Consider the following 72,089-nt stretch of genomic DNA (forward strand, 5'->3'; position numbering starts at 1 on the left):
TTTGTTTAAATTTTCAACTCATTTAATGAAATTGAAATTTATAACTGATTTCACCCCGCTAAGTTTTATAAAAAGAATATTAATAATTAATAATTAAAACCTAAAAGCTCTTTGGAGTTATCGGACTTGGGTTGCTTGCAAGCGATAATTGAGCAATATGACTTCTCTAAGGGGAATATTGTTGGAAGTCTAAGTTGTCCAACGATGGTTGTTTCTACGTTCGTTTCGACGTTCACAACCTCTGTGCCGTCATTGAAGGTAAAATTACTCTGCAGGTGAATAACCCTACAATATGGCTACAAATCGTGCCTCTTAAGGTCATTTCTTTTATGTGGCGTGCTTGTTTGAACCGGATTCTATCTGCTTTAGCTCTTGTGAAAAGAGGTATCCATGTTCCTTATACCTCTTGTGCTTTGTGTAATGGTGGCTTCGATGAGGTTAGTCGCATCCTCTTGAAGTGTCACATTCCATGTGAGGCTTTGAGTTGGATCCTCAACTAGTGTAAGATCCCTTCGCAACATTTCGATTTGGCGTTGGAGTTTGTCAACTTTGCAGCAATGTGGGGTCAATGTCCCAAAAAATAGAAAGATTCTTCTTTCCATTTTTTATGGATTTCTATGGTGCATGTGGAAGGCGAGGAATGAGAAAAGATTTAACGGGACGTAAATTTCTGCTCATAAGATGGAGGACGGTGCCTTTAATTTGGTGTCCTATTAGATTAAACATAGGGGTAGTTTTCGTAATTGTAATTGGGTGGATTGGTGTTGTTTCCCTTTCAAAATTTTGTAATTTATTTTTTTCTTGCTGGTTCCGAAAAAAAATAACTAAGTTATTTTAATTTTGAAAAATTAAAATAAATACACAATTAGAAATTGGAGTATCATTTTTTCGTTTGTAATTTTCATGATACTTGGTATATATTTGTGTATAACCCATTTATACGGCCCATTATATGCTTGGCCCTTTCATGTATTGCTATATAAATATCTTGGATCATTTGTAATCAATGAGAAGATTACATTTCATTCAAATAATATTATGTATCAAAGTCGATTTCTTAAAATCACTCTTCATCTCCCTCTCTTTCCTCTATACAATCGGCAATACTCATTGCCACCACCCTAACCCTAATCTTCTTCCTCCATCAGCTTCCATGGCAGCCATAAATCCCTTCTCACAAAGATTTCTATGTTGCAAACATATAAACCTATGTCACGCTTGTTCTTGACCTCAGAAGAACCAACAACGACTCTTGGAGGGAACTCCTCGGTAATCATTGTGATGCCTATGACCGTGGTTTTAAAAAGCTCGTAAACGCTTCACCATGGCGTACCATGGCTTTAATGCATGTACTTGACGCCACACCTTGAGAAAATACCGCCTTAAGTCATATATGTATATAAATATGGATAATAGTATTATATATATATATATATATATATATATATATATATATATATATATATGCTTAGATTATTCTATTCAAACAAATTATTGTACATCTATCGTATGCTATGAGAATTAATAAGAGAATAAATTGTTTAGCAATGCGGATACGTTCAACCTTACAAGAATATCGTCATTTTCATGCATTCTCGTTATTTTTTTTTTTGTTCTCACACATCGTTTTTCAATCATTTTCATTCTGAGAGAATACAACCCAATACAACATTCTGACAGAAATGAGAATGATAATAAGTGTATAATAACCTTATAGACGATTTAATTAGTGAGAATGTGTGTTAATGAAAATAGTTATGTAAGATTGAACGTATTTATATTATCAAACAACATATTTTATTTATCATTCTCATAGCATACGATAAATATACAATAATTAGTTAGAATACTTGAACCTAACTCTCTTTCTCTCTCTTTCTCTCTCTCTCTCTCTCTCTCTCTATATATATATATATATATATATATATATATATATATATATATATATAATTAGTAATTTAACAAAATTATCGCCTTAAGTCATGTATTAACAAACATTGTGACTCGTCGCGTCTCATAAAGCTTGAGGCTTGATATTGCCGCCACGACATGTCTCGTGTTATTTAGAACATTGCTTATTACGGCATAGAACACATTGAAGCTAAGTACGATGAACCGATCACAAAACTAACTGATCCATAATTAAAGAAAGTTGATGGTGTGGTGAAAGGTTGTATCTATTCCACTCTCTCACAAAACCTCCTTAACATCATCAAGAAGGAGACCAATGCTCGTCAAGTATGGCTCAACATTGAATGAATTTTTCGTGACAACAAAGATTCGTGAGCCATACAGTTGGAGACCGAACATCAAAACATATCAATGGGGGATCTCATCGTTATATCCGACTACCAAAAATTAAGTCCATTCCCCACCACCTCGAGAACCTAAGTCATGATGCCTAGGTAACCAATACGAATCTCATTAGTTAGACTATTAATGGATTTCCCCTACGGTTTGACAATGTTTCTAATATCATTCATCACCAGAATTCGTTTCCTTCTTTTGACGAAGCAATGTCCATTTTAATGTCGGAAGAACAAAGATTTTTTTTTCATGTGGTCCCAATGTTTTGCATAATAGAGGTCATTCATCATCGTCGAAACTCCTCCATACCATCTTTATGGATAGACAAATGGGGGAAGGGGGAAGCACCAGCAATAGCAGCCAAACGGGTGCATGCATCAGCAATCGGTAAACATCAACAACAACAACTACTACTACTACTACTTTGTGCAACACCCACCCCAACAGTATAGGTAGGTCTTTAATCCTCCTCTTGTCTAAGTCCAACAATGGCACAATCGATACAAAATCCATTTTCAATGGTTCGGCCTACCTCAGTCTTAATAGCATTAGTAGCCCACAATGTGTCTTCTTGGACCCACTTCCTATCACCAGTCCAACGCACCACAAGACCATCTTGCTACCAATTCTACTATAAAATTTAGACGGTCCAATGTCACTCCACCATGGTCTTGGTTCGGAACCAAACAACAACCCACAACATCACCTCAACTTTTTAGCTAAAGGCTCTTCAAGAACCAAGTGAATGGGTGATGGATACGGCCGCCACATACCACATTCATGCAAATCAAGATATACAACAATCCATTTATGATGATCAGGTCTCTCATTATATACTAGGGAACGGGTCCAAAATACATGTAGTCACGACCTGACACACCAAATTTCCTCTCAAAACTCTTCACCGCTCACTTTACCTCAATAATGTTCTTCTTACTATTTGATCATTAAAACCCTTATTTGTGTGCGTAAATTTACTCTTCAAAATAAATGTTCAATTAAATTTGATGAATCTGGTTTTACTGTCAAGGAGTACAAAAATTAACAAACCCTAATATGATGTGACAGTAGATAGTCTACTCTACGTAGTTCATTCTCAATCTTCTCAAGTTTTTGTTTCCGTAAGCAACACTGTACGACACCAATGCCTTGGTCATCCCAACAACTACATTTTTTAATCTTTAATTTCCAATAGTTTGATTCCTTGTAATAAACCTATTTATGATGCTTTGTGTCATGCATGTCAACTTGGCAAACATATTAAACTTCCTTTTGGTACTTAGGATTCTATTGTTTATAACGTATTCGATATTTTTCACTCTTATGTTGGGACATCTCCTATTACCAATGTCTATGGCTTAAAATATTATGTCATATTTCTTTATCATTAGACACACAATCTTTTGGTTTATCCTTTACGACAAAAATCTAACGTTTTCTCAGAATTCTGTAAATTTTCTGCTTACATAAAAAACCAATTTGTAACACACTGATTTTTAATACAAGGTTTTTCATCTTTATATTAAGAAAAACCACCAAAGTCATACAAACCATGACATGAAAATCCCAGGTACATCAATACATCCATTTAATATCAAAGTATCAAAACATAAAAATCATAAAATCTGCAAGACAGAGTGTATAATCAAGCCTTCATATTCCTGTGATTATCTGAAGTACTTGAAACATATTTAATCCACAACTGCAAGCATGAAACTTTGTGAGTTCCAAAAATATTACATGCAACTCAGCAAAATAAATAGTCATGAGTTATTACCAACCCTGTAGATTAGCAGCACATTTCAGGGGTTATCAACAGCCATAAGGACTATCAGCAGTCCCATGGACTCACAACAGTCCAAGAGATATCAGTCATACAATTTCACAAATAACATCAATCAACAAATAAGACCCAACTAGCCAATATACATACACTACTACACATGTAATATAGTGATAAGTTCTCTTAGCATACTATAAAAGGACTCTCTTAGCACCCACAATCGTTAACTAGAGTTCTTGGAATTCATTAGAGCTGATTTTGGAGCTAGCAACATCTCTCTCAAGTTCTCGTTTGCCTTGGGTCTGTTGTGAACCATTTGAGGCATCACACTTGGGGTGCTAAGTTCTTAAAGGCCAAATACAACAAGTTCTACAAGCTACATAAAGAGGTAAACTCCTAACTAGTATTTTATGTTGTTTATGTCAATTGTATGCTAGTTGTAGGCTTAATGCTTTGGAAACAATATTGCATGTATAATTAGAGCAAACATAGATCCAAATTATTTAAGGTTGTATGTGCACCATAGGATGTTATAGTATACTAAAACCCAATAGTGGTATCAGAGCCATGGGTTGTAATCTATTATATTGATGCAAATGTTTGATTTTCAAAGCTGAAAAAAAACATGAAGTTTGTCAAATTTTAAGATAATTACTTGGTTTTATGAAAAACTAATTATTTGTAAAATTTGAGTCATTTTACTACAAGAGTTGAATTAGGTCATTTTATTAAAAGATAGAATGATATGATTATTTTATTTGTTTTAAAAGTTTGATCTAAATGTTTTTAAGGAGTTCCAAATTTTGTCATAAAATTTTGGATCTCAAAAGTTTTTTTTAAAAGTTATGATCTTAAGAGTTTTGAAACTTCCATAAGTTATGGATGTGAAAAGTCTCATTCATTAACTCTTTAAGTTATGAATTCCAAGAGTCTTCAAAAGGTTACAAAATTTGTTATAAATGGCTTTGAAGAGTTTCATAACTTGCGCTCAAGTTATGGAACTTGGAAAGTCTCTTTTATAGAATTCTAAAAGTTTTCAAGAGTTATAAAACTTGCCCTCAAGTTTTGGAATTTGAAAAGTTTTTTTACGAGACATTGAATTCTAAAACTAAAGTTATTTGAAAAGTTTTCAAAAGTGTAACTCATGAGTTCATAACTTAATAATAAATTAAATAGTTTTAATTTTGTTTTATCATCTTAATGTTTTGAAAAATTCATATTACATCTTTATGGACTTTATTAATAGTTAATTAAAGTGTTTAATTAAAAGAGAATTAATAATTCCATAACGACATGGTTTAAGTTTAATTAAATTAAGAGTATAGTTTAATTGATAGATTAAACCACTTAGTATTTTAAAAGTTTAAAATACACCCTTATACTATTATAATATTAAAAGTTTAATATCTTATATGTATAAGTAAAAAGTCGGTCTATAAGGAGGGGTATAAGGTTACCGCCTATAAAATGGCGATTTAATGGGTGTCCACTCTCACCCACCGCTTCCTTGACTGGTGGAGGGTCGTTAGCCGAACGGGTAGGATAGGACATTAATTCTCATTAAAAGTATAATGAAAATACCAAGTAACTAGACACTTATAAATTCCCAATCTTAGTTACCTAGGAAAAAATGTGAATTTGGTGCTAACCCATGAAATTGCACATTGCACCTTGATAAGTCGTTAGTAGATCGTGTGTGGTTAACCGGCACACTAATTTGGGACTGACAGTGTGTGGCAAAGAGTTGCTTGATGTTAATCATAGATCAATGGAGGGTATGTGGTTAACCGGCACATTGATTAGGAGATCTGTAACATTAAGTGTACTAAGCTAATTTGCATGGTTATTCACACCTCGTTTGTGATCATCAGCATCCCAGTCAAAAACTTGAAGGGCACAATCGAGATTTAAACATGCCATTGAAAAGTTCAATGAATCTCAAAAGATCTTGGAATTTCAATTCATTTAAAACTTAATAATCAATTTCGTTTTTTATGGTGGAAATTGGTAAATCGTCATTTACCTACCTTCAAATATGTTGCAATTGGATTACGGCATCCCTCTTCCGAATTGTAAAATATTGTGTTGGGTCCTAGCCTTAATATTTCATGTTGGGTGTTATATTAAGGACTTAAATCAACTAAACTTAAATTTCTCCCATATAGATGTTCAGGTCTGACAACTATGGATTCGATTATTATTGTGTTTCACTTTGCATGTTTTAACTTCCCGGATAACTAGGTTATTCAAACTATCCATAGTCGATCATATTTTGGAAGTAGGTATTGAAGATACACTATCATTAATGGGTTTGTAGATTGTCTAAAGGCGTTTAGACATAACACAAGTTTGTTGCAGTGTTCATGAGTACTTCTGGAATAAGATTCGAGTATTGAATTAAACACACGCTCATCTGAATCATTTCATGGATTTTATCACGAGTGATTGTGGGATGATAATATCTTATATTCTTGAAACGAAGACATGTGAGCTTTAGTTTGCAAGTCGGTTGCACATTGACATATGTAAACGCACTAGTAACTTGGTGTTATAAAATATATTGTTGTGTATGATTTGATGAGTAAGTACAAGCAAGCATTTGAGTCGAATTTTATCCATTCCTTTTACCCAAAGTGGGATAAAAGCGATATTTGTGGGACCCTCAATGATTTAGTGATGACAACCTAAGTGCTTGGCCAAGCCTGGACTGATTTGATTTGTTCAATTACTCGGTCGTCATAAATCGGAAATCGGGAAACAACTGATGGATAGAGAAAATGATTATAGTCCATGTCTCATGTCCATATGATATCTAGAATGGAGGAATATATGATACCTTATCTAATGGACACGTCATTAACTAGGTCAGAGTTCGACAACGGCTTTTAAGAGTTATGATTACTAGTCGGGATTTTGGAGTCGTACTTGCAATAATAGTTATTAGACTTATCCAAGTGGGAGACTGTTGGATTAGGTGTCTAATCTCATAACTATAATTGGTATGTACTTGACCCGAGAGTAGCATGGTCTATTTCGGGTTGCATATGACCAGGACAATTTGATAGGATTGATATTTGAGTAAGAGGTTACTTATGATTTATTAATATATTATAAGTTCTAATATATTAATATGAAATCATATTATTTAATTAGTATTGATCAAGAATTAATTTGGAATTAATTATGTGATCAAAAGAGACAAATTAAATATATGAGGATTGATTTGGTAAATCAATGATTCTTATAGTGTGGGCCAATTGTTATTTAGGATGGGCTAAACCAATATGGTAGTCCATGGAGGTTTAACCCATGGAGCCTAAGTAATATGAAAGGTCATGGGCATTAGGGTTTGCATGGGTGTAACCCTAGACTTTACCACACTATAAAAGGACTCCCTTAGCACCTAAAATCGTTAACTAGAGTTCTTGGAGTTCATTAGAGCCGATTTTGGAGCTAGCAACATCTCCTTCAAGTTCTCGTTTGTCCTAGGTGTGTTGTGAACCGTTTGAGGCATCACACTTGGGGTGCTAAGTTTTTAAAGGCCAAACACAACAAGTTCTACAAGCTACATAAAGAGGTAAAGTCCTAACTAGTATTTTTTTTGTTGTTTATGTCAATTGTATGCTAGTTGTAACGCCCGCAAATCTGGGCTAGTCAAATTAGAGGCAATAGGGGTCGAAAACGACTTTTCGACAAAAGATTATTTAGAATAAATAATCTTAATCAAGTTGTAAAGTATGTTACAAGGTTTTCGTACATATAAAGAACGCCGAAAACCGAGTTATAACGAAGAAGTTATGACCCGTTGAAGTTTCGCGACGGAACCGACACGATACCGAGAAGCGTAAATAGTGAATTTACGATAGAGCGAGATTTAGCCTTAGCGATCTAAACGAAAGTCGTAGAATATGTTAAACTAAGAACATCGATAAATAGAATGCCCAAATCTGACTTCGTATGAGGAAGTTATGATTTTTCTAAGATTTAGCATAGCAGTGCACAGCCCGAGATCTGAATTTTAGATCGGTCGATTTTTAGCCGACGGGATCTAAATGAAAGTTGTAGTACTCGTAAATACCAACGCGTGGATATAAAGAACATCGATAATAGAGCTCGTATGCAAAAGTTATGGACGAAGCTTAGTCCCTACTTTTCGAGCGCGGCGAATTCGATACAGTTTCGTAAATACGAGATAGAATGAGAATTAGCCAACGAGGTCTAAATGAGAGTTGAAGATCTCATTAATAGGAACTCAACGGTAAAAAGACAGACAAAAATGGAGCTCGTATGCGAAAGTTATGGACGAAGCTTAGTCCCTACTTTTCGAGCGCGGCGAATTCGATACAGTTTTGTAAATCCGAGATAGAATGAGAATTAGCCAACGAGGTCTAAATGAAAATTGAAGATCTCATTAATAGGAACTCAACGGTAAAAAGACAGACAAAAACGGAGCTCGTATGCAAAAGTTACGGACGAAGCTTAGAGACTACTTTACTATAAAACTCCTATAAATACAAGGGTGAACTCCTCATATTTTCTTCACACCATAAGCCTTTCTTTCTCTCTCTAACTTCTCTCTAACCTCCCTAAACCCCTCCCAAGTCTACGGAACCTCCCTAGCATGAGAAGAAAGCCCCGGAGCGCCCGACGGATCCGAGAAGAAAAGCTTTCGGCTTGGAAACGCTACTCCAGCGAAGCCCGATTTTTAATAAAAACTCGCTGTAAGTGAGCTACGCCTATACTATATTTAATATAGATTTTATTTAATTATAGTAACATTATTAGGACCTTAAAATAATTATTTGGGCTATTATTATGAGTTATATTGAGTGTTATTTAACGCTTATATAATAGTAATAATAGCTAGACTATTAATTAGTCGTGGTTAACGTTAAAAACTAAACCCTAGTGGTATTGATACTAGGTTTTGTCGAGGAAAATTGTTTTGAGATAACGAAGTGCTGTCTGAGTTCGGAATCACCACCTAATCAGGTGAGTGCATGGTCTCTTTCATCTTACACATAGATATGAAGTATTTTAATATAAATTACGTGTTATGTGTGCATATTGTCTGAATACTTGTTGTCTATGCTGGTGAAAGATTTTTATACATGTTTTAAATGATGTAAACTGTATAAAGTATTTTATATCTACAAAATATGTTGGGTAAAACGTGGGTAGATGAATGATGATGGATAAAAGCTGAAATAGAGGAACATTAGTAGTACGGACCTAGTGCCCTATAGGTATACATTGGCAGCAGTGGACCTAGTACCCTATAGATGAGCACTGGCAGCTGCGCCACAACCCGTAGATGATTTAGATCTACGGTAAACGTCCTAGCAGCTGCGCTCTAAGGATAGTATCGGCAGTTGCGCCTAATAGGGAGCCTTATGACCATGACAGTAGTGTTTAAAGGTCAATACCGGCAGAAGCGCCTCATAGAAAATGTCCTAATTCTGGCAGCTGAGCCTAAGTGACAATATTAGCAGCTGCGCTTGACCAAAGTGTCATTGGCAACAATGGACTTCATGTTGTTTCCTTAGGATGATCCTTAGGAATGAATGAATGAGAAATAGTTGGTTCTTAGGGTAGATCCTTAAGAATAAAGAAGATAATGGGGATGGGTAATTGGGTTGATTGTTTGATTGTTAAAACGTAATAATTATATTATTGTGGGTTGAAAACCCTATGTACTCACCAGGTTTCCCAACCTGACCCACTCAGTTTATTTATATCACAGGTGTTGATATGAAGTGACATTACACTGAGAGATTTAAAGAGATGTAGATCACTAGTGTAAATAATTGTAAGTTCTGTTTATGCTTATGTTTCTGTATTAACGATGACATCCCAAACGTTTTAAAATGAAATAAATACGTTTCTTCGAAAATGTTTTAATAACGTATTTACCATGTTTTTCTGGGAACAAATTCCGCAACATTTTTATAAAATGAAGTACTCTGATTTTTATAAAGCATAAACAACATCGGTCTTTTTTGGCCGAGAAAATGGGGATGTCATAGTTGGTATCAGAGCATTAGTTTAAGCGAACTAGGAATATGAATTTATTTCTAGACTTAAACTTAGAATGCTAAACGATGATTGTGAGGTGTGAGCACTAGCTTATTTTAGGAATTATGCCTAAAATGCTTTTATGTGCTAAATGCTTTATGCCTTATATGCTGTTATTTATTCGGATCTATGGTCTGTTGCCGACCGGATCTGGAAGCCTTATATGTTTAGGATTCTAAACATACGACTACGATATTAGAACTAGCATGTAAACGTTTCGGAGTGATAAGGATGATTTAAACGTCAATCCTAAGTAAAGGTCTAGATTCACCTTATTCGGTGTATAGATCAAGATGGCAAGGACCCGTAGCGGAAACGTGAATGCAAATGAGAATAGGAACCAACCCCTAGTGGTTCAGCAAATACCTGTTGTAGAAGACGTTGCACCTGAGCCAGTCACGATGGCTAGAGTTCAAGCCATGATTCGGGCTATGCTAACTGAATAAAGGGAAGAAATGAGGAGGATGTCGAATAGGGACGAACCTACTATGCCCACTGAGCAACCTGAGCTGATTCCCGAGCAATCGGAGGAAGGGAACTACAGTCGCCAAGTGAGTCAAGTGGGGACTCAAGATGGCCTGGAGAGGAGAAACGACAAGGATGGGCGAATGTACAAGAATTTCTTGGGTGCGAAACCACCAAGTCTCTCAGGAAGCCCAAAGCCTGTTGAGATTATGGATTGGATCTCCGAGATGGAAATGGTGTTTGAGAGCTGCGACTGTAGCGAGAAATAGAAGAATGTCTTCGCCGTAAGACAACTGAAAACTGGAGTCTTGAGCTGGTGGAAGCTATTGGAAGATACGATGCCACGAGGAGAAGCCTTAAGGATGTCATGGGAAGAGTTCTTGGAACAGTTGAAAATGCAGTACTGCTCGGAGATAGATCTGATAGACCTAAACAACGAGTTTCAGAACCTGAAGAAAGGGAAGATGAGTGTTGATGAGTATGCCACCGCATTCACCAAGAGGATGAAGCTATTCCCCTACTTGGTGCCTTCTAAACTCTCCAAGATTGATAGGTTTGCTAACGGACTGCCCACTGACTTTGGCCCAATGGTCAAAATGGCAACTACCTTGAAAACAGCTGTTAGGGCAGCTAAGAACGTAGAGGCCCAGGTAAGAGAAAAGGGTCTAGAAAAAGATAAGTCAGGAGAGAAGCGGAAGTTTGAAGGATCTTCAAGGTCCAAAAAGGAAAGCAAGACTACCCAAAGAGAGAGGGGGCTACAAAGCCATATGTGCCGCCAAAGCAAAAGGCGAGAACATTTCAAATGATCCTTGACGAAGCAGATGACAATGCGAAGATTCAGGAGTTAACGCTTGACATCCAAGGATCGAGTTATGGAGTAATCGTGTAGATAGTACCTCGCGATGTAGCCTGTTAGGGGCATAGTTTAGGGTGAACTTGAACACCTATGTAAACATTTTAAGGAATAATATAAAACCTTCGTTTTGATATTTGATGTGTTAAACTGTTATGTGATTTTCTTGTATGGTGACTTGGAAAACTGCGAGACAATACTTGGGACGGGTATGAGTAGGTGTGGATGGTAGTAGAGGCCTATACTACCGGAAGCACAGGACTCACACTTGGATCAGGGAAAGTCACAAGGTTACCAAGAAGCTAGTAATTGATTTCGTTTTATTCAAGTGTGTTGTTACCATCGTTTCGGTAATGACTAAGAAGATTGTTGATATTCCGACCCTAGTGGTCATATCGAATCGAGTCCGACTACGATGAGTATGTTGTGTGGTTCAGAGAACCAAGTTTGATGTAGCGTCCGACTTAAACCAAACGGTTGAAATCAAAGCGATCAATAGAAGTATCACACTCGTTGTTAAAGAAGTTGGTGGCTAGAAATGCCTAATGTTAAAGTGTGATTATATCACATTAGAACATGAAGGAAGGCATAGTCTGTTTTAGAATTTAACTCTAAGAGACCTAAGTCTAAGTGTTGCAACATACGATGATAGGTCATTAGAATATGACACATCGATCTATAGTAGTAATAAAAGAACTTATCTCAAGTTCGTATCCAGCAAGGATCGAGATTGTGACTTGAAGGTCATAATTTGGAGTCTAACCTGAGGTAGAGAGCAGGTGCACGATCTAGTACTCTTACAGTCAATGAGTTTAAGAGATAGAATCGAAGGAATGTAGAAGTTATAATTATTACCTAGGATGAAGAGATGACGTATGGAGTCATTATACGACCCTGTTTCGTTGATGATTCCGGGACGTAATCATCCTTAGGGGGAGATAATTGTAACGCCCGCAAATCTGGGCTAGTCAAATTAGAGGCAATAGGGGTCGAAAACGACTTTTCGACAAAAGATTATTTAGAATAAATAATCTTAATCAAGTTGTAGAGTATGTTACAAGGTTTTCGTACGTATAAAGAACGCCGAAAACCGAGTTATAACGAAGAAGTTATGACCCGTTGAAGTTTCGCGACGGAACCGGCACGATACCGAGAAGCGTAAATAGTGAATTTACGATAGAGCGAGATTTAGCCTTAGCGATCTAAACGAAAGTCGTAGAATATGTTAAACTAAGAACATCGATAAATAGAATGCCCAAATCTGACTTCGTATGAGGAAGTTATGATTTTTCTAAGATTTAGCATAGCAGTGCACAGCCCGAGATCTGAATTTTAGATCGGTCGATTTTTAGCCGACGGGATCTAAATGAAAGTTGTAGTACTCGTAAATACCAACGCGTGGATATAAAGAACGTCGATAATAGAGCTCGTATGCAAAAGTTATGGACGAAGCTTAGTCCCTACTTTTCGAGCGCGGCGAATTCGATACAGTTTCGTAAATACGAGATAGAATGAGAATTAGCCAACGAGGTCTAAATGAGAGTTGAAGATCTCATTAATAGGAAATCAACGGTAAAAAGACAGACAAAAATGGAGCTCGTATGCGAAAGTTATGGACGAAGCTTAGTCCCTACTTTTCGAGCGCGGCGAATTCGATACAGTTTTGTAAATCCGAGATAGAATGAGAATTAGCCAACGAGGTCTAAATGAAAATTGAAGATCTCATTAATAGGAACTCAACGGTAAAAAGACAGACAAAAACGGAGCTCGTATGCAAAAGTTACGGACGAAGCTTAGAGACTACTTTACTATAAAACTCCTATAAATACAAGGGTGAACTCCTCATATTTTCTTCACACCATAAGCCTTTCTTTCTCTCTCTAACTTCTCTCTAACCTCCCTAAACCCCTCCCAAGTCTACGGAACCTCCCTAGCACGAGAAGAAAGCCCCGGAGCGCCCGACGGCTCCGAGAAGAAAAGCTTTCGGCTTGGAAACGCTACTCCAGCGAAGCCCGATTTTTAATAAAAACTCGCTGTAAGTGAGCTACGCCTATACTATATTTAATATAGATTTTATTTAATTATAGTAACATTATTAGGACCTTAAAATAATTATTTGGGCTATTATTATGAGTTATATTGAGTGTTATTTAACGCTTATATAATAGTAATAATAGCTAGACTATTAATTAGTCGTGGTTAACGTTAAAAACTAAACCCTAGTGGTATTGATACTAGGTTTTGTCGAGGAAAATTGTTTTGAGATAACGAAGTGCTGTCTGAGTTCGGAATCACCACCTAATCAGGTGAGTGCATGGTCTCTTTCATCTTACACATAGATATGAAGTATTTTAATATAAATTACGTGTTATGTGTGCATATTGTCTGAATACTTGTTGTCTATGCTGGTGAAAGATTTTTATACATGTTTTAAATGATGTAAACTGTATAAAGTATTTTATATCTACAAAATATGTTGGGTAAAACATGGGTAGATGAATGATGATGGATAAAAGCTGAAATAGAGGAACATTAGTAGTACGGACCTAGTGCCCTATAGGTATACATTGGCAGCAGTGGACCTAGTACCCTATAGATGAGCACTGGCAGCTGCGCCACAACCCGTAGATGATTTAGATCTACGGTAAACGTCCTAGCAGCTGCGCTCTAAGGATAGTATCGACAGTTGCGCCTAATAGGGAGCCTTATGACCATGACAGTAGTGTTTAAAGGTCAATACCGGCAGAAGCGCCTCATAGAAAATGTCCTAATTCTGGCAGCTGAGCCTAAGTGACAATATTAGCAGCTGCGCTTGACCAAAGTGTCATTGGCAACAATGGACTTCATGTTGTTTCCTTAGGATGATCCTTAGGAATGAATGAATGAGAAATAGTTGGTTCTTAGGGTAGATCCTTAAGAATAAAGAAGATAATGGGGATGGGTAATTGGGTTGATTGTTTGATTGTTAAAACGTAATAATTATATTATTGTGGGTTGAAAACCCTATGTACTCACCAGGTTTCCCAACCTGACCCACTCAGTTTATTTATATCACAGGTGTTGATATGAAGTGACATTACACTGAGAGATTTAAAGAGATGTAGATCACTAGTGTAAATAATTGTAAGTTCTGTTTATGCTTATGTTTCTGTATTAACGATGACATCCCAAACGTTTTAAAATGAAATAAATACGTTTCTTCGAAAATGTTTTAATAACGTATTTACCATGTTTTTCTGGGAACAAATTCCGCAACATTTTTATAAAATGAAGTACTCTGATTTTTATAAAGCATAAACAACATCGGTCTTTTTTGGCCGAGAAAATGGGGATGTCATAGTTGGTATCAGAGCATTAGTTTAAGCGAACTAGGAATATGAATTTATTTCTAGACTTAAACTTAGAATGCTAAACGATGATTGTGAGGTGTGAGCACTAGCTTATTTTAGGAATTATGCCTAAAATGCTTTTATGTGCTAAATGCTTTATGCCTTATATGCTGTTATTTATTCGGATCTATGGTCTGTTGCCGACCGGATCTGGAAGCCTTATATGTTTAGGATTCTAAACATACGACTACGATATTAGAACTAGCATGTAAACGTTTCGGAGTGATAAGGATGATTTAAACGTCAATCCTAAGTAAAGGTCTAGATTCACCTTATTCGGTGTATAGATCAAGATGGCAAGGACCCGTAGCGGAAACGTGAATGCAAATGAGAATAGGAACCAACCCCTAGTGGTTCAGCAAATACCTGTTGTAGAAGACGTTGCACCTGAGCCAGTCACGATGGCTAGAGTTCAAGCCATGATTCAGGCTATGCTAACTGAATAAAGGGAAGAAATGAGGAGGATGTCGAATAGGGACGAACCTACTATGCCCACTGAGCAACCTGAGCTGATTCCCGAGCAATCGGAGGAAGGGAACTACAGTCGCCAAGTGAGTCAAGTGGGGACTCAAGATGGCCTGGAGAGGAGAAACGACAAGGATGGGCGAATGTACAAGAATTTCTTGGGTGCGAAACCACCAAGTCTCTCAGGAAGCCCAAAGCCTGTTGAGATTATGGATTGGATCTCCGAGATGGAAATGGTGTTTGAGAGCTGCGACTGTAGCGAGAAATAGAAGAATGTCTTCGCCGTAAGACAACTGAAAACTGGAGTCTTGAGCTGGTGGAAGCTATTGGAAGATACGATGCCACGAGGAGAAGCCTTAAGGATGTCATGGGAAGAGTTCTTGGAACAGTTGAAAATGCAGTACTGCTCGGAGATAGATCTGATAGACCTAAACAACGAGTTTCAGAACCTGAAGAAAGGGAAGATGAGTGTTGATGAGTATGCCACCGCATTCACCAAGAGGATGAAGCTATTCCCCTACTTGGTGCCTTCTAAACTCTCCAAGATTGATAGGTTTGCTAACGGACTGCCCACTGACTTTGGCCCAATGGTCAAAATGGCAACTACCTTGAAAACAGCTGTTAGGGCAGCTAAGAACGTAGAGGCCCAGGTAAGAGAAAAGGGTCTAGAAAAAGATAAGTCAGGAGAGAAGCGGAAGTTTGAAGGATCTTCAAGGTCCAAAAAGGAAAGCAAGACTACCCAAAGAGAGAGGGGGCTACAAAGCCATATGTGCCGCCAAAGCAAAAGGCGAGAACATTTCAAATGATCCTTGACGAAGCAGATGACAATGCGAAGATTCAGGAGTTAACGCTTGACATCCAAGGATCGAGTTATGGAGTAATCGTGTAGATAGTACCTCGCGATGTAGCCTGTTAGGGGCATAGTTTAGGGTGAACTTGAACACCTATGTAAACATTTTAAGGAATAATATAAAACCTTCGTTTTGATATTTGATGTGTTAAACTGTTATGTGATTTTCTTGTATGGTGACTTGGAAAACTGCGAGACAATACTTGGGACGGGTATGAGTAGGTGTGGATGGTAGTAGAGGCCTATACTACCGGAAGCACAGGACTCACACTTGGATCAGGGAAAGTCACAAGGTTACCAAGAAGCTAGTAATTGATTTCGTTTTATTCAAGTGTGTTGTTACCATCGTTTCGGTAATGACTAAGAAGATTGTTGATATTCCGACCCTAGTGGTCATATCGAATCGAGTCCGACTACGATGAGTATGTTGTGTGGTTCAGAGAACCAAGTTTGATGTAGCGTCCGACTTAAACCAAACGGTTGAAATCAAAGCGATCAATAGAAGTATCACACTCGTTGTTAAAGAAGTTGGTGGCTAGAAATGCCTAATGTTAAAGTGTGATTATATCACATTAGAACATGAAGGAAGGCATAGTCTGTTTTAGAATTTAACTCTAAGAGACCTAAGTCTAAGTGTTGCAACATACGATGATAGGTCATTAGAATATGACACATCGATCTATAGTAGTAATAAAAGAACTTATCTCAAGTTCGTATCCAGCAAGGATCGAGATTGTGACTTGAAGGTCATAATTTGGAGTCTAACCTGAGGTAGAGAGCAGGTGCACGATCTAGTACTCTTACAGTCAATGAGTTTAAGAGATAGAATCGAAGGAATGTAGAAGTTATAATTATTACCTAGGATGAAGAGATGACGTATGGAGTCATTATACGACCCTGTTTCGTTGATGATTCCGGGACGTAATCATCCTTAGGGGGAGATAATTGTAACGCCCGCAAATCTGGGCTAGTCAAATTAGAGGCAATAGGGGTCGAAAACGACTTTTCGACAAAAGATTATTTAGAATAAATAATCTTAATCAAGTTGTAGAGTATGTTACAAGGTTTTCGTACGTATAAAGAACGCCGAAAACCGAGTTATAACGAAGAAGTTATGACCCGTTGAAGTTTCGCGACGGAACCGGCACGATACCGAGAAGCGTAAATAGTGAATTTACGATAGAGCGAGATTTAGCCTTAGCGATCTAAACGAAAGTCGTAGAATATGTTAAACTAAGAACATCGATAAATAGAATGCCCAAATCTGACTTCGTATGAGGAAGTTATGATTTTTCTAAGATTTAGCATAGCAGTGCACAGCCCGAGATCTGAATTTTAGATCGGTCGATTTTTAGCCGACGGGATCTAAATGAAAGTTGTAGTAATCGTAAATACCAACGCGTGGATATAAAGAACGTCGATAATAGAGCTCGTATGCAAAAGTTATGGACGAAGCTTAGTCCCTACTTTTCGAGCGCGGCGAATTCGATACAGTTTCGTAAATACGAGATAGAATGAGAATTAGCCAACGAGGTCTAAATGAGAGTTGAAGATCTCATTAATAGGAAATCAACGGTAAAAAGACAGACAAAAATGGAGCTCGTATGCGAAAGTTATGGACGAAGCTTAGTCCCTACTTTTCGAGCGCGGCGAATTCGATACAGTTTTGTAAATCCGAGATAGAATGAGAATTAGCCAACGAGGTCTAAATGAAAGTTGAAGATCTCATTAATAGGAACTCAACGGTAAAAAGACAGACAAAAACGGAGCTCGTATGCAAAAGTTACGGACGAAGCTTAGAGACTACTTTACTATAAAACTCCTATAAATACAAGGGTGAACTCCTCATATTTTCTTCACACCATAAGCCTTTCTTTCTCTCTCTAACTTCTCTCTAACCTCCCTAAACCCCTCCCAAGTCTACGGAACCTCCCTAGCACGAGAAGAAAGCCCCGGAGCGCCCGACGGCTCCGAGAAGAAAAGCTTTCGGCTTGGAAACGCTACTCCAGCGAAGCCCGATTTTTAATAAAAACTCGCTGTAAGTGAGCTACGCCTATACTATATTTAATATAGATTTTATTTAATTATAGTAACATTATTAGGACCTTAAAATAATTATTTGGGCTATTATTATGAGTTATATTGAGTGTTATTTAACGCTTATATAATAGTAATAATAGCTAGACTATTAATTAGTCGTGGTTAACGTTAAAAACTAAACCCTAGTGGTATTGATACTAGGTTTTGTCGAGGAAAATTGTTTTGAGATAACGAAGTGCTGTCTGAGTTCGGAATCACCACCTAATCAGGTGAGTGCATGGTCTCTTTCATCTTACACATAGATATGAAGTATTTTAATATAAATTACGTGTTATGTGTGCATATTGTCTGAATACTTGTTGTCTATGCTGGTGAAAGATTTTTATACATGTTTTAAATGATGTAAACTGTATAAAGTATTTTATATCTACAAAATATGTTGGGTAAAACATGGGTAGATGAATGATGATGGATAAAAGCTGAAATAGAGGAACATTAGTAGTACGGACCTAGTGCCCTATAGGTATACATTGGCAGCAGTGGACCTAGTACCCTATAGATGAGCACTGGCAGCTGCGCCACAACCCGTAGATGATTTAGATCTACGGTAAACGTCCTAGCAGTTGCGCTCTAAGGATAGTATCGGCAGTTGCGCCTAATAGGGAGCCTTATGACCATGACAGTAGTGTTTAAAGGTCAATACCGGCAGAAGCGCCTCATAGAAAATGTCCTAATTCTGGCAGCTGAGCCTAAGTGACAATATTAGCAGCTGCGCTTGACCAAAGTGTCATTGGCAACAATGGACTTCATGTTGTTTCCTTAGGATGATCCTTAGGAATGAATGAATGAGAAATAGTTGGTTCTTAGGGTAGATCCTTAAGAATAAAGAAGATAATGGGGATGGGTAATTGGGTTGATTGTTTGATTGTTAAAACATAATAATTATATTATTGTGGGTTGAAAACCCTATGTACTCACCAGGTTTCCCAACCTGACCCACTCAGTTTATTTATATCACAGGTGTTGATATGAAGTGACATTACACTGAGAGATTTAAAGAGATGTAGATCACTAGTGTAAATAATTGTAAGTTCTGTTTATGCTTATGTTTTTGTATTAACGATGACATCCCAAACGTTTTAAAATGAAATAAATACGTTTCTTCGAAAATGTTTTAATAACGTATTTACCATGTTTTTCTGGGAACAAATTCCGCAACATTTTTATAAAATGAAGTACTCTGATTTTTATAAAGCATAAACAACATCGGTCTTTTTTGGCCGAGAAAATGGGGATGTCATACTAGTTGTAGGCTTAATGCTTTGGAAACAATATTGCATGTATAATTAGAGAAAACATAGATCCAAAGCATTTAGGGTTGTATGTGCACCATAGGATGTTGTAGTATACTAAAACCTAACACTTAAATAGGGAGCAAAACATGGGATTAGGGTTTTCCTGATCTCACGTCGTGAGACCCTAACCCTTACGCTGTGAGCCTGAAAATGGCCACGTGTCTTAGACTGAAGTCACGTCATGAGACCCTATCTCTCATGTCGTGAGCTTCAAATTTTAGGGTTTTCATGCTTACTTAGCTCAATACATTTAAAAATCGACTACCTGCATTAGATTATACACATATCCATATTCCAATATGACAATAGGGGTGAATACAACAATCACCAATTTTATGACTATTTTTTTCAATCACTACATTCAATTCGATTCTCTTGCCCTCATACTTCCCAAAAAAATGGGAAATTTGAACTCATGTTACAATCAATTAACAACATCATATGCACTCTTTTATTCCATGCTCATGTTCCACCCACATTTTGGGTTAAAGATTTATAGATAACAACACATCTTCTTAGCATACTTTCCTCCACATTCATCCAAAATGATACCCTTACTTCTTGCTTCCTAAACACTCACCCCATGTATTCTTATTTATGCATTTTAAGATGTGTTCTCTTCTCACATCTCACACACCACCCACAAACTATCTCCTTTCATAACTCCATGCATTTTCCTAGGGTATTCAACTCATCATTGAGGTTTTCGATACCTAGACTTCTCCATTTGAAAAATAATCATCTCCTGCCATGTCACATTTGATAAAAATACATTCATGTTTAAATCAGATACTCCTAATGACTCACCCTCATAAACATTCCCTAAAGACATACCTGGCACACTATCTCCATTTCCCTTACATATGTATCAAACCAACTCCTACCACCACCACCATATCCTTATTTTCTAAAGAGTTAAGATCTCTACCATCATCGCTATCTTCAATTCAAACCGAACCCACTCTTACTCTCTCAACACCATCCTTAGCTTCCTTTATATCTCACCCCGCTCAAACTGAGACTCACCCTTATCCCTCTACCACCTTGGCTATAACTAAAATAGCCACAACCCCTCCCTCGGTGAATCTCATGACCACTCAGTTAAAAAGTAGAATCGTCAAGTCTATTTAGAGATTCAATTTACATGTATTATTTTTCTATTCTATTCTTGGTTCCACCTACATTCTATTGAGGACCCCAACTGGCATGAGGACATGTATAATGACTATAATGCTCTTATCACAAATAGGACTTGGAACATTATCCCCTAACCCTCAAGGGTTAATATTGTCATATCTATGTGGCTATTTTGACATAAGTTTAATGTAGATGGTACTTTATCTTAGTACATGGAATGAATTGTAGCGAATAGGCACAGTCAGCAGCAGAGCATTGACTATATAAGACTTACAATCTTGTTGTCAACCCGGCCACTATTCGCGTAGTTCTTAGTATCATGGTCTCCAAATACTAGTTGATCCACCATCTCTACATGAGGAATGTATTTCTTCACGTGCACTTACAGGAGAGTGTGTGTATATGCATCAAACACATGGATTTCAGGATCCTCACTATGTTGACCATATCTACCATCTTTAGCAATCTTTATATGGCTTGAAACAGGCCCCCATGACCATGTTATATCTATTGGGTTCCAATACAGTCGTACTAACTTGTATTTTTTATATTGTAGACCCTAGAGGCTACAACTTATCTTTTATTATATTTTGACGATATTATTCTCGCAAGCTCCTTTGCAGCTCTACTACAACAGATCATCACCAAACTCGTTCATGAGTTTGACATGACTAGCCTTGGGCAACTTAACTATTTTTTGGGTATTTGTTTTATTCGTTCTTCTGAATGTTTGTTTCTATCTTATAAAAAGTGCACACCTGACATTCTAGAGCATGATAATATGACCAACTAGAACACATGTCGAACTTCTACAAACCCAGTTCACAAACTAGACTCCATTAGTCCTCCTGTTGCCGACCTGGCTCTATTCCGCAACCTTGTAGGAACTTTGCGGTACCTCACTTTCACGACATCTGATGTTGCATTTGTTTTTCAGTAAATATGTCTCTGCATGCATAACCCTGGAGCCTCAATTTCATGCTCTTAAATGTATTTTATGTTATCTATATGTTACTCTTCATTATGTCCTATAGCTTCACGTCTCCCCAACTATATCCCCAGTCACTTACTTTGATGCTAACTTGGGGGATGCCCACCACTAGGAAATCGACCTCTGGCTATCATGTCTTTTTAAGGGGCAACCTCATTTCATGGAACTCGAAAAGACATGGTATGGTTTTCAGATCCAATGTTGAAGTATACTATCGGGGCATTGCTGACACATTTGTGGATATATTTTGGCTTTACAACATCTTAATTGAGCTTCATTTTCCCACATGGAAAGCTACCTTAGTTTTATGTGATAACATTAGTTTTGTATAGACGACATCCAATCCCTTAGCAAAATATATTGAGAATGACATATACTTTGTGTGTAACAAATTTGCTCTCGGTCATATCCCCATCCTTTACATACCATCTTCTTCTCAGTATGCTAACATTTTCACAAGAGGACTTCCCTCGAGTTTATTTACTTTTTTATGTTCCAGTTTTAATGTTTGTCATTTACCTCCCGATAAAACTATATGGGGATGTTAGTATATATATTTGTGTATAACCCATTTATACAACCCATTGGATAGTTCGACCTTTCATGTATTCCTGTATAAATAGCTTCTAAATGGATCCTTTGTACACAATAAGAATATTAGGTTCCATTCAAACAATATTTTGCACAAACTATATCACAATATCAAACCATAACATTTTTCATTGAATATTATAGAGTTCAATGCATTTCAACAAAATTTGATAGAGTTGTATGGAATATAAAATGATGATGTGGCAATCACTTTAATTTTATTGAGTTCAATGCATTTTGAATGCCATTAGAAATAGATAATTAGTTTGAAAACCACTACTGAAAATTGAAAATATGTTTGTTATTAATAGTTAATTCGTTTATTGTCGATCGGCTTCAAATATGTACTTATGTTAACAATGTGATAGTTATTGACGATTAATAATATTTATTATTCAAATGTTTGTTGACGATTATGTACATCCAATAGATACACATCACGTGCACCAATTTGAAGTATTACATCCAGGGGTGGATTGAATTAGTAGCACGAAATAGCACGTACTATCCCTCAGATTTTCCCGTTAATGATAAATTTAGTGTAAGTTTTCCGACATATGGCATAAACCCATTGGAAATCTATCAAGAATCCATCAAAAATCCTTCACGAATCCATTGGTACCCTTTTCACTTGATCAATGGAATTAGGGTTCTTATCTAGTTTTCAAATTGTTTATGAGGTTTAATTTCACCAAAAAAACCCCTTTTTAATAATTGATATTGATGTGTCACATGAAAAATATGGTTAAACGATAAGTCTCGTATCTCTATGGACCGACCCTGCTTATTCTATACTATCTCTAGTATATTGTAGCAGTAAAATTGAACTTAATTGTTATTATCTATCCCTTTATTTGTTGGTTTGTCACACTAAACAAATTGGCTTCGTTGTCGGGGACACGGTGTTACTAATTGTTTATGCCTAGATCTTTTCGTACAGGTACATCACTTCCAATTGACTCGGAGATAGAGAAGACTGCAAAGAAGTTACGAAAGCAAGCCAAGCTTCGTAAGAAGCAACCGGTTTCCGAGACTTCTTCATCATCTACCCCTCCAGTCATTAACATTTGAGAGGATATACACCTCTCAAGTGTATCCACATCCCAAACAGAAACTCTCTCACTCTCACCTCAACCATCCTTACCCAGAAATATCACTCCACTGTCTTCACCTACTTATAATATCCCAAACTCTATGCCCACAGATACCTCAATTCATACTCATACAATGGGAGATAACCATGGAGGGAATCAAGGTCCTCCAAATCCACCACATGAGCAAACCCTTCGCCAATGGGCGAGGCAAGAGGTTACTCAACAACCTCTTTGCATCACATATCCGACAACCACAAACCTTCAACTAAAATCCGGACTCATTCATTTACTCCCAACCTTTAGAGGCCTTGAAAACAAAGATCCCCACAAGTTCCTCACTGAATTCCATGTTGTGTGTATCGGCATGAAACCACACAATGTCACAGAGGATCAAATCAAGCTTTGGGCATTACCCTTCACGGTGCAAGATGTAGCAAAAGATTGGCTTTATGACATACCACTAGGGATGGTTACTACATGGGTAGATCTTGCACAGTTGTTCCTAGAGAAGTATTTCCCAGAAATGAAAGATTTAGCCTTGCATAGGGAAATTATCGGCATCAAATAGAAAAAGAATGAAGAATTACATACCTATTGGGAAAGGTTCAAGAAGTTGTGCACTCGTTGTCCAAAACATGGAATTTCCGAATACAACCTCCTTCAATACTTTTGTGAAGGCATGTTGCCATGGGAAAGGAGGCTTCTTAATGCTTCAAGTGGAGGATCTATTATTGATAAGACGCCAACAGAAATTCGGGAATTGATAAAGAATATGGCTGAAGATTCAAAGCACACTTCTCAAGAAGATGGGTGGTATACGGATGCACCCCAAGGTGTAAAAGAAGTCCAAAATCCTCAAATTGAAGCTCATTTGTCCAAACTTACAAAAATGGTAATGATGCTAGCTAAAGATAAAGGTTTGCAACCCATACCCCACCCTTATGGTGTAACGACCCGTCCCCGGTATGATGATTCCATAGTATTTAATTAGAAGTTTGCAAGAGGGACTCGGCGAGTTCATAGCCTGACTCGTCGAGTAGGGACGGGATTTCGAGCACGTGTTAGTTGGCGACTCGGCGAGTCCATATTCGGGACTCGGCGAGTCTGCCTGCCTGGGAGAAACCCTAAATCCCCGGGTTGCTCACTATTTAATCCACCTTATAGCCCCCAATCTCGCCTCCTTCACCCTCAGAAAGCTGTGAGAAAACCCTAATCCATCCTTGAGTGATCTAAGTGTTCTTGTGTTAAATTTTGAAGGCTTGAAGAAGGAGAAGAAGAAAGGAGCAAGGAGAAGAGCTGTAGAGCAAAGATCCAAGGGCAAATCAGAGTTCTTTGAGGTATTCTTCGGATTCCCTCCTGTTTTATGCTTTTAACCTCCATTAGAACTCTTCTAGATCTAGTTTGATGCTTCTCTCAAGCCTTATGATTGTATGGATGCCCTATTATGTCGAGATATCCTTAGATCTTTTCATTTAGGAGTTGTAGAGCCCAAATCTATTGCCTTTTTGAAGTTATCTTGCATGAAAACCCTAGATCTAGCCTTTATTATGCTTTTTGAGCCATTTTAGCTTCATGGATGCATATAGGCACGTAAAGATAGAATCTTTACGTGCTAATCGAGTTATGGGAGTCCAGATCTATTAGTTTTATACACTGGATTCAAGCAGAATCGAGTTTTGAGTTGCTGCATGCAAGCGACTCGGCGAGTCGGAAGAACGACTCGGCGAGTCGAGTCGCGAGTCCCCGTTTTTCCCCTTTTGAGTGATGACGAGTGGAAGCCTGTGAGTAGTAGAGTGGACTTAGTGAGTCGGAGAGTAGACTCAGTAATGGAGGGACTCGGCGAGTTGTTCATACAACTCGGCGAGTCCAAGGCAATCTTCTTAAGCTCAAGAACAACTCGTCGAGTTGTTCATATGACTCGGCGAGTCGGATGAAGATTGTCTGAGTTCTGGGATAGAGAGAGTACTCGTCGAGTCGATGCCATACTCGACGAGTAGCCACGAGTGGGGTTGTGAAATGAGATTAGAGACTCGGCGAGTTGGTGGCCCAACTCGGCGAGTCAGGTCAACTGTGGGTTGACTTTGACCGGGAGGGTTGACTTTGACCAAGGGTAAAAGAGTCATTTTACCCCAGTGCAGTGTTTAGTATTTGATTGAGTGTGTTTATGGCCTTGTAGCCGGGGAGATACCGGAGCAGCAGCAATTAGCTTCCAGAGCCATTCACACAGCAGCCAGTTCACGAGGTGAGTTTCCTTCCAGTAGTAACGGGTCTAAGGCCACAATGCCGGCCCGTTTAACTAGCAGTCAGCTTCGGACCTCGATCCGATGTAGTAGTTAGTATGTTTGATGCCTTCGTGGTTCAGACAGGATATGTGTTTATGCCAGTTGATATGTTTATGCTATGCTCAGTCAGCTTCGGACTTCGGTCCGATGTAGGGGACAGAGGTCCAGTCAGCTTCGGACTCCGGTCCGATGTAGGGGACGTAGGTCCCAGTCAGCTTCGGACTTCGGTCCGATGTCTCAGTCAGCTTCAGACTTCGGTCCGATGTCCTAGTCAGCTTCGGACTCGGTTCGATGTAGGGGACGAAGATCCCAGTCAGCTTTGGACTTCGGTCCGATGTTCCAGTCAGCTTCGGACTCCGGTCCGATGTAGGGGGCAAGGCCCCGGTTAGTCGGACTTCGGTCCGATGCAGTGGGCAAGGCCCAGTATGTGCTTTATATGTTTGTGTGGTATGTGGTAGTTTGGGGGGGCTCACTAAGCTTCGTGCTTACAGTTTCAGTTTTGGTTTCAGGTACTTCCGCAAGCAGAGGGAAGGTCTCGGGATGATGGCATCGCACACACCACAGCCACAGTTTTTATCCTGGGAGTTGATCAGTTATCTTATATATGTTTTGATACAGTCATGACACCGTTTTCTCATTTGTATTTTAGTATGGTTTTGAGATTTGCAACGCATGGTTTTATTATGATATACTCCGTTTTATGATTATGGTTATATTAAAAATGAAATTTTCGGGCCGTATTTTTGGGTCGTTTCATATGGTATTTGCACTCAAGTGGGGCACCCTACCGATATGTTCCCTCAATTTCAAGAAGAAGATTATGCGGAAGCAAATGCCTTAGGAGGGTATTCTGGGTCAAATCAAAGAGGATACAAGCAGCTGCAGGGCGACTATAGATGGAACAACAATTAAGGTTGGGGAGGAAATCAAAATGGGGATTATCAAAAAGACCACCACTTCCTTAACATCAACATATGTCACCTTTTCAACCTCAAAATTTCCAGCCAAGGCTGTCACAAAAACCACCTCAGCAAGCGGATTCGTCAAGTATGTCCTTAGAGGACATAGTGAAGAGTTTGGCCACTAGTACACAAGTTTTCCAACAAAAAACAAAATCAAGAATAAAGAACATAGAGCAACAAGTCTCACAACTTGCCACCTTCGTAAGCAAACAAGAGTCTAAGGGAAAGTTACCCTCTCAGATTGAAGCGAATCCAAGGCACAATGTGTGTGTCATCACATTGAGAGGCGGAAAGAGTTACGATGGTCCATCAATTCTGGTTGATCAAGAGGAAGAGGAAGAAAAAATATCGGTAGAAGAGGCAACCAAAGAAAAGAAAATGAAGAAAAAACAACCCAAAAGAAGCCTGTCATCACCGAATCTAAAACCACACCTGCTCCATTTCCTGAAAGATTAAGGACCACAAAGAAAGAACGAGAGGATAGAGAGAGAGAGAGAGAGAGAGAGAAAGAGATAGAGAGATCATGCAAATGTTCCGGAAAATTCAAATTAACATCCCACTCCTCGAGGCCATCAAGCAGATACCTAGATATGCAAGGTTCCTTAAGGATCTATGTGTAACCAAAAAGAAATTAAAAGGAGACCAAATCGTAACAGTTGGGGAAAATGTATCTGCATTTTTGCAAAAGAGGATGCCCCCGAAGTGCAAAGATCCTGGTGTCTTTATCGTGCCATGAAAATTGGAGAATCTTCATGTACCTCGAGCCATGCTCGATCTTGGTGCATCTATAAATGTCCTACCATACTCTATTTATAAATCAATCGATGTAGAAACATTGAGCAGAACCAGTGTGATCATCCAACTTGTCGACCGGTCACTAGTACACCCAAAGGGTGTACTAGAGGACGTGTTAGTACAAGTCAAGGAATTTGTTTTCCCGAATGATTTTTATGTTCTAGATATGAGAGATGATGACTCCCCAAGTTCATGTCCATACTTTTGGATAAACCTTTTTCTTAAAACATCTAAAACAAAAATTGATGTCTACAACGGAACTTTAACTATGGAATTTGATGTGGAAGTTATCAACTTCGATATGTATGAAGAAAAAAAGGTTCTTTCTGATGCTCAATCTGTCAATTTTGTGAATACGATCCATCCCTCAACCGAGTAGGGTTTAAACTTGTCTAACAATGAATTTTTAGAGTTAGTGTTGTCACAAAATTTAGACAGGGACAAAACCAAAGAACTTGCAAAGGAGTTCGATATAAACAAGAAGGTGTTGGAAACTTCATTTCCAGAGCAAATTCGAAGGTTTTTGCAAGGTTTCAGTTGTAATCATTTGGAAACATTTGTCTTTGGATTTGTAAGTCTCGTATGCGGATTATTTCATTTTTTTTCTAGACTTGTTCATTGTTCTAGCCATGTGTGGCTAGAACCCTAGTTTCTCCAACTTTATGTCTTGACTTTTTAGTTGTGATTTCAATCATGTGATTTGATGGTTGTTTCTAATTTCTATCTAGTGAATTTGATTTCATTTACATCGAATGTTTGATTTCAATTTTAGTTCTTATTGACCATTTGAATTAGCGTTAGATCATTCAAGTTATCTATTTTGCAAAATCCATAATTGTGTTGTGAAATAGCGCAAGTAACAATCACTAAATTGAATTCTTTTGAATAAATTTACTGTAAATCATATTCATACATTCTTACGCTCCCGAGCTTGTGAGGAGTATTGAATGTTTTTCGGAACATTCACATAAAGTTTAATGCAATCTTTCAATCTAAATCTAAGAGCTTGTTTAGATTAGGTTAGTGAGGTTATGGTTAATCATTTTGGTTAATTAATGTGGTGAATGGAAAGTGTTAGAGTTTGTTAACACTTTTATGTACCAATTTAGGTAGAACTGAACAAATATCATATCATCTTGGAATCACATTGTTAAGTCATTATACATAGAGTTGAAGTCTTTAAAAAATCTGAACTTACTTTAATTAGTTAATCATTTGTTTGTCCTTTGTTTCATTTATTTGAATTGTTACATACAACCCCCCCTCTCCCCGCCTCCCCTTTTTATTTCTTGGTGACTAAATTACCTTACACAAAAAGGTATAGACATTAGCCATGTGTCTCTGTGGATCGACTCTGCTTATCCTATGCTACTTTTTAGTGCAATATAGCAGTCTTCTTTGGGAGTATATTGTACCCCAATCATTTGTTGGGTTTGACAACCTAACAAAACACCTCAGTAAATCTAGTCTAGACACCATCACCGTAAGTAGATCAATCAGTAATATGACTTGGTACCACTGATAAATCTTATTTATAAATTCATAACAACGGCTATGAATTTAAATACAAATTACACAAAAATAATATTGAGTGTAATTCAATTTATAGAGATTTCCCTGACAAAAGTTCGGAAATTGTACTGCAGAGCTCTGATCTAATAGCTACTAATGTCGGACACTCAGGAACCTCAGAGCTTCGCCAAAATACCCTAAACACTAAGGAATTTCATAACTATAACCCATAGAATCAGAGGGAAGGTTTGGAGAGGTGTGAGGAACAAATGAGGCATTGCAGCATATTTATAGCCGAATTTTGATATGCGTGTTGCGCTTACCTATCCTACGCCACACGCACTTCTGTGACGTCTCTCTTTTGCCTTGCTGCCACGTGTCCAAAATCTGGTGGTCCACATCCATTTGTCAGTGTGCGTCGTGTGTCACACGTGCTTAGACACACCTGTATTTTTAAAACTTTTTAAAATAATATCTTCTTCATACGAGCTTCGTTTTGACGTTCTTTATACCCACATGTAGCTATCGACAAGATCTATAACTTTTGTTTAGACCCCGTCGGCTAATTTTTCACTTTATTTTTAATGTTATAGTTTTAACGAGCTTAGGCTGTTAAAGTCTGAATAAAATCATAACTCTCTCATACGATATCCGTTTTCGATTGTCTTTATATCGACGAATAAGTATTAACAAGATCTACAACTCTTGTTTATATTGTTTTTCCTAACAATCAACCGATTTCTATGTCATATACTGCTACGCTGAAACTTTGAAAAATCATAACTTCTTCAAATGAAATTAGATTTAGACGTTCTACCTATGCATGCTTACGTTTTTACGAATACTACGAACATATATGAACATATTTAACAATAGTCAAATGTATTAAAAATTGTCTAAATATAAATAAAACAAAAAAACAATTACTTTGTAAGTCAATTTCTCTTAATTATGTAGTGAGTAGAAGATGGATATGATTGTATTTGATTTCCGATATCGATATCATGATAGGTCAACAAAATTCTGATCATTAGTCAAATATATGAACATAAAAAAAAATTAGTAGACCAAAATCAATAATAACATGTCACAGATAATAATTACAACGGATAAAAATAATGTTACAATTTTCAAACAAAATCAATTTAAAACAAGAAAAATGGAATGTACAAGTACGTCCAAAACATATTTAGTTGTGCCATTTTGACAAACAGGTGGTAGGCAGACGAACAGGTATCAATTATCATGTTCACTACATACGAACGCAACTCGAAGCCACGTTTGAATACTATAATCATAAATCATAACCCATTAAGTAAAACACAGTAGAAGAATAATGCAAAACAGATCAGAAAAGCTTACCCCCACTACTATGGAGGAAGAACAGGCTCTCCAGAAACGAAAATTTTATTGGGGAAATACACCAGATGAAGAAGAATACCACAAACTCCATAACATCAAGTCCACTACTTCTTTCTACAAATCACCAAGAGGCTTATCTTTATTCACCAGATCATGGCTTCCCCTCACCCCACCACGTGGAATCATCTGTATGGTCCATGGGTACGGCAACGACATCAGCTGGACTTTCCAAGCCACCGCGATCTTCCTCGCCGGCAACGGGTATGCCTGTTTCGCACTTGACATGGAAGGCCACGGCCGATCTGAAGGACTCAAAGCTTTCGTCCCCAACGTCGACGATGTCGTTGCAGATTACTTGGCGTTCTTCTCATCGGTCGTTACTTCAACCGATGCCAATTATCAAAACCTCCCTAAATTCTTATTCGGTGAATCCATGGGCGGCGCAATTTGTCTCTTGATTGAATGCAAAAGACCTAAATTCTTCGATGGCGCAATCCTGATCGCTCCGATGTGTAAGATCTCGGATAAAGTAAGACCTAGTTGGCCGATTCCTGAGATTTTGATGTTTGTATCCAAGTTCGCCCCAAGTTTGGCGATCGTTCCGACGGCTGATTTAGTCGATAAATCTGTGAAAGTTCCCGAAAAGAGAATCATCGCTGGTATGAATCCGGTGAGATACACAGGGAAACCGAGATTGGGGACAGTGGTGGAGTTGCTACGAGTGACGGAATATTTGAGCAGTCAATTAAGCAATGTGAACATTCCATTCATCGTGTTACATGGAAACGCTGATGTTGTTACAGATCCCGAAGTGAGTAAAGATCTGTACGAGAAGGCAAAGAGCAAGGATAAGAGTTTGAAGATCTACGAAGGGATGATGCATTCACTGTTGTTTGGCGAAACCGATGAGAATGTTGAGCTTGTTCGTGGCGATATTTTGTTGTGGTTGAATGATCGATGTTGAAGATTGAAGAAACTTGATTTGATTTTGTTGTTTTGATCAACAAATGTGTATTTGAAGATGTTTGTTCACCATCTGTAAAATAAATTATTCACTGGAACTGTGTTTTAAGAATGTTGGAAGTCGATGATGATTGCTTCACCATTGTTCTTTCATTACCTGATTAACGAAGATAACTTCCACCCTGCAATTATCACACCTGTAACTGAATATCATTAGATGGACTATCCATGTGTGTTTATTCTTATAACAATTTAAAAATGTTAAGATAATCCTTACACAGATGGAGTGCAATCAAACAGCAAACATGCAAAAGGTGTGGAAATAATGAAAGAAATTCAAATGGATCTAAAGGTGAACTGAGTCGTGCTTAAATTGCTAAAAGATGAGGGTTCCCTAGTAGTATATTTTCACAAGTTACTTTTATTCTATATAAACCACGCCAACTTTATACAATTTCTTTATTTTCATTCCAAATCTCTCTAATTCTATTCCAATCTTTTTTCTCTTCAATTTTAGATGGATTATTATAGACATGGCAAATCCAAAAAAAAAAAAAAAGGTGTGTTCTACCCAAAGTAGAAATTGTCGAGGGGAAGGTGGATGGCAGTGTTACCCAAGATCAATTCCTAAAACTCAAATCTCAAATTATCTCCAATACCCATAATATCAACACCCAACATCAACAAACTCCGGTGCAACAATCTTTAGACATATATTTACGTATTTTCAAATGGATTGTATACATGTAAGATGTAATGGGTGTGAAACAAATAATCTAAAATCTATTTTTAAGAGTAAACCCTTCTCAATATAAGAAAATTGGTGGAAAGAAAATATTTATATTATTATAATTATAATTTAAATATCATATGGCTTAGTTGAGATATGGAGGCAATAAGTTTTTTAGTCATGTCATGAAACTTTGAAAAAAAATGGAGATTAGGTCGCAACATTAAACAAATAATACTGAAAACTAATTTGGCTGCATATCTTTGAGGTCAACTACGTAGGCCTCCTCGGACACCTTTGATAGAAATATAGAGAAATTGGTAGAGATGTTTGAATGGTATTTATTGATTTTGAGAAGACATGATAATTTATCTCAAAGAGGATATGTCATCGACATGTGTCCGAACTCGAGTGAGCAGTTTTCGCTTTTATATTGGATGAGATTTCTCGGTGAGGTTATGGATGATATTATTCAGTGAGATTCTGGGAGGAATGGCTTGGTGTGTACTTTTTAGAGATGATGTTGCATTGGTGACAAAGTATAGGGCCATGCTAAATGACATGTTAGATATTTCAGGACTATGTTCGAAGAAAAAAATGGTTACATATCATTAATATGACATGGAATATATGTTGTTTAATTTCAGTAATGGAATATATGTTGTTTAATTTCAGTGGGAGTGGGTGCATAATGGTAATGAAATAGAAGTATACCTTGACTTATCTTAGGTCTGTGCAAACACAAAAAAAAAAAATACCCTATTAAAATTAGGTTTATTTAAAAAAATTCCTAAATATAGAATTAATTACAACAAAAAAACAAATGTCATTTAGATTAAAAGAAAACATAAAAATTTAGAAACCAACTAACTATACACATTATGTTTAAAGTAGAAAACATAAAAAAAATAAATACATAAATAAAAAAAATAATATGGACCGCAACTATAGTGGGCTACTAAAAGCTAATGCACTCTTACCAACAAGATTTGTTCAAAACAAGCCCTCTTAATTTGTATAATATATATTTACTCGTAGAAATAAATAAAAACTAATGAACGCGTATAGGAAGAATCGAACACGTGTGAATATATTCTGAGTGATACGCCCATAACCAACAGCAGCAGAAAAACTTTGAAAAATAATTTCCAATAACGTTATATATAATATAATATTGACAAAACTGTAAAAATGTGTGAATTTTTCCAAGACCAACCTTAATTTTTTTTGGTTCATAGTCTTTTTGAGCTAGTTTGGTTGCATATTTGATCCCTCCGAAAATTAAAATGACTATAATACCATTGGTGTATTTATTTTCTAATTTTCTTACATTTTTTAATTTAATAATTAAAAAATAATTGAGAGAGAGAGACCTACATTTATTGTAATAAAACTTTAACTTAAATAGAAAAAACATTAAAAATACATCAAGAAGGCAATTTAGTTTTTTTAGTTTTTCAAGGGATCAAAAACGCATGCAAACATGTTAAAAAGAATTATCAATCCAAAAAAATTGGGGTTTAGAAAAATACATACCAATGGACCATTTTTGCAGTTTTGTCTATAATATTATTAGGTTGATAGAATAATTTCCGGGTCCTAATTTTTCTGGGCCATTCGCGGTCGAACATCTTGAACTGCCATAGGGCCATCCCTGTGCATTAGTGAATGTGTTAAATAAATGAAAGTTTTAAGAACGTGGGATCTATAATCCACAAATAAGGAGATGTACACGACAATGTTACTCATTGCATTAAAACAGGAAGGTTACCACAAGAGTTATGTGCGACAAAATAGGCATTTGATTCTTGAAACTAAAGGGATATATTTACAAGGTGTCGGTTATGTCATGCGGATCAGAATGTTGGTTGATAAAAAAGACACATGATAGGAAGATATAGGCTGTGGATATGAGAATGCAATCATACAATATTGGAAAAGATATTGGATGCAATTATCGTAAACAAGCCTAGAGTGGCATCAATCACCGAATACAGTCAGATACAATAAAGTAAACCCTAACTTTCATGAGTTACATTCACATTTTCAATTTTTCATTGATAAAAAGTGTTGTCGTTTTACCCAAACTTAAAGATACACTTTATTATTCAATAAAATAGAATCATAAGAAACTAAAAATCTTGATGGAATATTAATGTATATATTTTACAAGATGCCTATTCTCGTATACACAAAAGACGGATAATGACCTCCATTATCTTCCTTTTATCTTTACACAAGTTGCAAACCACTTACTTTTATGATTTACTAAGGATGATATGCCAGTACATTTTCACCTTTTTGGTTATGACCAAAAATAATTACAAATTTTAATTCTATTAACATCAATACAAACACTACCATGTCATGTCTTGCATAACGAGACTTAAATGATATTTCCCCTAAGTTATAAAAAATACATCAAGAAACGTAATATAATAAAATAAGTGAAAACAAACAAAAGAAAGGAAAACTGAACATGTTCACCCAAAAACCCGCTATCTTTACCTGATGTAAATATACCATTTGAGTTCAAATATCCATATCTCTATACAACTTAGCAACACTTTCCAAAATGAATTCAATCTTTCTATAATCCTCCTAACCAACAACTATCAAGAAAAACCTTTTTTCAACTGTAATCAATTCCGCTTATGTTAATAAAGAGAATATACTGTAAGTCAAATTCCAAGATAAAGAGAAAATACTCAACACAACACTTGCATCATGTCATCAACCATGTTGATATAATCAGTACAACAAAACAAAGTTGTATGTGTATTTGTATTTGTATTTGTTGTACCACATTATATATTGATGGCATGAAAGCAGTGATTATATTCAGTATTTACTCGGGTTGATATATCTATCAAGGGAAACCAAAACCATAAAGAACCTTGATTTTGATTATGCTTGGAATAGGTATTTTAAGTCATCCACTGTCAGCCGCGTCTGACTGCTACCAGTCTCATCCTCCCCAAACGCAGACGAGACCATCTCTCTCTTTTTTTGCTGCAATGCAAAAACCCAAGGGTATTTTAGTAATTTCAATAGATTTACCTATCAGAGAGTAAGTATAATATTAATACCTGAAGAGCTAATATGCGGTCTTCAACCGTATCTTTAACAGTCAACCGTAAAACTGAAACCGGACGAGTCTGGCCTATCCTGTGAGCTCTATCAATTGCTTGATCTTCGGTTGTTGGGTTCCACCATAAATCCAAAAGAAGCACATGACAAGCTGCCACCATGTTTAATCCAAGACTTGCAGCTTTCAAAGACATGATCATAACACTAACCTACAAAAGTCAACAATTTTTCTCAACTTATTTTCAAAAAAATCAGATATATATATAAAAGTTGGTTGCTGTTTCTTCCCAACAAACCTCTGGAAGAGTGTTGAAATCTTTGACAGCTTTATCTCGGGCAAGAACAGACATGGTCCCATCGAGTCTTCGGTAACCAATGGAAGAATCTTTCAAACAAGCTTCAAGCAAATCCAGCATTCTTGTCCACTGTGAGAAAACTATTGCTTTTTCTCTCACAACCACGGTTTCTTTCACGTTAAGATCTAAATCATTTGAACATTGAATCTCTTTTGGTTTAGCGATATTTGTAAGGACATCAACTGCAGCCTTGATTTTTGAGGAATCGAGTGCCTCAGCAGCCTCGATGTTTGATGAACTAACTGATCCACTTGATGAACACTGCTCGAGAGGCTCGGGTTTCACTGAAGTAGAAGAATCAAGGGTGTTATGGTCACCGAGAGAAATCCTGAGGGTGGATTTTGAAAATACTGATGATGTGTTGAGGATGACTTTGCATTTTGGAGATGGGCATTGACTGTCGTCACTTGAAAGATGCTCAAGAATGCATTGGTTGCAGAAGACATGCTCACAAGTTGTCACCACAGCATCTTCAGGTGGATCCTGTGGAACATATAATAATAATTTTGAATATCATGAAAAATAAAAGTATCAATAAATAAAATAGCGAAACACCAATAAAAAAAGATGTAATGTGCGTACACTGCATATGCTGCAAATGGCTAATGAAGCTTCCAAACAATTTAGGAGACGAACTCGTTTTTCAGGAGGAAGTTTTTTGGCCTTATCAAGAGATGACTTCCACTCAGAGTTTGAACTGCATCCTCTAACAAGTAGAGGGTGATCACAAGCTTGTCTGAGGCGCAATAACATCAACAATATGTTTACATAATTCTGTTTCACAGTTCCAGCAGCTGCATATTCCTGACACAATGCATCAAACCTTCATGTCAAATATTGGAAGGATATAATTATCAAATAAATGAAAGTATAACCCTAATAAATATAGAGAAGAAAAAAGATAAATATAAACAAACATACTGCAAACTGAGCCCGGGATTCAGATTCAAGCCTGCAATAGAAATCTCGTTCCTCAGCTGTGAATTCCACTTTCTTGAGATTAATGGTCTTGGGTGGAAGAGAGATAATTGGTTCTCCATCAAGGAGTGTAGCTGATGAAATTACATAATAAACCAAGAAACAGATTAAGAGCATATTCTTTCAAAGTGAAAGTTTTAGGAATGTCTGTTACCTTTTGTGCGCCTAAGCATAATAGTCTTCAAGACAGCTTGTAACTTCCTATAACCAGTTCCAGGACTTCTTTGAATAGGGCCTTTGATTTGTGAGCAGAATGATTTATATACAGCATACGGATCATATCTCAAGAATCTAAAGTAACTATAAAGATCATCAATGGCATTCTGAATAGGAGTCCCTGATAAACACCACCTACGTTTAGCTCTAAGTCCCCAACAAGCCCTAGCTACTTGTGTCCTGTGATTCTTGATACTCTGTGCCTCATCTAAAACCACCCTAAACCACCTCACCTTGGCAAGAGGACGTGCAAGAGACTCAAACAGCTCATTGTCCATACTACCCTTTTTGTCCTTTTTAGAACCTTTTTTAGAGCTAGGAGGGTATTTTCTTTTCTTACTAGGTGAAAGCCCAACAGGAGGGTAATCACTTCGCCTCTTTGTTTCGTCTTCTTCTTCATCAACAAGTGGCTGTTTTGGAACCTCCATGCTTACAATTGCATATGTGGTAAGGACAACATCGTACTTTGCTAATTCTGAAGGGTCTTTTGTTCTGTTTGCACCATGGTAGACTAAAACAGAGAGATTAGCTTGGCTTGTTACTTTGTTATGCAACTCATCATTCCATTGGCGAAGAACACTGGTAGGGCATACAACAAGAGTCCCTGCTGCTGGCCTACTTTTTGTCAAAGAAGAAGTGTTTTTAAGATCGATTGGAGTCTCACTCCCTTTAATTTCCAAATTGTTTTTTTTCTTGGATTTATCAAGCTCAGTGACATCATCATCCTCGTCATCATCATCTAGGTTTAAAGTTTCTGTTTCTATCTTTTTCACTTCAGTGGTTCGGACACTAGAAGATGGAGACCTTTCCTTTAGAATAAGAGCAATTGTTGATATAGTTTTACCAAGTCCCTGTGAGAGAGCAATCATACAGTAGACACAAATTAGATTCAATGTAATTGAAAAGGTTAAAATTGTAAATAGACAATAAGGGTAGGCCACCTGGTCATCAGCAAGGATTCCTCCAAAGCAGTGCATGCTTTTAGTCTCTTTCTGTACCATCCATGACAAGGCAATTCGCTGTCAAATAATTCATTGTAAAGTTAAAATTCCAAATCCTCATGACCAAAAAAAACTCATAAAAATCAAGGATTTTTATTTATAAATCATTACTCTAACAAACAGAAGAATCATCTACTATGCCAAAGGAGTTGGCCATATATAAGAGTGTGTGAATAGACATCATTTAATTCCCCAAGTCCAAATCAGTTCAACTTGTCATGTTTTCTTTTGGGTTCATGGTTAAAAGTTTCTTTTTTCCATTTTTACCTAACCAGGATAGTTTATCTTCTGGCTGTTACTATGTCACCTCATCAAGTTTTGGGAGCATGGATATAACTAAGGTTTCATAACAAGATACTTTAGTTGACTCTATTGTAGCCTTTTTGTGAATGAATACGCATTTTATTCATTCCACCTGCAGTTCTAATGAAGTTGTGTCTTTTCCTAAGTATAATGTTATACAAAAAATCAACAACTATAAGTAAATTTTTATGTAACCAGACATTTATAAGAAGTCTTCACACTAAATTAAAACCATGTGCATAGCTCCAAACCTGATGTCTCAAAAGTGAAACCACCAATGAACCATCTGGTGCAGATGCCTCTGACTTTGGCTGGGAAAGATCCTGCAGTTGGACAACACCAAATTCATCAAAGTAAACACTTAAAGAAAAAGCAATTTCAAATTTTAAGATGACATGATTCATGAATATGATTATGAATTACTACTCACCTGCAATGCAACCCGATAAATAACCTGCTCATCATTTGCCTTGATCCTTGCATTGTTATATCCCATGTGGGTTGGAGGAACACCAATTGAAGACCTATGGATAGGTGGTCTCAAATCCACTGGAGAAGGTTTCCTGGGTGCAGGTTCACTCATATCTTCTAGAATACATATGTCAGGATCATCAACATCAATGTATGTAACATGACCCATTTTTGGAGGCATAGAACCCATACTACTAAATGCAGCAAATTTACTCTCTTTCTTGATTGAAGTATCATGATGGATAAAAGATTGTGAAGGTGTTTGCATAACATGATCCTTTCTTAAAAAAGGCACAACACGGGGTAATGTGGGAAGTGAAAAATCATGTGATGTTGCTGATCGGTTGTTCATTGAGAAGGGCCCATTGTTTGTCCTCTCCATTATAGAAACAATTTGTCTTCTATTTAGCATCTTACCAGAGAAATGATTTCCATTTGTAGACACTTTAGCAGGTGTGTCTGATGAGCTTTCACTGCTTGGTAAACAAGCAATGCCACTTTTGGCACTTGCATATTGCTCAATACCAGAGTTTTGATACTCATTGGATGCAATCTTATCACTAAAAAACATTCCATTATTATAAATCACAGATGGGTCGTTTCTGTATAGCCTTGAAGATTCACCATCTGGGCTGCAGAGAAGGTCAGAATATCCACTTACATCAATAAATGGGACCTCTGGTGTTGTAGAAAGGTTTGCAAAATCAGTTATCCCAGAATTATCCATTAATTGGTGATTACCATCATCATCACTAATACCGAAGCTCCCACCTTCAGTAGCTCTCTCAAAGTTAGTTTCCCTATTGTCATAGTGCCTAGATGATGAAAAATCACTTGGTGGAACTGGCATCCCCCAATCAGCAGGGAGAAAGTGCATGGAGGAGACAGCTGGCAAAGGCTCCACTTTTGTCAACCCATAATTAACAGTCTGCCTCTCACAATCAGATGAACCACTTGAACAAACAGTTCTAGAAGCTGAAGCTTCTGAGTGATCTGAAGGGAAAAGAGCAAGTGATTAATGACTGAGTTATAAGTTATAACACATATTTTGAAGCCAAAAATCTAGAAAACACTTCACATGTCAAATGAAATCATAAGTTTGTTCATGAGGAGAAAAGATTACCATCATGGATTTGGGATTGTTCATTAGCACCAACATTTGAAGCTGACTCGTTACAGAGTGCAATGCTTAAAGAAGGATCCACCAATCCACTCTGAAAAATATATATCAGATTATAAGTTTGAAACTGTACGAGAGACAAATAACCCCCTAAAGAAACTCCCCATATCTGAAATAGTAGCCTACTAGTTCCAATCGTAGAAAGCCTTAATGAACATGACCATATCAGTCCATTCATAATCAGAAAATGTTACAGCAACACATTAGAATGATATCTAGTTTATCGACACAAATTTACAAAATCATACATAAGCAAAATAGACTAACTTACATGCTAACAATGATTCAAACGATCACACTCCAAATCACTTAATTTCATATAATAAATCAACGAATGAAACTCACCTGGGAAGAATCATCGGGACGGTCTTCGTCAAGAATACTTAAAAACGATTCAATGTCCATGCTCAGCGCACCATCATCCGCGCCTAATTCAGTATCATCATCATCATGCCATTCAAAGGGGGTACCGCCGTTTGTCATCATCATCACAACCCCAAAATCATGCAATCCTTCAAAACCCTAATTTTTTCCGCGGTTGTTAGTGATACAATAATACTTAAAGTTATGATTGTTATCACTTGAAATCCCCCTACTGCTATAAACGAAAAATCCAAAGAACCTCAAATTCGCCCTCGATTTGCCCTAATTCTGGCGATCAATCAAAAATCGTCTCGATATGTACGTATGTGGAGGGGGTTTTTTGTGAAATCAGCAAGAAAGTTCTTTGGAGCTTCTGGGTGAGGTATGTATGTGCGACTTTTTCCCATCGTTGAAGGTTATAGATTTGGAATCAACGCGTGACTTTTGCGGTTTTTCTTAGCTTTTCCTTTATTTTATTTGGCGGTGAAGGTTTTGAGTATATCTTTATAGATTAGTTAAGGGTATTACTTATTCTACTCTCTTTGCATATGCTAAAGGATGATGCTAAAACTTTATTTTAAAATAATCGAGTTCTTTTATTGTAAAGGTTATAAGGGTCGAGGGAGTGGTGCGGCATGAAGAGATAGATAGATGAGGTATAGTTGGTATCTTCATGAATATCATTTTGAAGTGTGTGGTACCGCATGAATATGTGCATTTAGGAGGTTAGTGAACCCACTCCACCTCTTAAAGTCTAGCCATTGGGTAGTTGTAAGTTTTGTATATCAGTGTCAAAACAATTTTGATAACAAAGATTGAATTGAGGATCATGGATCTAGCATTACAAACAACTAAAACAACCATGGATCGAGGTGTAACGAAATACCTTTCATTTGACAAGTGTTGTTGTAACACCCGGTTTTGAAAGTATTCGATTTTGTCTTCAGAGACCAAGGGTATAAGCGTAATTTGACGATTTGATATTTTATGGGTCTCGGGTCTTATACGGAAGGTTGTAGAGCTCGGGTGTGGAGCTGGGAACGTAGGGTTTCTCACCACCTTTGTGTGGATATGAAGTTCACAGGAAATGGACTTATAATGAGGAAGTTATAGTACTTTGGGGGTATTGGCATTATTAGTCCTTAGTGGAGACAAGTGACAAGGAAGGTGGCCAACACAAGGGTACGCCCAACTTAAGCTGGGGTACGCCCAACGTAGAGGGGATGAGGAGTCGCAGGTGTTGGAGGCGTACGCTCAGAGTCCCTAAACCCTAATTTTTAGGGTTGGCTCACTATTTAAAGCACCTTAAGTCCAAGGGGGTGCGCCTCCCTTTCATTCTCATAGCCTTAAACCCTAATTTCGAGTGGTAGCTTCATCCAAGAGTGTTGTGAGCTTTGTGGGTGCATTTTGGGTGGTTTTTGGTGCATTTTAAGAAGATGGAACTTGTTGCAAAGATGGGAATCAAGGATGAGCTTGTGGATTTGGCATTTGGGACTCATTCTCATCTTGATGAAGGTATAAAGCTTTGATCTTGATCAGTTATCTTCTTAGATCTCTTAGAGTGAGTTTTTGGACCATTTTGGTCCAAAGGTGGAAGCTTTAAGGGTCAATCCGATTTCTAAGACTTAGAGTTGCCACTCTTAGTGTTAAATGAGTCCCTAAGGCAGAAAGTTGTCGTATTTGAGGTCTTAATGGGTTCGTGCATAAGTTAAGACCATTTCCATGGAAGTAGATTATCATTTTTGGAGTTCGAGCTTATTTGGGTCATGCAAAGCCATCAAGTAAGCAACTTTATGGTTTAAGACGTTGAAGAGGACTTGGATCTGCAATTGTAGCTTCTGGAGTGGAGTATTAAGCACTTAATGGAAAAGTGGCTTAACAGAGGAGTACGTTGGGCGTACATGCAGGTACACGCAACGTACACTCCATTCATCCAGTACGCCTAGCGTACAGAAGAGTACGCTCCGCATACTCATCAGTTATAGGTTTGGTGTGTTTTGGGCCTCGGGTTGGGCCAAGCAATGAACTTTGTGTTTTGGTACCCTGTTGGGCCATTAGGTTTGGATTGATATTTATTTGTAAAGGCCCATTATGGTTTTGAGCCCAATTTGGAATTGGGCCATTAAAGAACTTATGGACATTAGAGTGTTGGGCTTTTGTTTTGGGTTTGGGCCTTAGTTTTGGATCATATTGGGCCATGGGTAGAATGTTCATTTTACCCCATGCATGGACTAAGGATTTTGGTATGGGACCTAATCGCTAATTGGGTATATTGTTTGGTGGTGACAGCTCGGGAAGCTGGCGGGGCAGCAACTAAGGAGTTCATGCAGGAAGCTTCTACAATGCGAGGTGATTCTTCTTACCATACCAATGGGTCTAAGGCACCAAGGCCGACCCATTTTATGATAGTTTGTATACTGTTCTGTAGAGGTGTGTGATATATTTATGTAGTGATACGTGGTAGAGATAGCTTTTATAGCTGATGGTAGAGATAGCCTTTGTGGCTAACGGTAGAGATAGCCTTTGAGGCTAACGGTAGAGATAGCCTTTGGGGCTAACAGTAGAGATAGCTTTATAGTTTATTAATATGTGATATGTGGTAGAGGTAGCTTTTATAACTAATTGATATGTATTATGTGGTAGAGGTAGCTTTTATAGCTAATTGATATGTGGTATGCGGTAAAGATAGCTTTATAGCTAATTGATATGTGATATGTGGTAGAGATAGCTTGTATAACTAATATGATATGTGATATGTGTTATGTGGATTGTGTGTGGGGTATGCTCTGGGGGACTCACTAAGCTTTGTGCCTACGGTTTACAGTTTTGGTTTCAGGTATCATCGATTTGGAAACGAAGAGCTCAGATGGATTGCAGTGCACACACCTATGATTTCCGTAATGATTGATTTTGGGATAAAATTTAATAAATGTTTTACTTAATTATGATTTGAAATGTTTGAAATAAATGGTATCAATGTTTTAGTTACATTAAAGATGAAATTTTTACCCTTGGTTTTTGAGTCGTTACAGTTGTTACGATTCTTGAATGAACAAGAGTCCAATGTAGTTGTAAGAACCCAAAAATTAAAAAGATTTGACTTTAGGTGAATAATTGACCAAAATGGAAGTTTGGTCATTTAGAGGAATTTCATAAATTGAGAAGATGTAACTTCATGAAATGAGTCGATATAAGTCTAAGTCACTTTTATAAGATGACATAAATGAGTTCAAGAGAGCAAATGCAAGAGATTGTGTAGTTAGACTATAAACGGTAAATTGGAAATTTTATGCTTTTTAAGCCAAGTTTGTGACTTAATAGTTTAAGACATGTAAGTAGTTAATCCGAGGTGACTTAATGGAGTTGTAGAACTCATCCTCACCTTCATGTGGATAAAAAGATCATTGGAAATGGGTTTAAAACAAAGAAGTAATGAGTGTTATAAGTTAGAAGAAAAATAGTCCCAAAACTAGAAATGAATCAGCTAAAGAGCTGCTAAATTGCAAGCATTGCGGCGCAATAAGGGGTTTACCATAGCACGAGGGGCGAAGCGGTAAAATGGACAAAAGTCTCGTCGTAAGAAGAAGGAGATGTACTTTGCACCGCGGCGTGGTAATATGGGTTACCAGGGCGTAGTAATATGGGCTACTGCAACGTGGTAATATGGGTCACCGTGGCATGGTGGCGAAATAGGATGTTATAAGGGAAAAGCATAGTGACTCGTTTAGAGGGAGACCATAATCTAATTAGGCACACCATGATGCAATAGACATGCAATCACCACTCGGTTATGCAAATCAAATAACAAATTTAAATAAGTTAAGGGTTCATTTATGAATGAGATAATATGAGCTAGAGATAGAGGATTGCAAGGATTAACATCATTTCCCTCTTAAGGTAATGATTTCTTCCTTTTATGAAGCTTTAAGCTTTAATGTGAAATTGTTAAATTGATTATATTGTTTGCATTAATCGACCTGTATCTCGATTTGTATGTTATTGAGAGTGTTTAGAAGCTTTGAACAAGCTTTATATGTGATTTCCAAGGTGAAATCCATATACATATAAGTTGGGGTTTCAAACCCTAACTTGTGAGGAACATGAGTTAATGCAATAGAGTTTAGAGTGTAATGAATTAGGTAGTATGGGATGATTAGTTCATGGGGTGTAATAGATTTGCAAATAGAAAACGAGATGCTAGAATTATGATCAATGGAGTAATCTTTTGATATGGATAGTGATTAGTTTCTTAATGGGATAAGACAAATTCTAAGGAACTTGACATGTTGTATGAATAGGCTTTGAGCAAAGAAGATGGATCAAGTTGCATCAATTGAAGATTTGAAGCCAAGGGTAGTTAGTTTTCACTAACTAACATGGTGAGTTATAACTCTCTCTCTCTCTCTCTCTCACTAGATTATGATTATATTTTTTTAGTCTTATGTATTCATGTCTTAATACAAGTGAGATTATGTTAAATACCCATAAGACATCAGAAGAATATAGACCATGAATGTAAAATTAGATGTAAATAGTATTATGTTAAATACCTATAAGCTAATATATGAAAAACATAGTATGATTATATGAATTATAGTATATTGCATGAGTATGTATGCATGGTACATGTCAGTGACATAATGTTAAATACCCACATTACATTAGATGAAGATAAGGTATGAATGTATGGCTAGACGCTAATGGTATTGTAGTAAATACCCACATGTTATTAGATGAAGATTTAGATTAAGTGCTTAATGAATTAAGTACTTGATTGATAGTAGAATATTTCTTAAGGGAATCATGAGATAAAATGTTATGTAACAAGTGATGTGTAAGACCATCGGTAGATCATAACATTCACATGAAAGATTATGAGAATATCGAAAGATGATTCCTTTGGGAATGAGATTATGATTCCTTCAGGAATGAAATTATGATTCCTTCAAGAATGAGATTATGATTCCTTCGAGAATGAGATTATGATTCCTACGGGAATGAGATTATGATTCCTTCAGGAATGTAGATAGATGATTCCTATGGGAATAAAATTATGTGTTGTTAGAGAAGGTTGAGAAAGGGGTTCCATTTAGTAAGAAAGTTCTTCTAAAGAACCTTGATATATAATTTGTGAGGAATTAATTGTAGAGGATATGTAAGGGATCTTTGTAATCTGCTAAGGATGCATGAAAATAGATGTTGCTAAAGGATCTGCGAAGGATCAAAGTGTAGGGACTGTGTAACATCCAGTTTCGGGATGTTTCTTATTTCGAGATTGTGGACCGTAATTCAATTATGTAAAGGCATTGGGCTTCAAGTTAATAGAGTTTAGACCCTATCGGATGTTGATAATGTTGGTTAAGTGATTAAATACCTTGAATTATGCTTTGAAGTAAAAGGGTAAAATGGGAAAAGTAATATTTCAGGCTTCTTGCATGGATTATGGTTTTATTTCAACATGTACTAAGTCAAAAGTAATTAGATTGGGTTTTGGGGCTTGCGCAAGTTCCTTGAATACACGGTGACCAAAAGAGGAATAGAAGCAAGTCCGGAGCAAATAAAAGTCATCATCAATTTAAGATCCCCATCATCGATGAAGGATATGTATAGACTAACAGGAAAAGTAGCAGCAGTGAACAGGTTTATCTCAAGATCCTCAGAAAGGTGCAAGCCTTTCTATCATATCTTGAAGAAGAACAAAAGATTTGAGTGGAGTAAAGAACACAAAGATGCTTTTCAGGAACTTAAAATTTATTTAAGCTTTGCACCCTTGCTAGTGAAACCACTAGATAGGGAACCACTCCTATACCTTTCAGTATCCTCTAACATTGTAAGTGCACTTTTAGCCACGGATATCAATGGGGATCAACATCCCATATACTATGTAAGTAAAAGTCTCCTAGATCCTAAAACCAGGTATTCCCATCTTGAAACACTAATACTTGCATTAATAACTACTTCTACAAAATTAAGACACTATTTTGAAACACATAGTATACATGTAAGAACTTATTACCCCGTCAAGAATGTTATACGAAAACCAGAGATGTCAGGTAGGATGGCAAAGTGGTCCGTGAAGCTAAGCACATATGACATTAAATATGAACCAATATCAGCAATAAAGCCACAAGCACTAACAGACTTTGTGGTTGATTTCAATAATGATCTACAACCTGAAGTAGAATTGGAAAGCAAGGAACTCTAAAAAGAAGAAAGCATGGGAATATGGACACTCTTCACTGAGGGATCCTTGAACTTTTTAGAGGAACAGGCCTATGGGTCATACTAAAATCGCCACAGGGGGGCATCATACCCCAGTCATTCAGCTGTGAATTCGATGCAACCAACAATGAAACTAAATACAAAGCATTGATCATGGGATTACAGCTATCCAATGATCTTCAAATCAAGGATCTCCAGGTACTTGTTGAGTCCTTATTATTAACTAATCATTTTAGTGGATCCTATACAGTAAAAGCCAAAAGACAAGCACTATACCTCCAAATCGTCAAAAAGATGGCATCTGAATTCGAAGCTTTCAGCCTAAGCCAAGTTCCTAGAGAATAAAATGTTGAGGCAGACGCACTAGCCAACCTAGGATCTTCCCTTAGTATCCCACCAGTAATCAGGATATCTATAACCCATATACTGATCCTAGCAATAGAAGATCCTTCTAACAAACCAGATGATCCCAATCACCATGACCAAACAACCAACGTCGCAATAATCGAGGATCCTAACTCTCAACCACTTCCTCAGGATCCTAATCATCGGATCCCAACATTTAGGATCCTCCGTTGCACTCCAAATCTTGGATCCAACCCATTGTGGAGTATCTCCAAAATGGCACAATTCCAAGAGAAGAGAAAAGTGACAGAGCATTCAAGATAAGGGTCTCACAATTTATGATGATTCAAGGAAAACTATACACAAAATCCATGGCAGGCCCATACCTAAATGCTTAGAAGATCATGAAGCTGCAAAAGTCCTAAAATATATACACGAATGGGACTGTGGCAACCACACTAGGGGTAGATCCTTATGCTCCAAAACATTATGAACGGGATATTAGTGGCCACCAATGAAAAAGGGTGCTTTCCTGCATGTCCAAAGATGTGATGCTTGTATGAGACATAGCAACATCCTTCATAAACCACTAGAACCATTGCATCCTATCGTTTCCCCTTGGTCATTCATGAAATGGGGAATGGATATATTCGACAAGTTACTAAAAGCTTCTAGTGGAAAAGTGTTCATGTTGGTAATGACATACTACTTCTCGAAATGGATAGAGGCTGAAGCCTTTGTTCAAGTATGAGATAAAGAAGTAGTCTCTTTTATCAAAATTAATATCCTGACCAGGTTCGGGATCCCCGTTGAGATCATATTCGATAATGGATCTCGGTTCATAAGCAAAAGGACTAGAGACTTTTGCAAAAGTTGGGGGATTAAAATGATAATGTCTACTCATGTTCACTCTCAAGCTAATGGTTAAGCTGAGTCCAACAATAAGATCATAGTCAACAATCTAAAGAATAGGTTAGATGAGAAAAAAGAAAGATGGGCATAGGAACTTACTTTCGTTCTATGGGCAGATAGGACCACTTCAAAGGAGGCCACTGGCCAAACTCTATACTATTTGGTGTTTGGAACTGAAGCCATGATCCCTACTGAAGTAGTAATCACAACAGTAAGATATCAATTGCAAGATCAAGAAAACAACAATAGGATCCTAGCCCAGGATCTTGACACTATTGATAAATTCATGGATCTTTCCAAGATCCACATTGTTTCTCATCAACAAACGATCATTAAAGCATATACAAAGAACATTAAAGTCAGAAGGTTCCAGGTAGGTGACTTGGTACTTAAGAAACCATTCCAAAATAACAAGGATCCCAGTGCAGACAAATTGACACCTAAATGGGAAGGACAGTATCTCATTGATTCAAAAGCAGGAAAGGGGGCATATTGAATGGCTACCTTTGAAGGTAACATCCTACCAAGATCATGGAATGTTATCCATGTAAAATCATACTTCATGTAAGTTATGTTGATCATAAACAAACAAACTCTAGGTACACTCTCTCTACCCTCTACTTTTATCTTATTGTTTTTATTCTTCTGAAAGCCAATACTAACTTAAGCATCAGAGGGACGTTAGCCCACCCCTAAGCTAATGTCTGCTATGCACAGGGAATAAAGGATCCTAACACATAAGGATCCTAGCACCCAAGGATCCTGACACATAAAGATCCTAACATTCGATGATCCCAACGTTGTAGGATCCTGACAATCGAGGATCTTAGCATGAAGGGATCCCGATGGATACATAATTATGTGATCTTGACGATTATAATATGCAATTATCAAAGTAACAATGAATAAAGATTAATCATCTCTCCTACGATTAAGGTTACTTCATACCCTCTATGGTTTAAGGAGTTAATTACCTCGTTCATACGAGTTAAGGTTTCAATACCTCTCTTGGACGCATGAAATCTTACTATGGGATGTGAATATGGGGATCACTTCATGCTTTAGTGACCTGGAAACCCTGTTATTCCTGAACATATGTCAAGATCCTAATGTTTGAACATAAGGTTTATAACACTTACGTGTTATCCTAAGTTGGGATATTCCCCAATAACTTCATAAGGTTTATAGCACTTATGTGTTATCCTAAGTTGGGATCTTCCCCAGTGATTTCCTAAGGTTAATAACACTTACGTGTTATCCTAAGTTGGGATTTTCCCTAGTAAATTACTAAAATTTATAACACGGACGTGTTATCCTAAGTTGGGATTTTCCCCAATTACTTCCTAAATTTCATAACACTAATATGTTGGGGTTATCCCTAGAAGTCTGTTGAACATAATCGTGTTTTCAAAAGATAATATTTTTCCAGGAAACGTCTAAGGCTTATAGCATTATTACAATCAGGGATCCTCCCCACTTGCATTTGAAAAGGGGATTATTCGCAGTTAATTTCTAAAGAGGGATCCTCCACAGTTCACTAAGTAGAAACTTAACAGAGATCTTTCAAGTAAGGATCCTTCCATGACTAATTCAAGGGATTGTGAACCATAAGGAGCACCAAGTTTTATCTATCCTTTAGAATCATATTTTCTACGTAATGTTCAAAGGTCTGTTGTCTTAAAAAGATCTTAACAATTTGAAGACTTCAATTTGATGACTAAATATTTTCAGGTTGTTCAGGGTTCTTTCTAAGATTCTGAATACGCAAGAATACCTAGAAGTCCTATTGCTATTAGCATATAAACTAACCATACGAACAAAAGGATATAAAACAACCATAGATCAAAGAAAGAGTTATACATCAATTCCATAAAAAATGAAAATTGTCTCGTACAAAGTCATGTTAAATATTTTTTTCTAATAGGCCTAGACCTTGGCTTGGTCATCATTGCCCGAGGTTTTCTTCTCCTCATTAGCCTTTGGCTACTGCCCCTTAGGATCCTCACTGGTCTTGACATGTTTGCCCTTTAATTCAGCTAGAGTTGCATGCCACTCGGCTAGGTTCCAGGATCTTATGTTGGCCACATCCTCAACTAATTTGATCTTTCCTTCCCAAACAGCCGTGACAACGCTAGCCTTCACTTCAGCGATCACCTATACTATCTCTACATCGTGCTCCTCCTCTTTCTCAACCTTTTCATTGCTCAGAAGTTCCACTTGTCTCAGGAGATCCTTGTTGGTCACCTTCCATATATTCTCTTGTTCCCTTAAATCTTGTTCAGCCTTTTCAGCCCGAATCCTCAAGTCTGTGGAGACATGATCAAAGACCTGTAACAAGAGTAACATCAGAAAGAATGAAAGGCAAAGCATAAGAAACAAAAGTAACACTAACACCTACAGCTTGAGAAAAGGAAACTAGCCTCTGAAGTGCATTCTCATCCCCCAGATTTTCCAAGCTCAAGCTCGTAGCTTCGAAAGTTTTCCTCTTCCGGGATCCCGAGGTCTTCATAGTCAGATCAATGTGGACCATTTTTGAGGAAAGGGAGGAGCTAGTCTTCTCTTTCTTCACAAATATTTGGCCACTTGACATAGCCGTATCAAGATCAGAAAGGGAGAAATGAGCATTGGCGCGTATGGTTTTAGATCATGGGAAAACCAAAGAAGTATTTAAAATTTCTCAAGACCAAAGATGAAAGTACTCAAGGATCCTTACTAGTAGCCATAGGGATGACAGCGGTTGAGCATTCGTGATGATTGGAAGGATCGATCTTTATGTCCACTCAAACTCGGGCAAAGCAAGGAAGTTCTTGATCCTGTCTATGGTATCTTCAATGGGGGGAACTAAGTCGTCAAACTTGAAAGCTACAAAAAAAATAATAAGTGTGAATATTAGGATCCTCGATGTAAAAATAAGAAACCCTACCCTTTTTAACCCAAGATTGAGGTAAAATATTTCCACCTAGAATCGAGTCATGTTTTACGAAAAAGTATCTTCCTTTCCAAGCACCATCATTATGCTTGAATTTTAGTACAAGAGTTGATCCGTCAGTTTTAACTTTCAACAGGAAATGGGAATTCCCAAAGGTAGAAAGGTTGTAAACATAAGCTAATTCATTTAGATCGATGTTGAGACCCATGGAGTGGTTCAGATTATCAATCCAATAAAGGATCATCCAAACTGCTGGCATGGCTTGAATATATGAAATCTTGGTAATTTCAAAAAATTCAGAAATGATTTCGGAAAAGGGATAAGTAAGGCCTAAGGTAAAGGGATACTCAGGAAAACAAACCCAAATGGAAGAAATAAAATCAGGTTGGATCTTGACATTGAAAGGTTTGAAAATAGTACTAACAGGAAAGGTTTCAATCGATCTCAAAGCTTCAATATTGTTGTCATCAAAGGTATAAATTCCCTCGTATTAAAGGATTTTTTGATCTACAAAATCATTATCATGTATAGCTATGATGTTTGCGTGAGAGCGAGCTCCTTTTTTGGCCATTTTTAGAAGAAAACAAAACTAGGAAGGGGAAAATAGGCAAAGATAGTACCTTCGAAGATATTCGATGAACTTCCAGAAGAAAAGATACGAGTAAGATGAGATTGAAAGTGAAAGGTCAAGCCTTAAAATATGATAATGTTTAAAACAGACTCTGCGTCAGCACGTAGCTCAGCATCAGCATCAGCATGTCGGCATTTCAGTTTGTAATAGTTGTCTATTCAGCACATTGTAACAAATCTTGTATTTATCCTGTTTCCTTAGTTATCTTGATTTATTAGCCGGCGTATCCCTGAATTGTAGGGATCGTCCGGAATAACAGTATATATTGTTTTGTATAGGTTTGTGAATGGTTACGCCTTTCACAAACCCTAATCGTTGCTTTGTGCACACGATAATCTCTTTGTGAGATTATCTTTCTTAGTGAAAGTTTTTCTTCGTGAATCTCTCTTGTTCTTATTTGTAGTCATTGTTTGATATTTCGATTGATCTAAAGGTCTCTTCAATTGGTATCAGAGCAGGTTTCTTTTATCAAACAAATGGCTTCATCTTCTTCTTCATCAAACTCGTCAAATCATCCTTCTGCTAAAATCCCTCCTTTCGATGAAACTAACTTTGCTATGTGGAAAATAAAGGCTCTATATGCCTTGGAATCTGTTGATGAAGACATGCTGGACATCGTTGAAAAAGGTCCTTATGTGCCGATGTATCATCCTCTTAAAAACAATGTTCCTGATGGCACTATGAAGAAAACTCCAAAAGAAAACTGGACGGCAGACGACAAGAGAAAACATGGTTTGGATGTTCGTGCTCGTGCCGCTATTAGCTACTCATTGCCATACAACATCTTTGGGCTGGTTCAAAATTGCATCTCAGCAAAAGAAATGATGGATACGCTGACTGTATCTTTTGAAGGAACTGAAGAAGTCAAGGCTACTCAAATAAATGATCTTAACCGAAGGTATGAACATTTTTTTGCTAAGAAAGGTGAAACCTTGACTCAAACCTTTAACATATTTAATACTCTTGTTAACGATCTTCGGAGACTAGATCAGTTGAAGCATAGAACTGTTCTAGTGCAAAAGTTTTTGGATTCTCTAGGTGCAGGTTGGGAGAATCATGTTGATGTGCTGAAAAACAGCGAGAAGATCAACTCTATGGACTTACAAAGTCTCTATGGAAATCTTCGATACTATGAAGAATCCAAGCTTCAAAGAAAGGAACTGATGAAGGATTCTCAGCGTGAATCTTCTGTAGCTTTGTTCTCCAACAAAAAGCTTGTGGCAGACTCAGACACTGAAAGTGACTCAGACACTGATTCATCTAAAACTGACACTGATGATATTGAAAAGGTTGTAGCTAGTGCAGCCTTGATTGTGAAGACCTTTGAAAAATCAGGTCGAAACTTCTCAAGATTTCAAAAGAAGATTGGTGGAAAGTTCTCAAAAGGGTCAGGAGCTGATAAAAAGCATAGTGCTGATAAGAAAGAGAAGGATCAGTGCTTTAACTGTGGGAGCACTGATCATTTTGCAAAGGAGTGTAAACAAAAGAAACAAGGCACATATGAATACTGGAAGTAGAAGTACAACAAGCTGATTGAGAAGCTGAAAGCTGAAAATCTGGAACATAAAGTGCTTGTAGCTGAGGAAGAAAAATGGAAAACTGATGAAGAGTCATCAGATGATGAAGTCAAGTGTCTCATGGTCAAAATAGAGGACCCGGATATTCCCGATAAAGACAAGAGTACTTTTGACACTGATATGTCTGATGCTGAAAATTCCAGAAAGCACAACATTGACTCTTCTTCAATGTACCAGGTTAAAAACTTTGTTTCCTATTCAATGAATGAAAAAATCAAAATGTTTGAGTATTTGGGTGTCATTAATTCTAAGAAGAATCAAACCATAAGAAATTTGCAAAATCAAATTAATCTTCTTGAAACTGATATATCCATAAAAAATAGTATTATTGAGTCCACTCAGGAAAATCTTAGAATTACCAGTTTGTCAAATTCATCCTTGTCTGCTGAAATTGACGATGTTAAAAATCTTTTGATTAAAGAACAAACTGTGCTCCACACTTGGGCAAAATCTCATAAGAATGCCAATTATATTATCTCAACTCAAATTCCTCATTGTTGTGAAAAAATTCTTGGGGGTAATTTTGCCGAAGCTGAAAAAGTTTTTAAATCACAAGAAAAGGAATCTGAGGTCTATTTCATGAATGAGATGAAAAACAATTTCAAAAATAAGTTTGTCAGTAATTATTTTATTAATCAAAGTTTAATTGATGAATATTGTACTATTAATTCTGATGGTATTACTGAGTGTAATATTGAAATTACCAGAATTGATCCTACATCTTATCCTGCACATCTTGTTAGACCAACCCCTCTAACTGAGAATATTATTGCTTTTCCTATCTCTAATGGAGTGTTTCATGCTGTTCATGAACAACTCAAGCACTTCCCTGATTGCAATCCATCTGTGAATGAGTCTAAATCAGATACTGATAGTTCATCTCCTAACACTGATCAAATTCTTTCTGACACTGATGTCAGTCGTGACTCAGTGATAAACAAAAGGACTCAAAGCTCTATTGGTGAATCTTTCATATCAAAATGTGTTAAATCAAAAAATTTGCTCACCAAGAAGAACTTTGGAACTAGAATTTGTTACAGATGTGGTGATTCCTCTCACAAGATCAGTGAATGTTCTTTTGATAAATCATCCTCAAGAGCTGAAAATATTAAAATTAGGAATGAAAAATGGACTCTTAAGTCAAACTCTTTAAACTGTCTTCCTAAGGAGTGTTATAATTTATTTTCAAGTAACTTTGTGAATGACCCATCTTCGAATGGGTCAGTGTGTTCTAACTAGTTTCTCAGCACTGCAGGGTCAGGAGCATCTTTGGTACTTAGACAGTGGTTGCTCAAGGCATATGACAGGATCAAAGTCTCTCCTGGAAGATTATGTTAAGAAAACTGGTCTTGCAGTTACTTATGGAGACAATGGAAAGGGGTTCACTAAGGGATATGGAAACATCAAATGCAATAACGTGGTTTTTCAAAATGTCTCATATGTTAAGGGTCTCAAACACAACCTTATCTCTATCAGTCAATTGTGTGATGTTGACTATGAAGTTCACTTTACAAAGAAAGAAGGCAGAGTTGTAAACGCTGACAAGAACATCGTACTCTCAGCAAGTAGAAAAGATGATATATATGTTCTTGACATGTTCTCAAGTGACAAGGCACTGATGCAATGTTTCTTTACAAAGTCTCAGACGAATCTCAGCTGGATTTGGCACAAAAGGTTTTCTCATCTGAACTTCAAGCATCTATCTAAGATTTCCAATCAGGACCTAGTTAGAGGGCTCCCAAAATTCAGCGTTGTGAAAGACAAGATGTGTTCAGCGTGTGAACAAGGAAAACAAACCAAGTCCTCTTTCAAACCCAAGTCTTGTTCCAGTATATCAGTCCCTCTTCATCTACTCCACATGGACCTGTTTGGACCTATTCCTGTTCGTCCACTAGGTGGAAATAAGTATACTCTAGTGGTCGTTGATGAGTTCACTCGATTTACTTGGGTAGTTTTCTTGAAGAAGAAAAGTCATGCTGCATAGGAAATCATCTCACTGATTCGTAAAAATGAGACACTGACAGGTCTTAAAGTCAAGCAACTGAGAAGTGATCATGGTACTGAGTTCCGAAACTCAACTCTTGAAGAATTTTGTGATCATAAAGGTATTGGACAAAACTTCTCAGCTCCTCGTACTCCTTAGCAAAATGGTTTTGCTGAACGAAGAAATAGAACACTGATTGAGGCAGGAAGGACCCTGATGATCCATGCTGGTCTTCCTATGTCGTTTTGGGCTGAAGCTGTCAATACAGCATGTTTTACTCAGAATCGATCTCTAATTCACAGGATTCACAAGAAGACTCCATATGAAATGCCGAAAGATCGAAAACCAGACGTATCCTTTTTTCATGTGTTCGGATGTATTTGCTATATTCTAAATCAGCGTGACCCAAGATCCAAGTTTGAACCTAAGGCTGATAAAGGTATTTTTGTTGGGTACTCATCTATTTCAAAGGCTTTTCGTGTTTTTCATGTGAACAGGCAATGTGTTGAAGAATCCATTCATGTGAAGTTTGATGAGGAATCATACACTAATGAAAAAGTCACTCATTCTCCTTCTATCTTTCAAGAACTTCTCTCTTGTCCATTCGATGAATCACCTTGTGCTGAGGAGAAGTCCGATTCTTTTGATCCTATCATTCCAGTTCCATGTCCCTTGAGTCAAGATACTGCAGCCACATCAACAGATAACCCATTAGATGCTGATGACTCCCTTGAAGCTGAAGATTCTCCTGAAACTGATAATGTGTCAGTGTCTATCTCTCCGGAATCAGCATCAGTCATTGTACATCGGGATCATCCTGTTGATCGAATTATAGGGAATATTCATGATGGTGTCCGAACCAGATCTAGTGTACTTAATAACTTTTGCATGTATGTTAACTTTGTTTCAATGATCTTACCTGATAAGGTACACACAGCTCTTCAAGATGCTGATTGGATCAAGGCCATGCAAGAAGAACTGAATGAGTTTGAAAGGCACAAAGTTTGGACTCTTGTCCCAAGACCATCTGGAAAGACTATCACTGGAACTCGCTGGGTCTATCGTAACAAGGTTGATAAAGATGGAATCATTACTCGAAACAAGGCAAGGCTTGTGGCTCAAGGGTTTACTCAAATTGAATCCATCGACTATGGGGAAACTTTTGCCCCAGTTGCTCGCATTGAAGCTATCAGACTGTTTCTCGCATACGCATCCTACATGAACTTCATTGTCTATCAGATGGATGTGAAAACAACATTCCTTCATGGTGTGTTAGAAGAAGAAGTTTTCCTAAATCAGCCCCCAGGCTTTGTGGACAAAGATCATCCTGATTACGTGTACCGGTTAGAAAAAGCTGTTTATGGACTGAAGCAAGCCCCTAGGGCTTGGTATGAGACGCTGACATCGTATCTGCTTGAAAATGGATACAGACGAGGAGCATTCGACAACACTCTCTTCATCAAAAGCAAAGGCTCAGATATGGTTCTTGTTCAAATTTATGTCGATGACATTATTTTTGGCTCTCCAAATGAGACACTGAGCAAGGAATTTGCTGAGATCATGTCTAAAAGATTCAAAATGAGCATGATGGGAAAGATGACCTTTTTCTTAGGTCTTGAGGTTCAGCAACAAAAGACAGGTATTTCCATTTGCCAAAGTAAATATATCTTTGACCTGCTTGTTAAGTATTCTTTCAGTGACTGCAAACCAGCATCTACCCCGGTATCTAAGACTGATAAACTACACGCTGATCCAACTAGAATTGATGTCAATCACTCTCTGTATCGATGAATGATTGGATCCCTCTTGTATCTCACAGCAAGTCGTCCTGATATCATGTTTGGAACCATTCTCTGTGCTCGATTCCAAGCTAATCCCAAAGAATCTCACCTCATGGCTGTCAAACGTATCTTTCGATACTTAAAGGGAACTCAAAACCTTGCACTGTGGTATCCTCGTGACTCAGCATTTGAACTTTATGGATACACTGACTCAGATTATGCAGGATGCAATTTAGACAAAAAGAGTACATCTGGTGGATGTCACTTCCTTGGCAACCGTCTCATCAGCTGGTCTAGCAAGAAGCAAACATCAGTTGCCATCTCAACTGCAGAAGCTGAGTATGTTGCCGCTGGAAGATGTTGTGCTCAGCTCTTATGGATTCAAAATCAGCTTCTCGACTATGGGTTCAAGTTCTCAAAGACTCCCATTTATTGTGACAACACCAGTGCCATTCAGATTACACAAAATCTTGTTCAGCACTCAAAGACAAAGCATATCGAGATCAGACATCACTTCATCAGAGATAATGTTGAAAAAGGAAAAGTTGTTCTTGAACATGTCAAGACTTCGGAGCAACTTGCTGATATCTTCACAAAGGCACTGGATTCTCAATCAACTGCTCACATTATTGGAGAACTGGGAATGATTTCCTTGTAATTAATTTTGATGTTTAATTGTGCTAATGTTTGATTTTGTCTTATAAGCTGATGTACATTGTGCTGATGATAACATACTGATGATATTTGCTACTGAGCACTTTGGTTTGATTTCTTATCCTTATCTCCTCTTCAAGTCTTCTAAATAAAAGTTGAATGATTCACTGTATTAAACCATACACTGATAACGACTTGAAACTCTTTGCCGATGGTTAGATCAAAACACCAAGATCTATCACACGCAACTACCTCTTCTCACCAATCTAACATTGACTCTGTGATTCAGTGTGCCAAAACACACACTGATGAGAATCTAAAATCTTTGCCGATGGTTAGATCAAAACACCAAGATCTATCACACGCAACTACCCCTTCTTACCAATCTTACACTGATTCTGTGATTCAGTGTGCCAAAACACACGCTGATGAGAGTCTAAAAATCTTTGCCGATGGTTAGACCAAAACACCAAGGTTTATCACACGCAACAATCCATTCTTTACCCTCCTATTATTCAGTGTCTAATGATTCAGTAAGATAAACCACTCACTGATGAAGTCACAACACTCTGTGCCGATGGTTAGATAATGTAACTAGTATCTATCACACCCACCAATCACCTTGCTAACCCTGAATAAGCAAGCTGTACTTTGAATTGACGGAGAAATATTTTCAGCATGTAACATTTGTGACACTGAGCTCAGCGCTTCCGCAAACACTGATTGACGCTTCACCTTCAGTCAACGGCTCTTTTATCCAACGGCTACTTTATACTCTGACAGGTTGTTATGATGCGCCGTTCTTATTAATGAAGATAATCATCATCTTTTTAATCAAGATAATCATTACCTTTTAAAAACCCTTTTCATTCCATATTTAAACCTCCCTCTTCTTTGGTTTATCTTTTCCTCCCAAAATCCTTGAACCTCTCTCTCAAAACCCTAGAACTCCAAAATACTCTCAAATGGCGGCATCTTTGTTCACATACTCCTCAACCTCTCGAAGGGTCATTCCTGCTCCAAACTCTCCTCCTCTTCCCATTCACATCAAGGCCACCAATGTCGTCTTTAACCCTGACATTCCAGAAGTGCATCGAGGTCTTGGACTCGATGATTTCGTAAATTTCTTGGCTTCTTGCCGCCTTCGATATGCCATCAGTGATGTACCATCCGAGTTCTTCCCTGAACAAGTATGTGAGTTCTACTATACTGTAACAGTCAACGAAGAAAACAATGCCATCACCGGAACCATTGGCCATGGCAGACACTTCGTCTTCATCACCGCAGAACTTCTCAGTGCTGCTTTAAGGTTACCAATTTTCGAACCCTTTTCTGAACCTCCTACTATTGAAAGATGTAAACGCATGTTTGATCAACTGGGATATGATCATTCCAAAGCTGGCACTCGATCAGCTCTTATTCTTCGTCAGTGCATGACCCCAGGCTGGAATTTTTTCACTGGTGCTTTATGCAAGTGTGTGGGTCATAAGTCTCGCAGTGGTGACCAACTGAGCAATTATGAGCAACAAGTTGTCTGCTTCCTTCTTCTCAACAAGAGACTGGATTATGGGGCACTATTCTTCGATCAACTTGTTCAGCTTCTACGTGCAAATGTGCGTGCTGATCATGTTCCTTTTCCACGCTGGATTGCCCTTGTGTTCAACAAATTCTTCGCTCCTGAATACTTCTCTCACTCTGGGAATCCAATTCAATGCCCTCGAATGTCAGTTCGTATGTATCAGGATGATCCTTTGGATACTGACATTGGAATCTCGGATAGGATGAGAGAATGGATTGCGAATCCATACACTGTGCCCTCTCTCACCGTTGACACTGATGAAGGAGGTGCTGATGCTGATCAAGAGGTGGACCATCATGATGGCGGACACTTCTCCCCTTAACTTTCTCATCACATCGCCTCCGATACTGGCAAAGTCTCCTCAGCACCACAGGATTTCATGCCTCAGGGGGAGCATCCACCTCAAGGGGAGCATCCATCTCAGGGGGAGCATCAGTCTCAGGGGGAGCATCCGTCACCAGCAGCTCACCACTTCTCTCCAAGGATGCCTCCTAGCTCTCCAGTTGCCCCAGGTTCCTCAATGGTTCAACTTCCGGCTTCAGCTTTTTCAGAACTGATGTCACTGACTCGGGACATCAGTCAGCGTCTGCTTCGAATTGAGGCTGATGTTCAACAAATCAAGGAGGTACTCTTACTTTCTCCTCCCTCTAGTCTCAAATCTGATGATGCTCAAAAAGGGGGAGATACTGATGATGATGCTGATGCTGATGATCATGCTGATGATGAACCAAGCACTCATGCTGATGGTGAACCAAACACAGAACCTGTCATTCGTGACTCTGATTTTGCAGGGCCTAATAGTCCAGCAGCTACTGAAAAGTATGTGGAAGACAGTGAGCATGATGAAGAGCATGATGAAGCTGATGATGAATGTCAAATTCTTGACATGAACTTTATTGATCCTCTCATTCCAGTTCAGCAAGAAAGCTCAGATGACCTTGAAGAATCGCATCCTATTTTAGCCAATCCTGTTGCTGATCCAATCATTCCGGTCCAAGGAGAGGACTCAGACGTTGCAAGTGAAGAATCTCATCCGCTGTCTCAAAAGCGGAAGGCAGCAGATACTGACTTGGATCAGTCTCAAACTGATAATTCTTCGTCTGTGAAGAAACCCAAATCCATTGTCAGCATTTCAAACCTTGCCTCTGAATGGAACATGTCCTCTGACCAAGTCAAGCAAATTCTTGATGAAGCCAATCAAGCTCAGCTTCTAAAGAACATTGCTCAAGCTGATGAATCTCTTATTCAGCACAAACTTCAGGCCAAGGGATCGTTTGAAGCTCAGATGTAGAAGTTCCTGGAGTTTCAGTCTAAGGCTCAGTCTTCTCAACCTCCTTCTGGCTCTAGTAAGCCTAAGGCTGATAGTGTTCTTGACCAGATTGATCGAAAGAGATTTGAAGATGTTTTTAATCGTCGAATATGTGGAGACAAGATCATCAAAGTCAAGGCTTCTAAACCTCGAAGCGAGAAAATCCTTACGTTGCTGATCACTCGTCAAGGTTCTCAGCACTCTTATACTGAAGTTGTCAAAAGGGATGAGCTAATCAGATATGGGTATTCGGAATGGATGGAACTGCTCGATCTTGCATCCAAGCAGACCTCAGCTCACTCTTCCGAACTGATTTGTGCTCTTCATCTGCTGATCAAAAAGGTTCAGCGTCTGGATCTTGTTCCTAAAGAACGATCTCAGCATCCAGGCCAAAGGTCGTCAGTTCCTAGATCTCGAAGGACCAAGTTTCATGTTGATGGTGAAGATGTATTGGTTCTAGACTTCGGTGCTGGTGTGATTAATAATTCTCTTCCTCTCGGTGTTGATCCGGTTCAGCATCAATTCATCTCAGCTCCTGAACACGGGATGTACTACCTTGATAAAAACAGGAGGATGTGCTTTCAGCGCACTACTGAGATCCCAAAAGCTCCAACCACTCATCTTGTTGGCTTAAGGCAAATGTGCATGAGTCATCAAGATTTATCCGGAGAATTTCACATTCTTATCGCCATGGAGCTGCTGAACAGAAGACAGGAGTTGCTGGACAGTCCTTACTGGCCCGTTAAAATTGAAGCTGAAGCTGAGTATGAAGAATTCCTTTCCAGGGGTGTCTTAATTTAGTTTGTTTTGAACATCATCATATTGGGGGAGATTGAAAGGTCAAGCCTTAAAATATGATAATGTTTAAAACAGACTCAGCGTCAACACGTAGCTCAGCATCAGCATCAGCATGTCGGCATTTTAGTTTGTAATAGTTGTCTATTCAGCACGTTGTAACAAATCTTGTATTTATCCTGTTTCCTTAGTTATCTTGATTTATTAGCCGGCGTATCCCTGAATTGTAGGGATCGTCCGGAATAGCAGTATATATTGTTTTGTATAGGTTTGTGAATGGTTACGCCTTTCACAAACCCTAATCGTTGCTTTGTGCACACGATAATCTCTTTGTGAGATTATCTTTCTTAGTGAAAGTTTTTCTTCGTGAATCTCTCTTGTTCTTATTTGTAGTCATTGTTTGATATTTCGATTGATCTAAAGGTCTCTTCAGAAAGGTTGTATACCCTATTTATACAAGAATCAAGGGAAGGTAGAAGGGTGATTTGACTTATTCCAATGGTTAGAAATCTATCCGTTGAAATTTAAATTACCCTATCCGTTAGAAATTTTTACTTCATTTTTTACTTTAAAGTTATACTATTAAATATATAAACACTAACGTTTATATATCACAGGTATAATTGGAGGATATTGTTAGGGACAAGATCCTTGAATCATATTCACGATCCTTAAATATTTCTGAAGCCTCAGGATCAACATATCCCAGGATCCTGATTACTACCACTAATATTTCTAACACTTATAATGGCTATATTTTCCTTTATTTTCCTCACATGTGAAAAACTAGTCAACACAAGACACATTCTCAACGGAAAGTCACTTCAACTAAGCTTAAGACCTGGGGATACTAAGTCAAACAACATGCAAATACATGTTCAAGGAGGATCCCGAAATCTCGGACTTCTTGTTGATTAGCTTAAACTATAAATAATACTTGTAAATCACACACTAGACACACGATTAGCTCGACCATTACACTTGTACTCGTATAACCTTTATCATCTTTGTAATTTTAATTCTAAATCAATAAAACACATCACTGCAGGTGATCATTATCACCTTCCAAGTTTTTATGCCTAAGATCCTATAAAGGATCAAGGGTTATCCTTGTAACTAACTTGTCTCACTTTGATCATTATTTTACAATTACATTGCACTAACACCGAAACCTCTCATATAATTTGGTTGAATTACACTTGATCAATTTTGGGAAAATGCTACTGTAGCACAAGTAACTTGTGCGTTTGATCGGATTTGACAAAGTATGTTACTTCTTTGCACAATTGACCAATATTTTACTAGAGATGTCAATTACACCATTGTGACCGATTTTAGAAGGTTTTGCAGTTTCACATCCTACCTGTCATTTATTTTAAATTGAAATTGTTAATGATGTGTACATTTGGTCTATGTCATTTTAATGAAATATATTAACACAAATCCTCACTTCGCTTGTCTCCTTCCCCTTGACCTCAATTTACTCTGTAGGAAGTAAACGGCGAGTCAACAATTAGGGTTTTAACAGTTACGTCCGATCGAGGTATCAATGCTGCTGATCGAGTTCTAAACGAAGCTAGTAGCATAAATAGCAAAACCTAGTCCTGATGTTAGACTGTTTGTAATGGTGGATCTCAATTACCAAGGTGTATTTACTCGTAATCCTTTGTCTTATGTCACACCCCCAAACCGTAACGTCGGAAACGTTCGAGGGCGGATGACGTCATGTACAGTATCATAACATTTGAATAATAGTAATCAAAACAACACAACCATTATACTGAAAATATATAATTTACATTATGTTCAAAACATTGATTGTTTAACATCAAACTATAGCAAAAGATAAGACGTGACGCTACTATGCTCCGTCTTCGTGACACCTGTGGGGGTATCTGTCTACTAATTTCCTGAGAATACAAGTGGTTTTAAAAAGTGTCAACATTTAATTTGGTGAGTTCATAAGCATTTGGTAAATAAAAGTATATTCTTTGTTCCTTGAACACTTAAGTGTGTTCATCCAAAAAATCCTATATTTTATGTTGTAAATGTATCGTAGTCTTAATACCTTAAGACCAACATATATATATATATATATATATATATATATATATATATATATATATATATATATATATATATATTTCTTATGTTTATAATCTGTAATTCGAAGTTCTAATTCATGTAAATGGTGTGACCTATATTGTTTCCCCCTATGATCACTAAGAGTATACAAGTTATATATAATCAAGATCGAACAGACAGTCGAATGAGTGACTCTGCCCTAAATCCACAAACAAACAAGGAGCAAGAAGTAAGGCGGAAACACGCATTCTAATGCCTATAGGATTTTTATTATATATAACCCTAACGTATACGCTAAGTCATCATAGAATAAACAATAATAGTCCCTTCAGAAATGTAAGTTGCATTGTGCTAAGAAAATAGTATGTTGTACTTGTAGTAGGATGTAATCCCTTTAAACGTATGTTTCTAGAAATGTATCCCTTGTTGTACTGTGAAATCGTGTACTATAGTTTTATTGTTATATAAAACTATTTGAAAGTATGTTTGCCCTGTGACCCAAATGTAAAGTTAATGTTCAAATGAAACTGTCTGAAAATATATTACTCCGTAAATGTGTCGTTGTTTTCTCAATGTGAGTTCTTATAACCATACTGTGACCTAAGATGGCCTAATCGCGACGTTCTTCAGGCGTCAGAATGTTAATGACATTTGTCACCCCAGACCTGCCGGCCTAACTGTAGCTAACAATTAAGGTGCGGGATTGTCAGTCCCGTATAGATCTATATACACATATCTCACTCTCCCTACAAGAGACTTTGGTTATAAGTCAGAACTTTTGCTGACACTTAGATAAGTACTTGAAGGTGTCTCACAAATTACTTCAACGAGTTTACGAGTAATAAACTCAAAACCCTTTTTAATAAATGAAATGTAATCCCCTTTAGTAATTTTAATGTAATACCCTTTATGTAATGAATAAACTGTATATATATGTCTCATAAACTATACCTATTATAGTTTATATGTTTGTTTTCTGTATTGTGATCTGAACTTGGTCATATGTTATGTAAGTTCTCTGAACTATATCTATTATAGTTTATAGTGTGTGCTCTACTAAAATGAAAACCTTTGTGTTTTAACATGTTTGGTAAATGTTTGTAAATTTGATAGTAACGTTCTTTCACATATTTAGTAAATTCACGTAAAAATGTATATAAACGGTAAGAAAATATAATAAGCGATTTATATTTTTAAACACGAGGTTTCTTGTGTTTTCTTGTATTCCCCCCTAAAACAATTGAAAATCGTGAAAATGTAGGGGTATGAACTCACATCCGGAGTGTGTGCTTGTTCGGATACAAAGTGATTGCGAATGATCCTCAAGTTAGAATACGCGAAAGTAGCTGTATCCTAATAATATTTATACACGATATTGTATATAAATTAGCGAAATAAATTAAATAATAATTTAAAGTGTTAGACAACACTAAATTATGTAAGAAATATTTACAGAAACAATTACTAAAATTGTTTGAAGTGTTCTTGGTGTTATTGGGTGGAGATATGAAGATTTGAAGATTGTTCTTAGTGTTCTTAGTGAAATTATGATGATCTGGGCAAGAATCTTTTGAAGATATGGTGATTTTGGGAGGCTTCCAGCATATGGTTTGTTCGATACTGAGGTAGTAGGGACAGGGGTGGTAGGGACTGCTACTGTCTGTTGTCTTTTGGTAGGTCCTTGAGTTGAACGACCCTTCTTGTTCCAAAGCTTTCGTTTCTTGTTCTTAGGTTTGTGGTGTGGGGTATTCTTGTAGGTAGACACTCGTTGGTTTCCTAAATTGTTACTACGATTGGAATTGTTGACACTATTTTCATTTCCTTTTGTGTTGTTAGCGTTAAGTTGTGCCATGATAGCTGTTACGACGACTTGGAATGTAGCGGGGTCTATCTGCAGAACCGGTGTTGCGCCGGTATGCTGGTTACTTCCATGTGAAGGCATGATTCTGTTTCAAATGAGTTCGTAAGTAACTATGGTCGTTGCTAATTGTATTCTATCTAATTATATACACGCATATAAATTTCACGTTTTGTTGTACAATTCTCAATGTTTCGACCAACATCCCTATGATGTATTTATGGTAGCGAGTCGGAGTAAGTATTGTACCAATGTTAGGTTTAACAAAATAGAATATAGGTGTGAAAATCTTTAGCTGATCTGGTTTCATGGGTTTTGGAAGTGCTTATCTCTCTTGATTTTTCTACTAGTAGTTGTGATGAAAGGTGCGATAAGTCTTACCCATAGTGTGAGTAATGTAGCCACTAACTCACTAGGTTATATTAGTTTACTAGTTATTAATTTGACACATAGGGTGAACCACTATCTCACACATCTCGTGAGTGGCCCCCTTCTGTTTCTCAGATTAGTTATGACTATCCTAGTTTTAGTTGCAAAGATTCGTTGTCTCATGGCTATCTCCTCCTCTAAAGAGTGTAGGTGATCCTTATTGTTTTATCTTATGTATTTGTAGGTATGGCATCCATATGGTGTTCTTTGATCTTCGTGGGGGGTGTTGGGTTCACATTGTCATGTTCCGGGCTTTGCTATAAATCTCCATTCCTTCATGATGGAGAATCCGAATCCGAAGGTTCAAGCGAGCCTTTCATAGAACAATCAGAGGTAGCGCTTGATTAGGTGCTAGGGTCCGAAGTATTGTGTAGTGGGTGTATGTACTTTGTGTGAATATGTCCTAGAAAGATAAAGGTGAAAGGGGTCTCGTGCCTACTCTTGATAGGGTAAGGTTTATTAACGATCTCTATAGCTCCTTTTTCTTCGACTGATCCCTTCTTGGAATCCTCCTCGTGAACCCTCTTCTGGTTCTTCCTCAACTCCTCTGTTGGCTGTTGTAGTGGGGCTACAATGTCTAGATACCTCGTTTGTGCGAGAATAAGAATGTATAAAGAATTTATGAGATTAATAAAAGCAATTCTATTGAAAATTTTATGGTGATCCTTACCGGATCCTCCTATAATCACGTAGTGTATACAAGTTGTATATAACTAAGATCGAATAGACGTTCGGATGTGTGATCCTACTCTAAGACCACAACCAAACAAGGAATGGGAAGTAGAGAGAAATCACAAATTCTATGTCTATAAAATCTTAATTATATATAACCTTAGCATATACACTTAGCAATTATAGATCTACTAGTAAGGGTCTTTAAATTTTCACATAAGTTATTTATAGCGCCTTAAAATACTCCTATAGTATTTTAACTTTATGTTTGATTCTAGATTTTCTTGGTATACAAAGTTGATAAGTTTTTAGACTTATTGTTATTGTATAGTATCATAAAATACTCCTATAGTATTTTAAACTTTATGTTTGGTTCTAATATTCCTTTGCATATAGGGTTGGTAAGTTTTAGACTTGTTGCAACACCACGACCATTCCTAGGCATACGCTAATCACCTCTCAGATAAATATAGTTGATCATGCTATATTCTTCACAGACTTGATTATATATCTCTAGGCCTACTCGTGCCGTTCAACTTTCTAAATACTTTTGTTTATTTCTTATTATGACACTGTTCTTGAATATATGTATGTATACTTTTATGAAAATATTGCTATATTTTAAAAGTAACACTCTTGGTCAGAGTGTATTAGCTCCATTGTATTTATAGTTGTATATCTTATATGGTTTGATATACTTAGTTCACAACAAACAATGCTCTGCTACCAATCGATCACACCCCCAAACCGAAACAGTGGAAACGTTCGGGGACGGATGACGTCATGTACAATATCATAACAACTAAATAATAATAATCAAAGCAACACAACCATTATATTGAAAATATATAATTTACATTCTATTCAAAACATTGATTGTTTAACATCAAATTGTAGCAAAAGATAAGACGTGACGCTACTATGCTCCGTCTTCGTGACACATGTGGGGGGTACCTGTCTACTAATTTCCTGAGATTACAAGTGGTTTGAAAAAGTGTCAACATTTAAGTTGGTGAGTTCATAAGCATTTGGTAAATAAAAGTATGTTCTTTGTTCCTTGAAAATTTAAGTGTTTTCATCCAAAAAATCCTATATTTTTTGTTGTAAATGTATCGTAGTCTTAATACCTTAAGACCAAAATGTATAAATTTCTTATGTTTATAATCTGTAATACGATGTTCTAATTCATGTAAATGGTGTGACCCATACTATTTCCCCTATGATCACTTAGAGTATACAAGTTATATATAATCAATATCGAACAGACAATCGAATGAGTGACTCTGCCCTAAACCCACAACCAAACAAGAAACAGGAAGTAAGGCGGAAACACACACTTTAATGCGTATAGGATTTTTATTATATATAACCCTAATGTATACGCTAAGTCATCATAAAGTAAACAATAATAGTCCCTTCAGAAATGTAAGTTGCATTGTACTAAGAAAATAGTATGATGTAGTTGTACTAGGATGTAATCCCTTTAAACGTATGTTTCTAGAAATGTATCCCTTGTTGTACTGTGAAATCGTGTAATGTAGTTTTATTATTATATAAAACTATTTGAAAGTATGTTTTCCCTGTGACCCAAATGTAAAATTAATGTTCAAATGAAACTGTCTGAAAATATATTACTCCGTAAATGTGTCGTTGTTTTCTCAATGTGAGTTCATATAACCATACTGTGACCTTAGATGGCCTGATCACGACGTTCTTCAGGCGTCGGAATGTTAACGACATTTGTCACCCCAGACCTGCCGGCCTAACTGTAGGTAACAGTTAAGGTGCGGGATTGTCAGTCCCGTATATATCTATATACACATATATCGCTCTCCCTACAAGAGACTTTGGTTATAAGTCAGAACTTTTGTTGACACTTAGATAAGTACTTGAAGGTGTCTCACAAATTGCTTCAACGAGTTTACGAGTAATAAACTGAAAACCCTTTTTAATAAATGAAATGTAATCCCCTTTAGTAATTTTAATGTAATACCCTTTATGTAATGAATAAACTGTATATATATGTCTCATAAACTATACCTATTATAGTTTATATGTTTGTTTTTCGTATTGTGATCTGAACTTGGTCATATGATATGTAAGTTCTCTAAACTATATCCATTATAGTTTATAGTGTGTGCTCTACTAAAATGAAAACCTTTGTGTTTTAACATGTTTGGTAATGTTTGTAAATTTGATAGTAACGTTCTTTCACATATTTAGTAAATTCACGTAAAAATGTATATAAACGCTAAGAAAACATAATATGTGATTTATATTTTTAAACACAAGGTTTCTTGTATTTTACTTGTATTCCCTCCCCCCCCCCCCCCTAAAACAATTGTAAATTGTGAAAACATAGGAGTATGAACTCACCTCGAGTGTGTGTGCTTGTTTGGATACGAAGTGATTGCGGATGATCCCCGAGTTAGAATACGTGAAAGTAGCTGTATCCTAATAATATTTATACGCGGTATCATATTTAAATTAGCGAAATAAATTAAATAATAATTTAAAGTGTTAGACAACACTAAATTATGTAAGAAATACTTACAGAAACAATTACTAAAATTGTTTGAAGTGTTCTTGGGTGAAAATATGAAGAATTGAATATTATTCTTGGTGCTTTTGGTGAAATTATGATGATCTGGGCAAGAATCTTATGAAGATATGGTGATTTCGTGAAAGACCCCTTTCATACTTAACATTATTACTCTAAACATGCTACATGAATATTCATAAACATATTTTACATATATGGTCTTATTACAAAAGACTGGATACAAATCGACTAACAAGGTTTTTACAAAGTTTTATATATTACATAACTTCCCAGGAATTTATACACTAAATATAAAAGTTACAATATTATCTATTCTACATCTTCTAACAGTACATAACTATATTGGATGTTTATCACCTGCAATAATTAAACACTGAGAGGGATAAGCGGTGACACTTAGTGAATTCAATAACAATTACAATATAATGTTATGCCATATATATATATATATATATATATATATATATATATATATATATATATATATATATATATGACAGAAGCAAAGGGGGAAAAGGAACAACAAAAGCAGATGAGTATCATATGACATGCTTTCCATATCAACGAATAATTTGTTTCAAATATTTACAATCAATGAGATACGACAATTTGAACATGATATAGATCAATAAGACTTTAGCCTATGTAGCATAGAAAATAAACTATTTTTGAATTAACATTTTGGCTACCATTTACAGGCTTTCAGCCCTATTTAGCCTTTTGCCAATGTCGAAGTGAATGCTTAGTCATTCACTTCATGGTCAAAGGATACATACTAGTACCCAAGTGATGCTTAGTCATTCACTTCGTGGTCAAATGTATAGCTCATTATCATAATAACACGGGAAAGCACATTGCACATATAACACATAACATACAATTGTCCCTATATTGAACTCATCGTGAAATAACCGAATGATAAAATGATAATTTGGGCAGCAATTCGTCTCTAAAAATGACTTTCTTTGACAAAAACGAGGATTTTTGTTGAAAACCGGGCCTTGTGCGGGTAGAGTTTCAACTTGAAAAGATTATTTTTCTCGGGTCTTCGGTGTGTCGGGACTTGCTTCGGGTGTCGGTGATGTTTCCTAGGCTTCGGGGGGTATTAGGGTAGCTAGAGAAGGAGTAGATAGTGAGAGAGAATGAAAATTGTAACCAAAAATCGGAGACCTTTGCATTCTATTTATAGTAGGGGCCTGACCCTCGGTACGCTGGGCGTACATGCGAGGACGTTGGGCGTTCGCTACGCGGGGCATACCAAGCGACGTGGCACTAGCTCGGTTCTCGGGCCTCAGACGTGTTGCAATTGTATAATACGTGTTGCATGCGACGGAGTAGGTGACGTGGCCAACTTCTGACCTAGCTTCCGAGTACGTGGGGCGTACTCTAAGTACTCTAAGTACGTTGGGCGTACTATTTCGGATAAATATCGAATTTTTATTTAAAACTTCAAAATTTCATATCTTTTGCATACGGGCTCCGTTTTTGACGTTCTTTATATCCACGCGTAGATGAGATTATACTCTACAACTTTTGTTTAGACTCCGTTGGCTAATTTTGACTTTATTTGTAATGTTAGATTTTTAACAAGTTGGGACAGGAAAAGTCAGTTAAAAATTCATAACTTCTTCATCCGATATCCATTTTCGTCTGTCTTTTTACCGTTGTACTACTATTCACGAGATCTTCGATTCTCGTTTTGGTTGTGTCGGCTAAAAATCACTCGATCTTTATTTTGAGTTTCGGGTTGTGTACTGCTATGCCGATTCTTAGAAAAATAATAACTTTCTCATACAAAGTCAGATTTGGACGTTATTTTTATGAAAATTCTCGGTTTAACGAATACTACTACTTTCATTTAGATCACAAAAGCTAAAAACTAGTTTATCGTAAACTCACTTTTTACGTCATATGGCGTCGTGCCGGTTCTGTCGCGAAACTTCAACAAGTCATAACTTCTTCGTTATAACTCGGATTTCGATGAGGTTTTCGCCTAAACGTTTCTAACAAGATAATTTACAAATTTTAATAACATTATTTTTAATTATTTCCAACTTAAATTTTACATTTTTGTTAATTTCAATATTTGATTTTTGATTGGAATCTCATAAGACTTCCAATATTTCCCGAATGATTACTTCATTTCTCATAAAACTATCTTGTTAGAACTCATTGCTCAAAACCATATATTATTTAATAATATTCATTTTTAAACTAACAAAACACGATAACTGAACGTGTATGTTACAAATACCTCCTCATTTTGAGGATTTCGTCCCCGAAATCACAACGATTTAAACAAATGGGGATATTTCGCTCTTATTTCATTCTTATTTTCCCAAGTATAATTTGGGCCTCGATGGTGTTTCCACTTGACAAGCACCAACTCCACTTCTTTATTATGTAATTCAGTCGTTCTTTTGTTTACGATCTCTTCAGGCTCTTCTACATATCTTAATTTATTATCCAGTTTCACCTCGGATAGTGGGACCGTTAAACATTTACGCAGATAACTTACATGAAATATATCATGAATACCTGCCAAATCTTCTGAAAATTCCAAACATTATGCTTGCTTACCAGTTCTCTGGATGATTTTGAAAAGTTTAACAAATCTAGGACAAAATTTTCCTTTCTTCCCAAATCGCATAATGCCTTTCCATGGGGATACCTTCAGCAATTACAAAATCACCCAACTAGAATTCTATGGGTCGTCTCCTCTTTTCTGCATAGGACTTCTGTCGATCCTAGGCCGCTTTCATTCTTTCTCGTACAATTTGAATCTTGTCAATGGTGTCTTGAATCATTTCAGGACCACCAAGGACTTTCTGTCCTACAACACGCCAACATGATGGAGTACGACATTTACGCTTGTATTGTGCTTCATATACCTTCGATATATTTTCTACTGTTTGGAATGTTCTCTCTATTTGACCATCTGTTTGGGGATAATAAGTTGTGATGAGAGTGACACAAGATCCCAATTCACATTGCATACTTGCCCAAGAATGAGAAGTGAAACTACTATCACGATCGGAAGTAATCTTTAGTGGCACACCATGTCTCGCAATAGTTTCTTCCAAGTATACTTGTGCGTATTTCTCCATTGGAGTTGTTTCACGCATGGCAAGAAAATGTGCACTCTTAGTCAACATTAACCCAAATGTTATCATTCTGTTAGCATTCTTTGGCAATTGGAGAAGCACTAGACATAAAGTCAGTTCAGAATTCTATTTGCCTATCCGGGGGAAGTCCAAGAAAATCATCGGGGAAAACATCAGGATATTCATTAACAACGAGAACATCATTTATAGTTTTCTTCACCTCTTTTGAGATATCAATTTATAAGTACAATACCCCTTCGATATAAGTTTATGAGTGTTTAGGAAATAGATTATTTTTTAAGATTTCAAGTCTTTGTTTACCGAAGACATAAAATAGAATCCTTCCCTTCGATAGGGATGTGTACCATCTTTTCGTAACACAAAAGTTGTTTGTGGTTCTTTGACAACCAATTCATGCCGAGAATAATTTCAAAGTTGGGCAAGGAGATAGGAAGCAGATTAGCAAGAAAACTATAACTTTCAATTTCTATGACACAATCTCCATAGACTTTATCAGCAAGTAATGATACACTTCCCGCGGTATCTACATGAAATGATTGGGCGAATGTATAAAAAGCAATTTGAAAAGAATGCACAAATTCATGAGAAACAAAAGAATTTGAGGTATCAGAATCAAATAAGATGTGAGCATGTCTAGAGTTGACGAGAAATAAACCAGTCACATCATTCGGGTCTTCGCG

The 72,089-nt window shown here is 37.1% G+C and overlaps 2 protein-coding genes across 2 annotated transcripts; one reads left to right on the forward strand and one right to left on the reverse strand.

Moving 5' to 3' along the window:
* Positions 1-30,153: 30,153 nt before the first annotated feature.
* On the forward strand, positions 30,154-31,410 carry LOC111887830 (caffeoylshikimate esterase). Its single transcript, XM_023884003.3, has one exon. It carries the CDS (start codon positions 30,283-30,285, stop codon positions 31,270-31,272), a length of 990 nt encoding a protein of 329 aa, XP_023739771.1. The 5' UTR covers positions 30,154-30,282; the 3' UTR covers positions 31,273-31,410.
* A 3,071-nt stretch (positions 31,411-34,481) lies between these two features.
* On the reverse strand, positions 34,482-40,420 carry LOC111887737 (helicase-like transcription factor CHR28). The gene is made up of 12 exons (XM_023883922.2): positions 40,219-40,420; positions 39,942-40,118; positions 39,540-39,630; positions 38,376-39,409; positions 38,197-38,268; positions 37,583-37,660; positions 36,580-37,492; positions 36,369-36,499; positions 36,030-36,251; positions 35,388-35,930; positions 35,091-35,300; positions 34,482-35,013 (listed from the first exon to the last, which is right to left on the reverse strand). The coding sequence occupies exons 2-12, from the start codon at positions 40,083-40,085 to the stop codon at positions 34,909-34,911; spliced, it is 3,543 nt and encodes a 1,180-aa protein (XP_023739690.1). The 5' UTR covers positions 40,086-40,118; positions 40,219-40,420; the 3' UTR covers positions 34,482-34,908.
* Positions 40,421-72,089: the final 31,669 nt, after the last annotated feature.

The sequence above is a fragment of the Lactuca sativa genome, chromosome 4 (assembly GCF_002870075.4).
Source record: "Lactuca sativa cultivar Salinas chromosome 4, Lsat_Salinas_v11, whole genome shotgun sequence".
In the NCBI taxonomy this organism is placed as follows: Eukaryota; Viridiplantae; Streptophyta; class Magnoliopsida; order Asterales; family Asteraceae; genus Lactuca; species Lactuca sativa.

Bases quoted from the DNA above. Each gene is read 5' to 3' on its own strand.
- LOC111887737 (XM_023883922.2), bottom strand. From the start codon at position 40,085: ATGATGATGACAAACGGCGGTACCCCCTTTGAATGGCATGATGATGAT. The intron at 39,410-39,539 runs GTAATCTTTTCT...TTTTCCCTTCAG, and splicing joins ACAATCCCAAATCCATGATG to ATCACTCAGAAGCTTCAGCT. The intron at 36,252-36,368 runs GTATGTTTGTTT...GCATTGTGTCAG, and splicing joins AATCCCGGGCTCAGTTTGCA to GAATATGCAGCTGCTGGAAC.
- LOC111887830 (XM_023884003.3), top strand. From the start codon at position 30,283: ATGCAAAACAGATCAGAAAAGCTTACCCCCACTACTATGGAGGAAGAA.